A 72,089-nucleotide genomic window follows, 5' to 3' on the forward strand; every position below is an offset into this window, starting at 1 on the left:
CAGGCCCTTGCCCCTTAGGGACATGGTTTGAAGGATATAACGTCCAGGAAATGGACTTGTCACAGCAGTAGTAAGTATAATTAGGTTTTAGAGTCTTGAGACAGCAGGTAACGGCAGCAGAGTAGACAGGCCATTGCCCTTTAGAGACATGGTTTGAAGGATATAACGTCCAGGAAATGGACTTGTCACAGCAGTAGTAAGTATCATTAGGTCTTAGAGTCTTGAAACAGCAGGTAACGGCAGCAGAGTAGACAGGCCCTTGCCCCTTAGGGACATGGTTTGAAGGATATAACGTCCAGGAAATGGACTTGTCACAGCAGTAGTAAGTATAATTAGGTTTTAGAGTCTTGAGACAGCAGGTAACGGCAGCAGAGTAGACAGGCCCTTGCCCTTTAGAGACATGGTTTGAAGGATATAACGTCCAGGAAATGGACTTGTCACAGCAGTAGTAAGTATCATTAGGTCTTAGAGTCTTGAAACAGCAGGTAACGGCAGCAGAGTAGACAGGCCCTTGCCCTTTAGAGACATGGTTTGAAGGATATAACGTCCAGGAAATGGACTTGTCACAGCAGTAGTAAGTATCATTAGGTCTTAGAGTCTTGAAACAGCAGGTAACGGCAGCAGAGTAGACAGGCCCTTGCCCCTTAGGGACCTGTGTAGAAGGATATAAAGTCCAGGAAATGGACTTGTCACAGCAGTAGTAAGTATCATTAGGTTTTAGAGTCTTGAGACAGCAGGTAACGGCAGCAGAGTAGACAGGCCCTTGCCCCTTAGGGACCTGTGTTGAAGGATATAACGTCCGGCAGTTGAATTGACACAGCAGTAGTAGTAGTAGTAAGTATCATTAGGTTTATGAGTCTTGAGACAGCAGGTAACGGCAGCAGAGTACACAGGCCCTTGCCCCTTAGGGACCTGTGTTGAAGGATATAACGTCCGGCAGTAGACTTGTCACAGCAGTAGTAGTAAGTATCATATTAGGTTTGAGACTGCAGGTTTTTGATGTAAAATTCACGGGGGAAAAAATCAGATACAATATTCGCCAAGTTTGTAAGGGATAATTTTCATTTTCTTCAACAATTTTATTTAATTTGGTCTCCTTAAGGATCAATAAGAGGGGCATTAAAATCATCATTAATCCAGGATTCGTTCATTTTGATGAATGTGAGTCTGTCCACATTTTCTGCAGACAGACGTGTCCGGTAGTCAGTGACCACGCCACCTGCCGCACTAAACACTCTCTCAGATAGAACACTTGAGGCGGGGCATGCAAGTACCTCCAGCGCATACTGAGCAAGTTCTGGCCAGGTGTCAATTTTTTTGGTCCAGTACTCCATGGGGTCATTACTCTCTATGTTATCAGGAGCACTAGCCGACCCTAAATAGTCACTCACCATACGGTCCAGCCGCTGGCGGTGACTACTATTGCTGCTGGTGCTGCTGCATGGAGCATTGGAAGACTCTGGCTGATAAAAGTCATAAAACATACTCAGCAAATTTTGTGGTTTTTTGGTACTGCTGGGACCACCACAAGTTTGCTGAGTACTTTGCAGAGGAGTGAAAACTGTGGCCCGGGGCAGGGACGGATCTAGGGGGGGGCAAGCGGGTCTCTTGCCCCAGGCGCAGTTTGTTGAATTCTTAAAAAGGCGGAAAAATTTGGATGGGGAATGGCAGTTTAGGCGCCAAAACCTGACCTTGCCCCAGGCGCAACTTGGGGCAGCTTGGTCTAGATCCGTCTCTGGCCCGGGGTGAAGGTGCGGGAAAAGCATCTTCAACCCAGCGAGCAAGGGCTTCACGGATCTTTCGCATCATGTTGTCTGCCTGGGATGGGGGAAGGAACTGCCTTAATTTCCCTTTACAGCGGGGATCTAAAATGGTGGCCACCCACATGTCCAGCCTCACTTTCAATTTCTTTATCCGGGGGTCACTCTTGAAGCACTGGATCATGTGAGCAGCCATAGGAAAGAGGTGCCTGCCAGAAATCTCCTCTTCCGGCCTGTTATCACAGCTGTCACCATCCTGCTCCAGCAGCTCATCAATCTCTTCCCACCCCCGTACAATTGCCTCTTCCTCCTCCTCCTCCTCAACCTCTGCCTCTCCTACGTCCTCTTCCTGGGCATCAGCATGATCAGACACTCCCGAATTTGCCTGTGCACTCTGATCTCCACGTCCAAGCAAGTTAAACAACATTTTGTCAAGCATGAAGATAAGGGGGAGTACTTGTGAGATGCTACAGTTCTCCATGCTGACCAACTTTGTGGCTTGCTCGAAAGGCTGCAAAACTTGGCAAACCTGACCAATTTGCTCCCACTGGTCCCCAGTAATGTAGTCCAGTGACAAATTTGAGGAAGCTGTCTCAGAAAGATAGATTCTGACTGCCATTCGCTGCTCCCACAACCTCTGCAACATGTAGAGGGTGGAGTTCCACCGCGTTGGGCAATCACTTATGAGTCTGTGCTGCGGAAGATTATGACGGCGCTGCAACAACTTCAAAGAAGCGGAGGCGGTTGCTGAGCGCCGGATGTGAGCTGACACCTTTCGTGCTGTTGAAACAGCGTCCTTTAACCCTTCATATGTTCCTAAGAACTTACTAACTATAAGATTGAAGACGTGGGCCAAACAGGGAAGATGGGTGTAGCCACCTAGACGCATAGCAGACAGCATATTAGACCCATTGTCAGAGACGACAATTCCTGTAAGAAGTTTCCGTGGGGCCAACCACTGGCGGATCTGGTCTTCAAAGGCACTAAGGATTTCAGATCCTGTTTGCCTCTTCTCTTCCATCGATACCAGCTTCAGCATTGCTTGGCATCGATGGTGCTGCATGCCAGTATACGAGCGAAACTGCTTGATGGGAGGCTCATCAACTACCTGGCCTGCCACAGAACAGGTGGCAGAGGGGAGTGGAGCGGGCCTCCCCTTGACCCCACGAGGTGGCACCACAAGCTGTTGAGATACTGGACAAGATCTTCCACCATCCCCAGCACGATGTAGAGTGACCCAATGGGCTGTATAAGTTATATACTTCCCCTGCCCATGCCTGCTGCTCCAGGCATCTGTAGTAAAATGGACCTTTCCACCCACCGCATGGTCCATTGACCGGGCTACACACGCCACCATTTGCTGGTGTAGGGCAGGTATCGCTTTCCTGGCAAAATAATGTCGGCTTGGGATCCTCCATTGTGGCGCCACACTGCTCATAAGTTTGCGGAAGGGGGCACTGTCCACAAAATTGTAGGGTAGCAGCTGTTGGGCCAACATTTTTGCCAGGAGCCCATTATTTTTTACAACAAATTTGTCATTTGGAGGGAGCATACGCTTCCTCTGCAACATTTCAGGAACCGAAGGCTGGCGCTGAAAACCTAATGAGGTGGATTGGTGCACTATTCCAGCCTGGCATGCAGAGAGAATCGGACAGGATTGGGAAGGTGCAGGCTGAATAGGGACAGGCCGAAGGCTGGAAGGAGGAAGGGGTGGGCCTGCTGTTGCTGCTGTTCCAGCCACACTCTTCCCAGAATTCTGTACCCACTGAAATGCACTGTGGTGATGGACGCGCAGATGGCTTCTCATGCCAGAAGTGCCAAAGCCGCTGCCCTTTTGGCCTCTGCTTACCGCTTTGCGGCATATGGTACAGACCACCTTGCAAACGTCCTCTGCATGGTCTGTAAAGAAATGCCATGCTGGGGATGACCTTTCTGCACTCCTACTGGTTTTTTTGGTTGTTTTTTTACCAGCATTGGAATTGGCAGCAACAGGAATTACAGCTGGAAGTTGCTGGCCAACTGGATGATCACTTTGACCATGGTGATTGTGCCTACTGCTGCTGACACCTAGGCCACGAGATGCCGTCCATGTAGGAACATTAGCCTCACAATCATCTACTTCAACCACAGAATTATCATCTTGTTCCTCCACCTTCACACTGTGCAAATCAGTGGTTGTATTAAGAAGTTGAGTAGTACCACTGGTGTCACAAGCTTGTGGAGCTTTTCTGCATGACAAAAAAATGGGGGCCATTTCTGTCAAAACATCACCCACTATTTCTTGAGAGCTTGGACCCAAGGTCTCTGCCAATGCCTCATCCAAATCTTTTTGCAAATCCCTCTCCTCATCCTGAAATGTTAAATTTAGCTCTGGAGAAGAGCACTGGGAGGAGGCAATCACATCACAATCAGCAACTGCCGCCAGGGTTTTCGCAGCCTCACGAGGAACATGAGAACTGGTGCTGCTGTGACTGTCAAGACTACCTAACAATTCCTCAGACTGGGTACAGGGCTCCTTTTCAAAATAGTTCAGGACAGTATTGGCTCGTTCCTCATTAATAGTTATCCTGCGACCAAACACAGGGAACAAATTGCGTACCAAAGGGGATCTATTCCTGCTGCCACCTTCTGCCTGATCACGTGCTTTGCGTGATCCACCATCGCTCCACTGTCTTTTTGGAGTGAAAGGTGCATCCTGCTGCTTTCGATCCATTGCCTTTGGACTCAGTAGATAAAATAAAAATTTTATATATATATATAAAATTATAAATATATGTATATATATATATATATATATATATATATATACACACACACACTCTCTCTGTCACACCACAGTAAGCTAACTATCCCTGACCCTCGCACACTACAGCAAGTACACTCTCTATCACACTACACCTGACTCTCTCTCTCTATATATATATCACTCTAAGCTAAACCTGACTCTCTCTCTCTATATCACACTAACCTAAGCCTGAATCTCTATCACACTAACCTAAGCCTACCTCTCTGATTCTCCTCACAGCAAATATTACACACTACACTACAATCTAGCTCTCACACTCAATCTACAATCTGTCACAAATACCCAGCTAACTCACTAATCCTCACTCTAGTCTAAGCTCACTCACACACAGTCTTTAAAAAGACTATTGGTTTATTATTTATACAGTAAAGTATATATCTCAAACTCAGTCAGTAACAAAATATGGGTCTGTCTCTCTCCTCTGCTCCACAAGACTGAAACCCACAAAATGGAGGACAGCCTCTCCTCTATTTTATACAAGATGGGTGGGATAAGTTGTGATAGGTCGCTAGGAAATGGTTGCTAACGTATGATTGGTCTATCTTTTTAAAGCAGCCCTATTTGTTCAGCAATTTCGCGGATTTCCGCGGAATTCCGAATTCCGGCAGTTGCCTGATTGGTTCATTCATTCCGAATGCAATGATTGGCTTAAAAATACCGTTCTGCCGGAATCGCGGAAATTCCGCGGAATTCCGTTTCCGTTAACGGAAAATTCCGCGTTCCGCGTTCCGATGCGGAAACGTCATTTCCGGCCGGAATTGCGGAAATTACAATTCCGCGATATCCGAGCGAGCAACCCTACTGTTTATCTTCACAGTTTATTTTCAACTTGGATTTTCCATAATGTTCATGTATGAGTTAAAACGTTTGTATTTAGATTAAATTGCTGTTGGCACTTTGCGATAGATAAGTGACTTTTGGGTTGCAGTTTGGGCACTCGGCCTCCAAAAGGTTCGCAACCACTGTCCTAATCTAATGTCCCACATTGCTAAGTTCATGTAAACTTGTCTCCACCCACGACCACACCCACATTCTGGTCCATGACCACACCCACTTTTCGGCGCGCCACGCTATGCGCGCCGCATGACGTGACCCCAATTTTTTGGCGCGCACATGCTCCAGTTTTTGGCACAGCAAGCTGCATGCGCCATGCTGCTTTTTCCTCCTCCCCCCCCCTTTTTGCCCCCCCTGGAAAATTTTCTGTGGACGCCCATGGTGGTTGGGTTGGTATCTGGAAACTAGTGACGAGATGTACACAGGAGAGATATTGTGGAGAGCTTTGTAAATTGAGTAAGTTAAGAGATTGAACTGGAACTTCTGGTTAATTGGTGGCCAGTGAAGAGCTTGACAGAGAGGAGCAGCAGAGAAAGAGCGGGTAGAAAGATGAATGAGACAGGCAGCTGAGTTCAGTACTGACTGGAGCAGAACCAGTCTGTTGGTAGTCCACAAAGTAGTATGTTACAATAGTCCAAATGAGAGAATATAAGAGCATGTATTAACATTTTAGTAGTGTACTGAGTGAGAAAAAGATGGATATGTTTTTGAGTTGGAGGTGACAGGAGCTGTTTAGGGAGTAAATGGGTGACAGAAAATTTGGGCGCATGAGGCAAGTTACCAAAAACGGTGTCGCCATTCACTCCCAATATAAGTATCATTTGATAGGCGCCGAACAGGAAAAAAGGGCGCCGGAGATTATTAACGGTTTAAAACGGTGCCCGGAGATTATTAACGGTTTAAAATGGTGCCCGGAGATTATTAACGTTTTCAAACTACTCTCGTGATGATTTAAGTTTACAAAATGCGCCCATGACAAATAACATTTAGAAAAATACTAAACATATCTGTCGTATTTAACTAAAACTTTATTCAAAATGTTGTCCCTTACCGTCTGTAAAACATTATTATTCACATAATAAAGCGATCAGTAAATACATTGTAATATATTTTTTACAGTCACTATTTGTAAAACATTATTATCCACACAATAAAGCGATCACTAAGGGGGGTTTTAGGGTTAGGCACCACCAGGGGGGATTTAGGGTTAGGCACCACCAGGGGGGAGTTAGGGTTAGGCACCACCAGGGGGAGTTAGGGTTAGGCACCACCAGGGGGGTCTTAGGGTTAGGCACCACCAGGGGAGATTTATGGTCAGGCACCACCGGGGGAGATTGAGGGTTAGGCACCACCAGGGGGAATTTAGGGTTAGGCAACACCAGGGGGGTCTTAAGGTTAGGCACCACCAGGGGGGTCTTAGGGTTAGGCACCACCAAGGGGGTCTTAGGGTTAGGGATAGGTAGAGGGAGGGTTCTGTGTGAGAGTAGGGTTAGGTTTAGTTGTAGTAGTAATATGTTAGTAATATTTACTAATGTTTTACAACGGTTATTACGAACGTACTTATATATTTTTTTCATTTTTATAAACAATATCTTCAGATTTTATTACATGAAGAAATGATAAATTAAGGTTATACACATTATTATACAATTATAATGATTAAAGGGATACTTACCGTATTTTTTGGACCATAAGACGCACTTTTTTACTCCCCAAAAGAGGGGGAAAATGTTGGTGCGTCTAATGGTCCGAATGTGCCCTCACAGCCTCCCCAAAAATGAATCCCTGGCAGTCTAGTGGTCCCCTCCTCGCTCCCCGTGCACAGCGGCTGCAGCCTGATGTGTCACGCACCCTGCTCCATGTCGGGTGCAGTGACAGCGGCAATGTCCCTGGTTCCTCCGATCCCTCCCTCCCGTGCCCGTCAGCTGCATCGTTTTGTCACTTACCCTGCTCCATCGTGGGTAAAGTGACTGCAGCAATGTCCCCGATGATCCACCGATCCCTCCCTCCCAAGCACAGCGGCTGCAGCGTTGTCCCCGATGATCCTCCGATCCCTGTATGCGCGGCTGCTTTAGATTTTGTCACACACCCTGCTCCATCGCACGGGTGCAGTGACAGCGGTAATGTCCCGGGTTCCTTTGATCTCTCCCTCCTGTGCGCGGCGGCTGCAGCCCGTTATTACTCAGTCTGGCGTGTCCCGGGAGCCGGCTCTTTTATCCACACTTCGGCAGGCATTTTACTACATTGTAGCTTTAAGGGTCCCTTGCGTGATGACCTCATCAAACAAGGCCCCTTTGCTACAGTGTAGTAAAATGCCTGCCAAAGTGTGGATAAAAGAGCCGGCTCCCGGGACACGCCAGACTGAGTAATAACGGGCTGAAGCCGCCGCGCACAGGAGGGAGTGATCAAAGGAACCCGGGACATTACCGCTGTCACTGCACCCGTGCGATGGAGCAGGGTGCGTGACAAAATCTAAAGCAGCCGCGCATACAGGGATCGGAGGATCATCGGGGACAACGCTGCAGCCGATGTGCTTGGGAGGGAGGGATCGGTGGATCATCGGGGACATTGCTGCAGTCACTTTACCCACGATGGAGCAGGGTAAGTGACAAAACGATGCAGCTGACGCGCACGGGAGGGAGGGATCGGTGGATCACCGGGGACATTGCTGCAGTCACTGCACTCGCAAAGGAGCAGGGTGCCAATCAGCTGGAGCCACTGCAGAGAGAGAGAGGGATATAAGGCATTGCACACTGCAGCTGTCACCGCTCCTGCAATGCAGCATGCTGGGTGACATTTACATGCTGCCACCGCTGTGCATCTGAGGGAGGGAGGTATCGGGCATCACCTGGGATCATTGTAGCTGTTCCCACTCCCAGGATGGAGCATGCTGGGTGACTGTAGTGTCCTTTAGTTTAGCTTCCACTGTTAGTTCCCTGCTGTTGTAGTGTAACATAGCTGGAAGGAAGGAGGAGCAGCTGGGATTAGTGTTGTGTAGTGTAGGGAAGTGTAACCTAGCTGGGGTAAGGGGGGTGCAGCAGGGATTAGTGTAGTGTAGTAAGCAGTGAAGTGTAATGTAGTTGGGGGTGGACAGCAGGGGTTAGTGTAGTGCAGTTGGGGGAAAAGGTCTACAAGATGCCCCGACCTATATTCGCATCAGGTTTAGTATATATATTTTTTTCCCCAATTCTTGTCCTCTAAACCTGGGTGCGTCTTATAGTCCGGAGCGTCTTATAGTCCGAAAAATACGGTAAGTCAAATTAAAAAAAAATGAGTTTTACTCACCTGGGGCTTCCCTCAGCCCCCTGCAGCTGTCCGGTGTCCTCGCAGCATCGCTCCGATCCTCCTGTCCCCACTGGTGGCTCCTTCCGGTTTCAGCGACAGCCGCCGACAGGCTGGGAATGCGAGTGATTCCTCGCGTTCCCAGCCAAAATAGCGCCCTCTATGCTGTTATTGCGGCCTTCTTGCTTATCACGCACCCTTTTTTTCCCGACACCCTTTTTGCATGTATGCAGTAAATGTGAGGAATCAAGGAGAAAGAGGAGTCAAATATTACCCCTAAGCCCCATGCTTTGGGAACTGAAGTTATAAGGGTGTTATTAACTGCTTGCCGACTGCATCACGCTGATGGGCGTGGCCGCGGCGACAGCCCCAGGACCGCCTAACGCCGATTGGTGTAAAGTGCTGCGGCGGCAGTTTGCAGGAGATCGCGTGCAAGCTGCACGCGCATCTCCTGTTGGTAGGTGGAGCGGAGCTCCGCCTTCAGTCTCTGAGCGGCGATTGCCTCTCGGGAGACTTAGACGGCGAAACCGCTGTCTTTCTTCTAAGTACAGCGCTGCGATCTGCAGCAGCGCTGTACTGGGGACAGCCGTGTGACACGGCTGTCCCCTCCTGACTGTCGGCGGTGATCGACTGTCATAGGCCAATGACAGCTGATCACAGGGACTGGCTGACGGGAGGGGAGGGCGGGAGGGTATTGTAAAAAAAATAAATAAATAAGTAAATTTAATGAAAAAATATTAGTATAAATATTTACAAAAAAAACAAACAAACACTGGGGGGCGATCAAACCCCACCAACAGAGAGCTCTGTTGGTGGGGTTGGAAAGGGGGGGGGGATCACTAAGTGTAACCCACTTAGTTATGGAAAATTGTGGTTTTATGTTTATGTATATGGTTATGTGTTGAAGCGATGCCTATGTCTCTAGGTATATGCTCTGTATTCATGTGCCAAGCCCAATTCCGTGCTTGGCGAAATAAAAGCGATTCTGATTCTGATCACTAGTGTGCTCTGTTGTGCGGCCCTGCAGCTTGGCCTTAAAGCTGCAGTGGCCAATTACACAAAAAATAGCCTGGTCTTTAGGGGTGGGTTAGCACTGTGGTCCTCAAGAGGTTAATAGGTACTGACCCTAACCAGAATTTGAACCCTGGTCGGTCGTATCAAAAGCAGAGACCTTAGCCAGTCTGGTTAGGAATAAATGCATAGCCACAAGTGCAACTTGCACAAAAGGTCTAGCTATGTGGAACACAAAAGGTGGAAGGATGTGAAAGGTAATATGTAATATGCACAAGTAGACTAATACTGCCATCTAGTGGTACAAATACTGTATGGATAGCTGTTAGAGATACTCATTTGAATTCCGCAGATTTGAAATGTCCGATCGGAAACCACAGAACTTGGAAGCCTTGCCTCAGAACCTGAAAGCATTGCACCAATCAGAGAATGCCGAATTTTTCCGCAAAAATCAAATGACCACGGTAACTTTAGATCAATTACAAGACTCCGATACTAGCGAGTATTCCCGAGTCCTGTGACTGGCCTAACATTTCTGCAGTATTCCGATTACTGCGGGGAAATTCTGAATTCTCTGATTGGTTCAATACTCGGAAGTGTTAAGCCAATCAGAGAATGCAAAAAAAGACTCTTCGGAAATAGGAAAACAGAAATAAGAAATCCATGGAGTCGGTAATCGGCATTGGAGGAAAACTGTATTTCCATGGGATTGTGAATCGGCATTTCCGACCATCCCTAATTGGTGTGCTGACTAGTAAATCATGTAAAAGCAGGGGTGTTTCGCTAGCCCCAAAGATCAGTGACACGTGCCCCTTATCTATTCTGGGGTGCACCGGATGTCCCCCAGGAAGATTAGAGGCACCACAGCACCCAGCATGGCACCACACAGTGCCCAGCATGTCCCACAGAGGCACCACTGCATCCAGCATGGCACTGCGCAGATCCCAGCATGTCCCACAGAGGCACCACTGCATCCAGCATGGCACTGCGCAGATCCCAGCATGTCCCACAGAGGCACCACTGCATCCAGCATGGCACTGCGCAGATGCCAGCATGGCATTACAGCACCCAGCGTGTCCCATAAAAGCACCATAGCACCCAGCATGACACCGTAGCACCCAGCATGGCACAACAGCACACGTCAAATGGTGATATGCTAGGTGCTGTGTTGCCTTTATGGGGGCATGCAGGGAGCTGTGGTTGTTCTATGGGTGAATTCTGGGAAGTTGTGGTGCCTCAATGTGAGGTCTGCGGGAGCATGGGAGGAGGTCCACTAGAAGGTCAGGGAATGATATGGGGGGTATGGCAGCAGTCCAGCTCACCCATCAGAAAGCCAGGCCAGTCAGCACAGGAGCCAGGTAACTCTGCCTAGTTATGTTTAAGTGACACTGCCTATTTATGTGATTTGCTGCATTTTGCATTTTTTATCAATGAAGATGAGGCTTCATCCAGCACTTTACTGGGCTGGCCTACTTAGACCGCTGTTAAAGAGAAACTCCGACCAAGAATTGAACTTTATCCCAATCAGTAGCTGATACACCCTTTTACATGAGAAATCTATTCCTTTTCACAAACAGACCACCAGGGGGTGCTGTATGACTGATATTGTGGTGAAACCCCTCCCACAAGAAGCTCTGAGTACCGAGGTACTCCTGGCAGTTTCTTGTCTGTGAACCTTGTTGCATTGTGGGAAATAGCTGTTTACAGCTGTTTCCAACTGCCAAAACAGCTAGTAGCAGCTACATCACCTTCCAACAGTAAAAATGTCACCATGTGATAAATGTCAGAATGTAAATCAGGGATTTAAAAGATTTTACAATGGGCAAACACTGACTAAATAATTTAAACATAATTATTGTAAAAATGAAGCACTTTTTTATTACATTATTTTCACTGGAGTTCCTCTTTAAGTTCATGTAATTTTGGCCCTACCCATGACAAGACCCACATTCTGGTGTATGGCCCCACCCATTTTCCAGCTGGAGTGCCCAAAAGTGCCCTGGATCTCTTAGGATCCTAGCAACGCCCCTGGTGTGTCCTATTTCTTCTTACTGCACCTGTTTTGTGTTGTCTGTCACAACTATTATCATTGTCTGTAATCTTATTTATTGTTCAGCACTGCATAATATGTTGGCGCCATATAAATCCAATAAATAATATCAATAGCTTCACAAACATGTCCTGATGCAGCCTTATATTATAGCCTCAAGCAGAAAAGAAAAAAAAATGAAAGGAATATTGGATCTTATTTACTAATTACTAAGGCTTTACTGACATTGAGATAAATGATCAGAGTAGTTTGCCTTCTCAGAACAGAAGGTATTTGTTATAATTCAGCTTTAACCCCCTTGCCGTTACAATTATGGCGGCAAGGGGGCAGCACAACACTTTTTTTTTTTAAAATCATGTAGCGAGCCCAGGGCTCGCTACATGATAGCCGCTGACAAGCGGCATCCCCCTATCCATTTATTAGCGCTATTGCGGGCCGCAATGCGTACAAAAATAAGCTTTGCTGCATTACAAACGCATAGATATGCGGCAACGCGTATTTTTGTATGCGTTGTGGCCCACAATAGCGATAATTGCAGTCGGGAATGCGGAAAAAGCTACGTGTGGCCAGTCCTGATGGGGCTGTCGGCAAAAATTAAACTAGCTGGCAGCGGGGGACCAGAGGATTAGTGAGTGGCTGCGAGGGCACAGGACTGCTGCAGGGGGCTGGTAGAAGCCCCAGGTGAGTAAAACTCATTTTTTTTCCTGACTTAAGGTTCACTTTAAGGGGGCTGGAAGAAGCCCCAGGTAGGTTCACCACTTTAGGTTACGGGTTTATTACCTCTTAAAGAGAACCTGTAACAAAAAAAGGTTCCCCTGGGGGGTACCCACCTCGGGAAGGGGAAGCCACCAGGTCCCAATGAGGCTACCCCCACTCCTGTAGCTGCAGGCAGTCCAGCGCTGGCTCCCCCGACGTGTCCGGCAATCCTCCCTCGACAAGCCTGATAAACGCGGATTTATTTACCTCGCCTGGCTCCAGTGGGGGCGCTGTTGCGGCTCTCCGCACGGAGATAGATGAAAATAGACAATCTCCGTCGGCAGGGCCGGCCTTAGGTTTCACAGCGCCCTGAGCGAAACTGGATTTTGTTGCCCCCCCCCCCATAAGTAGCATAGTTGTCCCCATATAGGTAGCATAGTTGCCCCCAGTGTAGGTAGTATAGTTGCCCCATATAGGTAGCATAGCTGCCCTCAGTGTAGCTAGTACAGTTTCCCCCAGTGTAGTAGCATGGTTGCCCCCCAGTGTAGGCAGTATGCCCCCAGGTTAGGTAGTATGCCCCAGTATGCCCCCAGTGTAGGTAGTATGCCCCCAGTGTAGGTAGTTTGCCCCAGTATTCCCCCAGTGTAGGTAGTATGCCCCCAGTGTAGGTAGTATGCCCCCTGTATGCCCCCAGTGTAGGTAGTATGCCCCAGTATGCCCCCAGTGTAGGTAGCATGCCCCCAGTGTAGGTAGTTTGCCCCAGTATGCCCCCAGTGTAGGTAGTATGCCCCAGTATGCCCCCAGTGTAGGTAGTATTCCCCCAGTGTAGGTAGTATGCCCCCAGTGTAGGTAGTTTGCCCCCAGTGTAGGTAGTTTGCCCCCAGTGTAGGTAGTATGCCCCCAGTGTAGGTAGTTTGCCCCCAGTGTAGGTAGTTTGCCCCCAGTGTAGGTAGTATGCCCCCAGTGTAGGTAGTATGCCCTCAGTGTAGGTAGTTTGCCCCCAGTATGCCCCCAATGTAGGTAGTTTGCCCCCCAGTGTAGGTAGTATGCCACCAGTGTAGGTAGTTTGCCCCCAGTATGCCCCCAGTGTAGGTAGTTTGCCCCCAGTGTAGGTAGTATGCCCCCAGTGTAGGTAGTTTGCCACCAGTGTAGGTAGTTTGCCACCAGTGTAGGTAGTTTGCTCCCAGTGTAGGTAGTTTGCCACCAGTGTAGGTAGTTTGCCCCAGGCAACCCCCCCCCCCTTTATGTGGCAGCGGGCCGGGCAGAGACTGACTCACCTGACATCCAGCTCCAGCGCCAACCTCACTCTTCTCTACCCGCCTCCGCTCCATCTGTAGTTAGAGCAGGCTACAAGAAAATGGCCGCCGTTTGTCTGCATTTGTGGACATCGGCGGCCATTTTCTTGTAGTCCTGCTCTAAATATAGACGGAGAGGACACAGGGAGACAGCGGGCGGCGAGGGGCGGCAAGGGGCGACGGGGCGCATGCGCCCTTGAGAGCATGGCGCCCTGAGCGACCGCACAGGTCGCTCATAGCAAAGGCCGGCCCTGTCCATCGGGTCCGCTCTACTGCGCAGGTGCAGGAGACTTGCGCCTGTGCAGTAGAGCGGCCCGGCGAAGATTGGCTATTTTTGCCTATCTCCGTGCAGAGAGCGGATACTGTGCCTGTGTTGGAGCAGGGGAGGTAAATATTTACATCGCTGCTGCTCCAGGAGGATTTTCGCCACCGCCATGGGACACAGGTGGACAGGGGAAGCCTCAGCAGGATCCGGAGACTTCCCCCACCCGAGGTGAGTACCCCCCCAGGGGAGGTTTTTTTTGTTACAGGTTTTCTTTAAGTTTCCTGACAATTTTGGCATATCAGCTGTGTCACAACTCACAATTGATAAAGCAATACCTTTTTATTATCTATGCCTTCAAAGTTATACATACATTGTTTTTTTTTTTCAGGACATTCTAGGCTTAAGGCTTTCTTTTGGTGGTATTTTTCTTTTTTATTTCACAGGCTCTTAATCGAAGAAAATTAGGCATAATGCAAAATATATTTTTCATGTTTTCCCTTTCTAATTTTTACATGACAAGTGCCACAGTTGTAAAACACCTCAAAATACATTACTTGGCTCGTCCTGTTAAAATGATACCATACATGCCATATTTCATCACTAGTTGGGCATGTAGAGTACCATGGGCTCGATTAACTAAAGCATGATAACGGCGATCACAGCAGTTAATACGCGATCTGCCACATGCAAACCTTTGTGCATGTAAAAGGTTACTCTGCGTGATAAGCAGAGGTTTGTGCGCGATCATGTGCGTGCTTCACCTTTTACGCGCAGATCGTGTGATAACTGCTGTGTGATAGCAGTTATCATGATTTAGAGAATCAAGCCCCATTATCGCTAGCCTGGGCATCTGTAGTGATTGCATGCAATCGCGAGGACACACAGTTTGGGGACCGAAGTACTGTATCGATGCATTGCTAGGCAACAACATTCCACTGCATCTATATGGCGTTGGGTCTCCAAGCTGTAGCCTTAGCAATCGCAACCGATCGCTATAGGGCAGCAGCCATTACAGGCGTCTATGAATCTTAAAGTGGGATTATCACCATAAAAATTAAATTTCAACAGCAACTGGTCTTAGTGTATTAAGTAATAAAGATGTTAATCCTGCCTTCAAAACTTTTTCTGCTGTTATGGTTTGGAGTTATCATATACCTTAGGAGCACTGGCCCTTTAATTGCCATTGCCAACAGTTGCATGCGGGGTATCTTTTTATCTATAATATATTTGTCCTTTTCCCTTTAGTTCCCCTTCCTTCTAATGACATAAGCCAGTGCACTTCCTAGTATAGACCTTAGTGGGAGTGTCTGAAGACTCTGGGAGGAGGGCGGGTAACGAATACACAATTAGCAAGAGAAGAAAAAAGAGCGAGGAAGTAAATTATGTCAGGATTAGCTTCATTCAAAGGTAACCAAGATGGAAACTGCCTAGAATAGGATTCTCTGCTTTTCCTTTATAAAATTCACAGGAATCATAACATTGACAGTGCAATACATCTGTTATGTTAGTAGAACTAGTGTTTATCTATTTATATATGTGTTGTTTATATGTTGTCACTTGTTCTTTAAGGCCAAGTATAGGTGATGCAAGGGCTTTTTTTTTAGTAAGGTAGGGGTTAAACATTAAAAAAAACAAAAAACTTTATTTTTTGGGCTCGCTGTCACTTTAATTTAAAAGAAAAAATACCACCTAACATTATGTGAATGATTGCTGGTAGCCGCAATCATTCACAATTGGGATAGTGCAGGAGCGTGCATGTGCAAGTGCGACGGGAGCGCACACGTGCACGCGTGACGGGAGTGTGCACGTGCATGAGCTGGAGCGCAAGAACAGCAGCATTCTGCACTGGACGTTCCTCCAGGAACACAGAGAGGCATAGACCTGGACAATTGGGCATACGAGGTGCGTCCAAATACAGCAAGAGGATAAACTTTCTTCTTGTTTTGCTTTAGGTTCACTTTGCACCATATTTTTTAAAAATGTGTCTGCTGTTGGATACTGGATCATATTGGACCAGGGGGTATGTTGTTAAAGGAGGCTGGTACAGTCAGGCACTTATAGCAACAATTTATTTTTAATAAAGTTACAGCAGGCGTACACTGAACAGTGAGAAAGGAAAATGAGCATTATAGTAAGCCACTTAGCACAGTATAAGTTCAAATAACATTTTAAAACATTATCATTTTCTTTGTGGATACATAAGAAAGAAGTCACATCCCTCTCCAATTAGGTCTCCAAGATGATTGCAGTCCCATAATTGACGCTAAAAAATAATCAATGTTAAATAATCTCAAATATTCTTTCACTAACCTTTAGCAGCTCACCATGCTTTCTAATATGACCCAGACAAGGGTTATACTAGAATGAAGGTCCAGATCTCTGTATCCAGGGATCCAAGTTAGGAGGCCCTGTTTAGTTTTTGATACCCTTAGAAAAGCAAACAAATAGGTAAATGTATGTGCAGAAGTACAGTTGTGCTTTGGAAGAACCATGAATTGAGAAAAATACATATGGCACAGTTGCTGACTTCTTTTTAAAAATGCTAGTTGCCTGGCCATTATGCACATCTACTGACTGTTATTCTCTCTGAATCACTGACCCAGAACATGTATGCAGACCAGCATGTGCCTGCATGATCATACTAGTTGTGACTCAAAGTACTGCAGCAAAAAAGATCAGCCGCAGAGCTTGCAGCCCCTAACAGGGATGTAACTAGAAGTCCCCGGGCCCCCCTGCAAGATTTTGAGTGGGAACTCCCCCCACCCTGGGGCTGATTCATGGCCATTTTGGGGGGCAGGAGGGGTCGCAGCTTGAGGGGAGAGCTTTGAACACCAGCGGGGAGGGGGGACAGTCCCCCCCTCCCTCACCTCGGGCTCTCCCCTCTGCGCTCCCCTCCTGCATCTATTTAAGTGTCAGCAGCAGTGGCGGCAGCTATAAATGCCTCCATTCACCACCGGAGGTCTCCGATCTGCAAGGGCTTCACATTACTTCCTGTTTTAACAGGAAGTAAGGTGAAGCCCTTGCAGGTCGGCGACCTCTGTGGTTAATGGAGGTAATTATAGCTGCTGCTACCGCCGCTGCTGACACTTAGATAGATGCAGGAGGGGAGCGCAGAGGGGAGAGCCCGAGGTGAGTGAGGGGGGGGGGGGGGACTGTCCCCCCTACCTGCTGGTGTGCAAAGCTCTCCCCTCATGCTGCGACCCCTCCTGCCCCCCCAAAACGGCCATAAGCGGCTGCCTCCCCTATAGTTACACCAGTGGCCCCTAAGCTCCTCTGAATCTGGCTATCCTTTAAATTCAAGCAGTTGATTTGTTGAGCTAAAAATAAAAAATAAAACAAAATCCATTCCAAAATAAATGTTTTGTTGTTGCCTCTTTTTGTGTGTGGTCTTTTTAAGTGTATTAGAAAAAGAATTTAAGCAGCAGAAGACCAGTCAAGGCTGGGAGATAGAAGGCATATCGGAGGGCTGGGCTTCCACTGGTGCAGATGATCTTAACATCTGTAGATAGTCCGTTACTGCTGGCATGTTGATTGCCAATATCGCAGATACTTTTTGTAGCACAACCACGAAAGACTGTAGATACTGATGCAGATCCTATAAAAAATGAAAGAGAGAGAGAAAGAGAGATGGTGCAAAAAGAGAGAATTAACAATTTTAAAGGGAACCTGAAGTGAGGAAAATTATTTAAAATAAACACATGATGTAGCTGCAAATGAATATTACATACTAACCTCGCCATCAGTTCCACTCTGAAGCTCACTATTTTCTTCTTACAGTGATCCCTTCCAGTTCTGACAATATTTTGTCAGAACTGAAATATACCAGTTGCTGTCAGTTATACAGTGGCTTGCAAAAGTATTCGGCCCCCTTTGAAGTTTTCCACATTTTGTCACATTACTGCCACAAACATAAATCAATTTTATTGGAATTCCACGTAAAAGACCAACACAAAGTGGTGTATATGTGAGAAGTGGTACGAAAATTATACAGGATTCCAAACATTTTTTTACAAATAAATAACTGCAAAGTGGGGTGTGCGTAATTATTCAGCCCCCTGAGTCAATACTTTGTAGAACCACCTTTTGCTAAAATTACAGCTGCCAGTCTTTTAGGGTATGTCTCTACCAGCTTTGTACATCTAGAGACTGAAATCCTTGCCCATTCTTCTTTGCAAAACTGCTCCAGCTCAGTCAGATTAGATAGACAGCGTTTGTGAAAAGCAGTTTTCAGATCTTGCCACAGATTCTCCATTGGATTTAGATCTGGACTTTGACTGGGCTATTCTAACACATGGATATGTTTTGTTTCAAACCATTCCATTGTTGCCCTGGCTTTATATTTAGGGTCATTGTCCTGCTGGAAGGTGAACCTCCGCCCTGTCTCAAGTCTTTTGCAGACGCCAATAGGTTTTCTTCCAAGATTGCCCTGTATTTGGCTCCATCCATCTTCCCATCATCTCTGACCAGCTTCCCTGTCCCTGCTGAAGAGAAGCACCCCCAGAGCATAATGCTGCCACCACCATATTTGACAGTGGGGATGGTGTGTTAAGAGTGATGTGCAATGTTAGCTTTCCGCCACACGTAGCATTTTGCATTTTGGACAAAAAGTTCCATTTTGGTCTCATCTGACCAGAGCACCTTCTTCCACATGTTTGCTGTGTCCCCCACATGGCTTGTGGCAAACTGCAAATGGGACTTCTTATGCTTTTCCGTTAACAATGGCTTTCTTCTTGCCACTCTTCCATAAAGGCCAACTTTGTGCAGTGCATGTGTAACGATCGGTGAAGCACAGAGAGGATCTGATTACCAGTGATCTGCAGAATCACTGGGAATACAGATGTATACCAGATTATACGTGATCTGCAGTATCACTGATAATCCGATATACTAGCTAATCTCTGTTCACCTGAGTAGAGTGTAGTGTTTGGTGTAACAGTAACACTTAGAGGACTAGGCCTCAGTGCAGCAAGGGGTACTGCACAGATTCCTTCCGCAGACCTGAGCTCTCCAAGACGGGAGGAGTCAGACTGACAGTAGGAAGGACAGACTGGAAGTAACCTTCAGGAGGAAGGATTACTAACAGAGCGAGGAACCGCCTCTAACAGTAAGGTCGGTTCTCGAGGTCGGACAAGCCAGGTCGTACACACACGGACAGATAAAGTACAAGATCAGGAGGCAAAGGCGGAGTCAAAGTACAGGCAGGGTTCAGCAACGGGGTATCAGATATATCGGGGTACAAAATCAGGAGGCAGAAGCAGAGTCAAGGAGCGAGCCGGGGTTCGGCAACAGAGTATCAGAAATATCGAGGTACAAGATCAGAGTTCAGAAGGGTAGTCAAGGCAGGCAAAAGTCATAACAGATAATCACAATCAAACTAGTACTTTAGCTATCAACAGAATCTAGCTAAGTGTAGGATTACAGCTCCAGCTGGTCCCGGCACACTTGCGGATCTGACTACGGATCTGGGTGCTCCCACATATGTGATGGCACGCCAGACAAAGAGCAAGTGAACAACCAGCAGTATATATACTCTAGGACCTTTCCAGGACCTCCCTAATTGCTGGTCCAATGAGAGCAGTGGAATTTGTCAGCTGACCCAGCTGGTCAGCCGACACCCTTCTAACTGCTATTTAAACTCTGCCTCTGTGCTCGCGCGCGTGTAAGTCTGAATCTTGGTGGACTATCAGTCCCAGCCACACCAGTACTGTCATGCAATGTATCTAATGCGGGGGCCGCCTCTGATGCGGATTCCGCCGTTACCAAAGCGGATTCCGCCGCACTGCCTATGCGGCATGCGGCGGTCTTTCCGCGTTGTAACGCCATGCTGAACGCGGAAACAGCCGCCTCACCTCGAGAGACGGCGGCCTTTCCGCGTTTCCTTACAGTACCCCCCCCCCCCCCCCCCCCCGGGGAGTGGACTCCGGACAACTCCTACCAGGTTTCTCGGGATGTAAGGTATGAAACTCCCTTCTTAACTCGTCTGCATGCATGCGTGAACCCGGTACCCATTGTCTCTCCTCAATGCCGTACCCTTTCCAATGTACCAGGTACTGAACCGAGTTTTGTACCGTGCGGGAATCTAAAATCTTTTCCACTTCACATTCAGGTTGGGCATCTACTAACACAGGAGGAGGAGGAGTGGGACCCACCTGGACTGTGGGTTTAAGAAGTGATACGTGGAAGGACCTCACTCCCCGCATGCTGTTGGGAAGATCAACGGTATATGTGACCTCATTGATCTTCCTAGCAACCGGGAATGGACCCACGAACCTGGGACCAAGTTTGTCAGAAGGTTGTCTCAGGGTCAAGTAACGTGTGGATACCCAGACCAAGTCCCCTGGTCGGAACCTCCACTCCACTGAGCGTTTTTTGTCAGCTTGACCCTTCTGACTCAAAAACGCCTTTTGTAAACTATCTCTCACCGTGTGCCAAATGTCTTTAAAAGACCTCTGCCAGGCCTCCAGAGCTGGAAACGGGGTGGAGGCCACTGGAAATGGTGAGAACTTGGGCAATTTTCCAGACACAACCTGGAACGGAGAGAATCCGGTGGAAGAGCTTTTCAAATTATTTTGTGCGAACTCCGCGAAGGGCAGAAATTTAACCCAGTCGCTCTGCGTCTCCGCAACGTAGCACCTCAAAAATTGCTCCAATGACTGGTTGATTCTCTCCGTTTGCCCATTGGTCTGTGGGTGGTAGCCCGATGAAAATGACAGCTTCATGCCCATTTGTTGGCAGAATGCCCTCCAGAATCTAGAAACGAACTGGACTCCCCGATCCGACACTATGTTCTCCGGAATGCCGTGCAGCCGGAAGACATGTGTAATAAACAAGTCGGCCAATTCCTGGGCCGAGGGGAGTCCTTTCAAGGGCACGAAATGGGCCATTTTACTGAAGCGGTCGACTACCACCCAAATGACCGACATACCTTCTGACTTGGGAAGTTCGCCCACAAAATCCATGGACAAATGAGTCCATGGCTCACTCGGGGTGGGTAAAGGCTGCAAGGTACCCACAGGTGCCAGCCGGGAGGGTTTACTCTTAGCGCAAACTGCACACTCCCTAACGAACTCCTTGCAGTCTGCTGCTAAAGAAGGCCACCAAGCACACCTGGATACTAGATTCTGAGTTCTAGATGCCCCAGGGTGTCCCGCATTCTTGTGAGAATGAAACATCTGCAAAGTGCGGAGACGAAAGGGTAGGGGTACAAACATCACCCCTTCAGGTTTTCCTTCGGGGACATCCTGCTGAAAAGGCCTCAGGGTCTCTGTCCAGTCCTCCCAAGTCTCAGCTGCCGCTAACACTAGCCTCTGTGGGATAATGGACTCTGGGGCAGGAGGCTGGGCTGTCTCTGGCTCAAAGCATCTGGACAGAGCATCTGCCTTAACGTTCTTGCTGCCCGGGGTGTATGTAATCAGGAACCTGAACCTCGAAAAAAATAACGACCATCGAGCCTGACGGGGACTTAACCTCTTAGCCCCCTCGATGTATTCCAGGTTTTTGTGATCGGTGTATACCGTAATCATATGCTCTGCTCCTTCCAGCCAATGACGCCACTCCTCAAAGGCAAGTTTAATGGCAAGGAGCTCTCTGTTGCCTATATCGTAGTTTCTCTCTGCCGGAGAGAACCTACGAGAGAAATAGCCACAGGGATGTAATCTTCCCTGCAACCCTGATCGCTGAGACAGCACAGCCCCTACCCCGACCTCTGAGGCGTCCACCTCAACAATAAAGGGGTAAGAAGTGTCAACGTGCCTCAGAATGGGTGCTGAGCAAAACAAGTCTTTCAGAGTGGAGAATGCTCGTAGAGCTTCTGGAGTCCAGTGGTTAGTATCTGCCCCTTTTTTTGTAAGACTGGTGAGGGGTGAAATGACCGTGGAATACCCCTTTATGAACCTTCTGTAATAGTTCGCGAAGCCTAAGAACCGCTGTAAAGATTTTAACCCCACGGGTTGGGGCCACTCTAACACAGCAGAGACTTTGGCGGGATCCATACACAGGCCCATAGTGGAAATAATATAACCCAGAAAGGCGACAGATGTTACTTCGAAAATACATTTCTCAAGTTTAGCGTATAACGAGTTTTGTCTTAGTTTGCAGAGTACAAATTTCACATGCGTCCTGTGCTCAGAGAGGTTGTTGGAGAAAATAAGTATATCGTCTAGATAGACCAGCACGAATCTCCCCAACACCTCTCTGAAGACCTCGTTGATGAGTTCCTGGAAAACGGCCGGGGCATTACATAACCCAAAGGGCATCACTAGGTACTCGTAATGCCCGTCTGGCGTGTTAAAGGCCGTTTTCCACTCATCACCCTTTCTTATGCGTACCAGGTTGTACGCGCCCCGTAAATCCAGTTTTGAGAAGATCTTGGCGTCTGTGACCTGCGTAAATAAATCGTCTATCAGGGGTAACGGATATCGGTTCTTTACCGTGATTTTATTCAGTCCCTGGTAATCGATACAGGGCCGCAGGCCCCCGTCTTTCTTTTTAACGAAAAAGAAACCTGCTCCAGCAGGCGATCGGGACGGACGAATGAAACCCTTGGCCAAATTCTCACGGATATATTCTTGCATGGCCAACTTTTCTGGCCCAGATAAATTGTACAGATGACCCCGAGGAGGCATACAACCAGAACGGATATCAATGGGGCAATCAAAAGAGCGATGTGGGGGTAATTTGTCTGCTGCCTTGGGACAGAACACATCAGAATATTCTAAATATTGCTCAGGTACCCCTTGTACATGAACCCTGGTTTGGCCCAGTGTCACCTTCCCTAAACATTGCTGAAAGCAGCGTGCTGACCAAGAAACTAGTTGGCCGGTGGCCCAATCGATGTGTGGAGAATGAAGGTGCAACCACGGCATGCCGAGTATAATGGTGGAAGTAGACATATGCAACACAAAGAATTGTAATTTTTCCCAGTGCAGAACCCCTATGGTGACTCCCACCTCTGGTGTCTGAGACAGTGGGTGACTCCCTTGCAGGAGAGAGTCATCCACTGCCGTAACCTGGATGGGTGGTTGTACAGGTGTTAGTGGAATACCCAATTTCTTAGCAAACTCAAAATCCATAAAATTTGCCGTGGAGCCTGAATCGATAAAGGCTTCCGTGACCTCGGTTTTATCTTCCCACGTAATGGTGCAGGGAAGAAGCAACCGTTTTTCTTCTAAGGGTAAAAGTCGGACGCCCAGGGTGTTACCCCCTACCACTCCCAGGCGGTAGCGTTTTCCCGGCTTATTAGGGCAGTTTCGTACTATATGCCCCCCTTCAGCGCAATACAGACACAGCTGTTCGGTCATTCTCCGTCTTCACTCCACCTGGGTCAATTTTGACCGACCAATCTGTATCGGCTCGGATGGAAGCAAGACCGGAGAAGACAAAACAGTAGGAGGTGGAATCACTGGGGCTGTGGTGTAAGACACCCTTCTGACACGGGAACTACCCCTGGTCTGCCTTTGGTAGCCCAGCCTGCGGTCGATCCGGATGGCCGCTGAGATGGCCTCATCGACTGTTCTGGGTTCGGGCTGACTTAACATCATGTCAGAGACCTCATCGGACAGCCCTGACAAGAAACAATCTAACAGGGCATGAGTGTCCCACCTGGCCGTAACTGACCACCTCCTAAACTCGGCCGCGTAATCTTCGACCGGACCTTCGCCTTGACGCAATAGCTTGAGCTTCCGCTCAGAAGTCGAGGCAAGGTCTGGATCGTCATAAATTACTGCCATAGCCTTAAAGAATTCCTCTACAGAGGTAAGCGCTTTGTCTCCGGTGGGCAGGCTATATGCCCATGACTGGGAGTCGCCGGACAACAAAGTTTTAATAAACGTGACCCTCTGGGTCTCAGTACCCGAAGATTGGGGTCTCAACTCAAAATAGGACAATACTCTACTCCTAAAATTCCGGAAGTCAGATCTGTGGCGGAAAAGCTTTCAGGGACAGGCATACGTATGTCAGAGCTAGGAGAGGATCGCACATGATCCACTGATGTCTGGAGGGTTTGTACAGACCCTGATAGGGCATCAATAAGAGTTATGTGGGTGCCCAGTACTTGATTGATGTTGTCCACCGAAGAGGCAAGTACACCCAGACAATCAGTGTTTGCGTCCATTTTGTATTTGGTCTGGCGTTCTGTAACGATCGGTGAAGCACAGAGGGATCTGATTACCAGTGATCTGCAGAATCACTGGGAATACAGATGTATACCAGATTATACGTGATCTACAGTATCACTGATAATCCGATATACTAGCTAACCTCTGTTCACCTGAGTAGAGTGTAGTGTTTGGTGTAACAGTAACACTTAGAGGACTAGGCCTCAGTGCAGCAAGGGGTACTGCACAGATTCCTTCCGCAGACCTGAGCTCTCCAAGACGGGAGGAGTCAGACTGACAGTAGGAAGGACAGACTGGAAGTAACCTTCAGGAGGAAGGATTACTAACAGAGCGAGGAACCGCCTCTAACAGTAAGGTCGGTTCTCGAGGTCGGACAAGCCAGGTCGTACACACACGGACAGATAAAGTACAAGATCAGGAGGCAAAGGCGGAGTCAAAGTACAGGCAGGGTTCAGCAACGGGGTATCAGATATATCGGGGTACAAAATCAGGAGGCAGAAGCAGAGTCAAGGAGCGAGCCGGGGTTCGGCAACAGAGTATCAGAAATATCGAGGTACAAGATAAGAGTTCAGAAGGGTAGTCAAGGCAGGCAAAAGTCATAACAGATAATCACAATCAAACTAGTACTTTAGCTATCAACAGAATCTAGCTAAGTGTAGGATTACAGCTCCAGCTGGTCCCGGCACACTTGCAGATCTGACTACGGATCTGGGTGCTCCCACATATGTGATCGCACGCCAGACAAAGAGCAAGTGAACAACCAGCAGTATATATACTCTAGGACCTTTCCAGGACCTCCCTAATTGCTGGTCCAATGAGAGCAGTGGAATTTGTCAGCTGACCCAGCTGGTCAGCCGACACCCTTCTAACTGCTATTTAAACTCTGCCTCTGTGCTCGCGCGCGTGTAAGTCTGAATCTTGGTGGACTATCAGTCCCAGCCACACCAGTACTGTCATGCAATGTATCTAATGCGGGGGCCGCCTCTGATGCGGATTCCGCCGTTACCAAAGCGGATTCCGCCGCACTGCCTATGCGGCATGCGGCGGTTTTTCCGCGATGTAACGCCATGCTGGACGCGGAAACAGCCGCCTCACCTCGAGAGATGGCGGCCTTTCCGCGTTTCCTTACAGCATGACTAATAGTTGTCCTATGGATAGATTCCCCCACCTGAGCTGTAGATCTCTGCAGCTTGTCCAGACTCACCATGGGCCTATTGACTGCATTTCTAATCAGCGCTCTCCTTGTTCAGCCTGTGAGTTTAGGTGGACGGTCTTGTCTTGGTAGGTTTACAGCTGTGCCATACTCCTTCCATTTCTGAATGATCGCTTGAACAGTGCTCCGTGGGATGTTCAAGGCTTTGGAAATCTTTTTGTAGCCTAAGCCTGCTTTAAATTTCTCAATAACTTTATCCCTGACCTCTTTGGTGTGTTCTTTGGACTTCATGGTGTTGTTGCTTCCAATATTCTCTTAGACTACCTCTGAGGCCGTCACAGAGCAGCTGTATTTGTACTGACATTAGATTACACACAGGTGCACTCTATTTAGTCATTAGCACTCATCAGGCAATGTCTATGGGCAACTGACTGCACTCAGACCAAAGGGGGCTGAATAATTATGCACACCCCACTTTGCAGTTATTTTTTTTTTTTAAATGTTTGGAATCATGTATGATTTTTGTTCCACTTCTCACGTGTACACCACTTTGTATTGGTCTTTCACGTGGAATTCCAATAAAATTGATTCATGTTTGTGGCAGTAATGTGACAAAATGTGGAAAACTTCAAGAGGGCCGAATACTTTTGCAAGCCACTGTATATCAGCGGCAGCCAGTTACAACTGAATGTGCAAGGTAATGTCCATGTTTACCTATGGCTCTAGTGGGCGATATAACAGTTTAACAGTGTGCTGACCAGGAAGCGGTTATGGGGTAATGGCCACTTAAAATGGAGGAAGAAGAATTTCATTGGTCACAGTGGACAATGGGACGCAGGAGAGGAGAAAGAGATTGAGGAGTAGACTACACAGGAGGTAGTATGACCTGTGTATGGTTATTTTGACTTTTTATTTTCAGTTCAGGTTCTCTTTAAGAAATAGTTGAAAGTACTGAAACAAAAACTACCAACTGGAGCCATTCCCGAACAGATACATTTCAATATTTTTTTCTTAGAGTGATGTCATTGACCAGATTGCGGGATTGTTAGCCACAAAATCAAATTCTATGTACCCACTGCTCTGTGTTCTTTGTGCAGCCTGGAACCGCACCCTGCAGTGCAAGCTCTCCAATGTATTCAGAAATGTTTCTGCTGTAATAAATCGTATCTCACAGTCAATTGGTAAGGAAGGAAAGAAGAGGAGAGTCGGCACTGCTGCAGGCTGTCTTTAATCCAAAGTGTGGTTATACATTTTCCAACAAGTAAAAAAATACAGTAAACATACCATTGTTGTGGAGGCTGTGTGCTAATGGTGGGTGCTGGGCACAGATTTGCCTTTTGACTGTTTTGCGCTGTAAATGCGCTTCTACAGAGGCAGTGTCAGAGGATTTGGAGGCTGCGGGCACTGCCATTCTCCCCTACCACGCAGACGAATGCTGTAGTGCTGACTCTTCCCTTTCTTCTTTGCTTATCTCACAGTCAGCCTGGCTCAATTATCGCCATCACCAAAGAAGGGAGCATCTCCCCTCCCACATTCCGGCTGCTCAGTGATTGGGCTGAGCACAGTTCAGTGTGACAGACTGAAGCTGAAATCTGATGCTGTGCTCACACGTGTATACAAGCAAGATAGCCACGACACAGCAGATTGGAGGAGGAGAAAAAAGAGTAAGGGAGGAAATTGCATTAGGATTGGCTTCAGTTCAGAGGGAACAAAAAATGGCAAATGCCAGGAACAGAATTCTCTTTATCTACTTAATAAATAAAATTCACTAAAATCAAACCAGATAGTACAATACCTCTGTTGTGTAAGGGAAGCAAGTAGTCAAAGTAGTCATCAATATATATACCGGTATACACACTTTTTTTTTCCTGGCATAGTATGGCTGACCCTGCTGCTTTAATAAGTATTAGTTGGTCGGAGCCATGGCATGGCCTAATCCCATTTTTTTATGTGGGTGACCGATGGTTGCCGCAGTTTCACATTCAAAGTTTAATTCGCTATATAATGTGTCTTTTAAGATTGTGAACGTTTTCAGCTGCAACTAGGCATGGTCAAAATTGCCAATTTCTGATTCTGCCTGGATTCTAAATCTAGCCTCATAATTCCGATTTCTGAATGGTATTCTGCAAATGTGATGCCATCTAGTGGTGTCTTGAGACACAGCGAGTACTTGAGGCACAAAAGAATCCATGATTATTGCACCGGCACTAACAATGCCACCGGCTCTGTCCACTCATGCACCCTTTCTCCCACAGACACTCTCCTAATTCCTTTCAAGTTACACCAGACACTGAAAATGCTGCATGTGCAATGCTGCACAATGCTGCACAGGTCAGTCTTTTACTGCACTGCTGCAGTCACCATGTTGCAGCGATGGAGGCACATCTGACTCAAAAATAAGCTGAGGGGGGACTTTTTAGCACATTTTTTTGTGCTTAAACATTCAGCTTATAGACGAGTTTATACTATGACACACGTTATACATTTTAAGAAAATGAACAGCTTGGGTTCCCCCCTTCCAAGCCTCATTAACTCCTTGTCACCTATGCAGGCTTCCATAGCCAGAATGCAGAGCCAAGACCACGTGGGCCCCCCCCCCCCTCCCCCCTGAGCCCCTGTTCAATTCTTGGACAAGGGACTTATCCATACCTCTGGCGCCCAGTAGGAGAGTGAGAGTAACTATCCCCACACCTGTGAATGTAGGCCCTGGGGAGGTTCATGGTGGCATCTGGGAAATACCAGATGCCAGGCCCTCCCCAGGTGAAATGGGTAAAGTATCCATTGACAATTTAACTCTCTGTGGAAATTGGTAAGGGGTACTTTAGTACCCCTTACCAATTTCTATTGAGAGTTAAGATGAGATATATGTAGGCGCTGAGTAGGAACAAGCCTAGAACCTGCCCCCTATGCGGCAGTTTAGGAAATTTCTTTGGCCTAACTGTATTTTGGCCTTTTCAGATAGCAGCAGTCACAGCCAGACTACCCATGCTGATACCCAAGCTTGTTATAATCCTGAAATGCTTGAAAGAAAAAGTGTCTGTGGCTGTGCCATTGTCGGCCACCTTTCAGACAACTTTAAACTGAGTTTCAAGCCTCAGTTACCAGTCCTGTCAAGCCACAACCGAAATGTTGATGAAAACTGTTCATTACAATTGTCCTATTCTGTAATACCACATGCACCATTTCGATATTAGCTACACATGTTATTAAAATGATTTTTGTGTATTTGTTGTTGCCGGCATCACCTACATATATTACAATTTCATCATAAATGTGGGATTTCCATTTAAAGATCAGTCCAGAGACAATGAGATAGAGGTGGTACCCCAGCAGGGGCATAACAATAGGTCCTGCAAGAAATGCAACTGTGGGGGAGCAGAAGCTGCAGGGGGCTCCATGGGGGAGAAGTTTATTTTCCTTGTCCTGAGAGACTGACACCAAATGGCATGGAGAGAAAAAAAGCGTTCTGCTCTTTGCACAATCGTTCTAATGACTGCATCTGCTCAGCCACTGATAAGGAATCATGCAAAGTTTTGTAAAGAAAGATTTGTAGACAGTCCCTATTCAGTGTGCAGCAGGGTGTTGTGTGCAGCGTCCAGCCCCCAACCTCTCTACCCCTCCCCAAGAGCTCTGTACTGTAGTGATGCTGGAGAAGTCTGCAGTGCCAGTTCTGCTCCATTAGAGATGGACAGAGTGGGCTTGATTCACAAAGCAGTGGTAACTGTTATCACGCTGTGAAAATTGCTTCATGCGAAAATTAGCGTGAAAATGGTTATCGTGCGCAAAAATTTGCATTCGCACGTTAATGCAAATTTTTTGCACGTTAATGGTCTGCGTTTGCGTGACAAATTCCTGTTATAGCGCGAACGCAGACCGTTAATGTGTGAAAAATGTGTGAAAAATGTGCATTAATGCGCAAATGCAAGTTTTTTCGCACGATAACCATTTTTACACTTGAAAAACGTTTTTCACGTGAAAACGCGCTACAACACGCACAAAGCAATTTCTCACAGCCAACAGTTATCACTGCTTTGTGAACCAAGCCCAGTGAGTGTAATTAGCTGAGGCTGGAAGCACACTCGTCTGTCAGTTTCCTGTATGCGTTTTCTGCACACCATGGGCTCGATTCACTGAAGTGTGATAACTGCTATCACAGCAGTTATCATGCGAGCTGCCACGTACAAAGGTTTGCGCGTGAACGCTGTTACGTTGCGTGATAAGCGAAGGTTTGCGCGCGATCATATGCACTTTTCATGTGACACGCGCACATGATTGCGCGCAAACCTTTGCTTATCACGCGAAGTAACGCTGTTCATGCGCAAACCTTTGCATGCGGCAGTTCGCATGATAACTGCTGTGATAGTGTGTGTGTGGGGGGCCCGATTAAAAGTTTTGCAGGGGGGTCCAGTGATTTGCAGTTACACCCCATACCCCAGTCGGAGAAGGTACTTTAGCTGATATGATGAACCACTTCAATCTACTCTGTTATATTTACCTGTTATTTTTACAGTCTGAGAAATACACATATTTTCATCTCCAGTACATTGTATGGTATCTGTAGTATCGCACCAGACAGCAGAGCCAGTAGAGAAGCAGGACCGACACGCCAGACCATTTGGATTTGAGCTATCCAATGGCGCTAATAAAGATAAAAAAAAAAAACAACACAAGAATATTACATCATGGGATTAACATTTGTAGTTTTGCAAACATATCTCTGTGATGTAAGATAGTGAAGTAAGCACTGTGCTTTAAGCTTCCAGTTGTGATAGTATTTGATTTTGTTAGGGCTGGTTCAAAGCTTTTTGCCACCTGAGGCAAACTTGTGAGGACTGGGGATAGGTAGTATAATTGCTCCAAGTATAGGTAGCCTGGAGGGGGTAGCAGCCAGGAAGGGGGGACAGTGGGCACAGCGGTGGGGAGAGGGGTCAGACCCCACCCTCCCTCACCTGGGGCTCCCCCATCCGCACTCCCACTCCTGCTATTTGCCCAGCATTACCATCAGCAGCCAGTGGGAAAGCAATGACTCACCTCCTCCCGGTCCAGGCATTGCATTCCACTGCGGAAGTACAGTGGGCGGCATTGCAGGAAGTGGCACAATCGGTAGAACACAACGCCTGGACTGGAGGGAGGTGAGTCCTTGCTTCCCCGCTTGCTGCTGACGGTAATGCTGGGCAAATAGCTGGAGAGGGAGCATGGATGGGGGAGCCCCAGGTGAGGGGGGGTCTGACCCCCCTCCCGACCACTGTGCCAGCTCCTCCCCCTTCCTGGCTGCTACCCCCTCCAGTTCGGTGCACCGCCACCCACCGCCAAGCTGGCACCGCCCTCCACACTTTCACCTGAGGAAGCTGCCTCACCCCACCTCCAGGGTGGGACGGCGGTGGATTTTGTTACATTTGAGGCCCGCTCTAGTAAGACAAATCAACCCCCTACTACAATGAACTGATGCAGCTTTTCGGCTATACAACAGCCATAATGTATCACCCAGATAATCATGATAGTGCCTATAACTGGCGCTAGTCTACTTTAGGTGACCCAGCAAGAAACCTCATATTTTTTCACTATATGTACACTTAAAGAGAGTCTGAAGCCATTTTAAAAACTAGTTTTAACCTCTTATTTAGCTTAAAGATGATGACTATTGCTAAAATGCCGCATTCCCATGGCAGAACAAGGGTTTTATAACCCCCAAATCCCCGGGGCAAAAAAACGGGGAGCGCTTCCTGGTAGAGGCAGAGCTTAGAGCTGTAGCTCTGCTTCTACTTGTGTTAATCCCCATTGATCACCGCCTCTCCCCACCCCTCTCAGTCTTCTTTCACTGAGAGGGGTGGAGAGAGGCGGCAATCAGCAGTGGATTAACGCGAATGGAGGCAGAGCTACAGCGCTAAGCTCTGCCTCCCCGGGCAGCAAAATCCACAACTTTGAAAGGCGTGGATTTTTGCCCTAGGATTTGGGGGTCATAAATTCCCTTATTCTGCCATGGGAATGTGGCGCTTTTGCACTCACCATCATCCTTAAGCTGAATAAGAGGTAAAAACTAGTCTTTAAAATGGCTTCAGAGTCTCTTTAAGGCATGAATGAGCACAGTTGTGAGAATCAAAACTGTATCAACTCATATTCAAGGAGGGGATCACAGCATAGAGAGTTAAAGAGACTCTGAAGTCCCATTTTTTACCATGTTTTTTCTTAATTTAATCTTGTTCAGCATTATAGCCTAAGTTGAATTGCCGCAATCCCGCCGCAAAACAAGTGTTTTTTCATAGAGAATATGACCTGCAAAGTTCCACAACTTTGCAGGTCGCAGATTGTGCTGCCCTGGAATGGCAGAGCTTTGCGCTGTAGCTATGGCTCTCCGCAATCAATCTCCACTGATCTCTGCCTTCTCCCCACTCCTCTCAATTAAGAAGACTGAGAGGGGCAGGGGGAGGCGGCATTCAGCAGAGATTAAAGAAGGTAGTATTGTACTATGCAGCATTTTAGAAGAGTAGCTTTCTTCTTAGTTCTTTTTAGTCTTCTTGTTGTTTTGGATTTCTATAACTCAATAACTAACTGTGTGCGGTTGTTTAGAAGACAATGCAATACACAGAGAAGAACCATGAGGATTACTTACAGGATTGCAGTGTCGGGATGCAGTTGTCCGTTGTGCAGCATCCTGCTGCTACTTTTACCTTGATTTCTCCATACGCGGATATACTGCCACTCGCAGAGCATTGTCTTCGGGGTGTGCATGACATGCCATAGATTGAAGAAACAGTAGAGCCACCTGTAAGAACATTTATTGCATTAGTCTACGCATTGAAAAGGAACCCTCTCAGCAGGGCCGGATTTAGGCCAAGGCCGCCTAGGCCATGGCCTAGGGCACCACAGGAGCAAGGGCATCAAAGCAGCTGTATAAACTGGTGCAGCATTTGCAAGCTTGCAAATGCTGAAATGCAGGGAGATCAGGCGAGGGCCTGACTGTGGTACTCTGCTGCTAGCCGACTGTGCAGCAGCCACCTTGCTCTATGGACACGTTTGCATTGTGGCCGACGGCTATGGACTTGGGAGACTGAGAGGAAGATGAAGCTTCTGTACTGGAGACAAGTGGAGAAATGAGTGACACGGATGGCTGCGGTGTGAAGACAAGCTGGCTACCTATACTGAAAAGGAGGGGAGAGGGTATTAAGGGAGTCATCTGGCTACCAACATTGGAGGGAAAGGGGGGGGGAGGTATTCTGGCTACCTATACTGGTGGGGGGGGGGTCATCAGGCTACTTATACTAGAGGTAAGGGGGAATGAGGTAATCTGGCTATCTATACTGGAGGGAAGGGATCATCTGGCTACCTATACTGGGGGGGTTATCAGGCTACTTATACTCGAGGTAAGGGGGGTGGGTTCATCTACCTACCTATACTGGGGGGTTATCAGGCTACTTATACTAGAGGTAAGGGGGTGGGGTCATCTGGCTATCTATACTGGAGGGAAGGGGGGAGGGGTAAACTCACTACGTATACTTAAAGAGAAACTGTCGCGAAAATCTTAAAATTTAAAACACATATAAATAGGAAGTACGTTTCTTCCTGAGTAAAATGAGCCATAATTTACTTTTCTCCTATGTTGCTGTCACTTATAGTAAGTAGTAGAATTCTGACATGACCGACAGATTTTGGACTAGCCCATCTTCTCATAGGGGGGTTCTCAGGGTTTTCTTTATTTTTAAAAGCACTTAGTGAATGGCATTTGCCCCCGTCCAACTGCCAAAATAGTGTGCAGTGAGCAGGGAGGCTGGCCAGCATCTTTGCATTAATCATTTTCAGGGAAAGTCTCTATAAAGAATAAAGGCCATGCTGAGAATCCCCTATAGAGAAATGGACTAGCCCAAAATCTGTCGGTAATGTCAGATTTCTACTACCTAATGTAAGTGACAACAACATAGGAGAAAAGTAATTTATGGCTCATTTTACTCTGGGAGAAATGTACTTCTTATTTGTATGTGTTTTAAATTTTAAGATTTTCGCGATGATTCCTCTTTAAAGAGGGTGGCTGGTGACAGTGGCCTTGGGCGGTAAAGAGTACAAGTCCGGCCCTGCCTCTCAAACTACTACACCCTCCCCCACATTTAGTGTGGCTTGTATCAACATCCCTAAATCCCCTTTGTAAGTGAGGCCGTAAAAATTTCCCTTCCATTTAGTTACTATGATCAGTATAAATTTCCCACTCTGCCTTTCCCTGATGTAAGTGTGGCTGGTATAAAAATCCCATGTAATTTAGGCTGAGGTTCCTTTAAATTTTGTTGTGTGTTTTGATCGAATACCCCAATATGTCAGGGAGGCTGGTTTGATGGGACCCCGCCTACTTATGTGTCTAACACCAAATATCTATTCGGAGACAGCTTCAACTTAATTTTCTATAGTAAGTAACTTACCTGATCTGGTTTGTGTATATAAAGCCCCACACACAGATCCAGAAGGACAAGTACTACTGGGTCCTGTACACGAATTTGATGTCATAGAAATGCATGTCTTGCAAGTCAGTGATTGACCTAAGGACAGAGAAAAAGTCACTAAAAGGCCACCAGAGTAGTAAGCATGGGTTCTCTGCAATCACTGTCCTTCCTATAAGAATGTCCTATCTGTCAAAAACGTCACATTCAAATGTTCATTATCTGTTACTTTCTACTGTAATTATGATTTCATTAAGATCTGTGAGAAAGAACAGAAAGTTCTTATTTAACCACTTTTGAATTAGACAATTTTGGCCCCTTTAAAACCAGGACCATCCTTTCTTTCTTCTTTATTGTGATTGCTGTGATTGGCTCACAGCAATCATGGGGACAGGAGCCAATGAAATTGGTTCCTGACCAAGAGACTGTACTCATAGCGTCACGCTAACAGTACAGTCTCTTGGTCAGGAACCAATTCCATGATTTCATTTCACTTCTGGACGTTCATGATGAAACCTACGCCCTGTTTGTGGCTGCTTATTCCTGCCAGGGCATAGATTACAATCATTCCCGCCGTGTGGTCTCGTTGCTCACATCGTTCGAGTCACTGCACCCACTCACTCTGCAGCACAGATTGTAATCTATGCCCTGGCAGGAATAAGCAGCCACAAACAGGGCGTAGGTTTCATCATGAACGTCCAGAAGTGGTTGAAGTACATCTCTGGTAATGGAACTTCAACTGGGAGACTTTTGCTTTACATATTGCTAGGCTTAGGCTGACATGCAAAAGGGTTATAGACTCTAATGCAATTATCGTTAATACAGCGAAAAAAGCAGAAAAAAAGATTAAAACATTACAATTTTTTAATTATCATTTTAGAAGCTTGCAACGTTATAATCTTTGTCATATTGTTTATTTTTTTATGTCCAGATTTTACGTTATCAAAGATATTATCATTTCTATGTGTAAATGTAACGATTGTGGAACTTTCTCCGTGCGCTGATACGGCGAAAATCCTCCACAAGCGTATAATTGCAGGCACCCAGCAAAAGGTGCTACGCACCCGTAGAGGGAAATTCCTGTCGGCAGATGGCGCTGGGGAGTGCAGAGGAACCAATCCTCTGTACCTCCACAAATGCCAGACAGGAATTGTACGAAGTGCAGAACGCAATCGCAAGAGAGACGATTGAGAATGAGCACAGGGACAGATTGTATGTGTGTGCACCAAACTAGTCGCTAACCCGCGACAGTGCACACACAACAGCAGATATGAAATAGGAACGCGATCGCGAGAGGTGCGATTGCCAGACGTGACACAAGGCAGATCAGAACAGAATACGAGGATAGCAAAGGCACAGCAAATCATACAACGAGAAGATAAAAAAAATAATAAACGCTAGCTGAACGCGAACACCGCACTCATTCGCAACAGTGCACGCGTTCGTGCGCGGCCCCCACGTGATAAGCACAACAGGGACAAGCATGCCTTACTAACCAACACAAGACAGACACCACACAAGCGCGCTTGCTACACGGTTGCCTTACCGCAGGCACCAGCAAGTGCACGCAAACAGACAGACAACGAGAATCGATCAAACAGGAACCACTGCTCTTACCGTCAGAGCCAGTGTGAACCAGGTATCAGAAAGATCCACTGCTCTTGCTGTCAGAGCAGTGTGATCCAAGCACACGACAAACAGAAGGAGTAACCAGCAGCGACCGCAGCCGAGGTTAGCTCCAAGATCCAGACCAGAGGAATCCACTGCCACTAACGCTAGGGCAAGTGCGATTCAGACAGACAGAACAGAAGGATCCACAGCACTAGCGAAAGTGGCTAGCGCGATCCAGGAAGACAGAACAGAAGGATCCACAGCACTAGCGCAGGATGCCAGTGCGATCCAGGTACAGAGTAGCAGAACAGAAGGATCCACAGCACTAGCGCAGGATGCTAGTACGATCCAGGGAGGCAGAACAGCAGGATCCACAGCACTAGCGAAAAGAGGCCAGTACGATCCAGGGAGGCAGAACAGAAGAGATAGCTGGTAGCAACCGCTGCACCAGCTATACTCCAAGAACAGAGATCAGAACGATTTCCTTGTCGACCACCGCTGGGACAGGACAATCGCAACAGACAAACAAAACAGATAAACAATCCTAACTGCACTAGGGAAACCTGCCTAGCGCAGTTTCATGAATTACTCTAAGCTGATCTTCAGACAAAGAGCATGGCTGACACTCCTCCAGGAGTGTTTCACAGGAAGACTCCTTATGACCAGCCAAGCATTGTGGGAAACACATAGTACTTATAGTACACGCCTCCAATAAATGTGGCCAGGCAATTTGCATGTCAACGTATGCAAATTCCTCAGCAAGCACAACCTGCAAAACTGACAGAAGGTCTCTCTTAAAGAGACCTGCAGAATGCAGACCTGAACAATGGTCAAAAAGCTGCCTGTCTGCACAGGCAGCTGAGCAGATTCTCACAGTAAAAGGGTGTTTTTGCAGTGGGAGTAGTTAGGGTTTGGCACCACCCTGGCGGCAGTTAGTTTTAGGCAACACTGGGTGGGGTGGTTAGGGTTAGGCAACACCAGGGGGGTGGTTAGTGTTAGGCACCACCAGGGGGGGTGGTAAGGGTTAGGCACCACCGGGAGGTAAGGGTTAGGCACCATCGGGGGTGTGGTTAGGGTTAAGCGCCACCAGGTGAGTGGTTAGTTTAACGCACCACCAGGGGAGGGTTCTGTGTGAGAGTAGGGTTGGGTTAAGCTGTATTGTTGAATTACGTAATGATTTTTAATGTTAATATTTTTTCTTTATTACTACTAGAGTGCAATAAAACACAGTGTAAATTGTGGCCATGACGGTGCAGACTGGACAACTTGGGCGCCTGTGGCATCAGAGTTTGGCAATTACATAGCAGAACTCAACCTATGGTGAGAGAGTAGGAAGTTTTACAATACCGGTATTTTACTGTCAGTAATGTAGAAAAAAATACATATATCCAGGCACATCACATCTAGTTAGGACATTAAATAAGTTAAGGAAAGGGAGGTGCTGAAGGGGGTGTGGCTAGAAAACAGCAAAAATCTATTAACCCTTCGCACTCTCACATGCAAATGTTCAAACAAATGCATTCACAGATTCACTCATCCAGGCACAACTGTTATCCCTACAGCTAAGTTAAAAGTCGGGGTTTTAGTTCACAGAAGAATGCATTCTTATGCTTAGTCACCTATACTGCGCAGAAGTACCCAGGTAAACGTAGGAGTCCTAACACTGGCCCTGTAACATGCATAGTGCAGACATGCAAACACATTCATTGCATCAAACCTATCAATGGATTAGGAGCACACATCCTGACGTCCTCTCCTGGGACAGATAGTGCATCTTACCAATCGCACAAGAGAGCTAACGTAATGTATCCATGTGCACCATGCACATACACCAGCATAAGCTGTGTGCATGCTGACAAACACATACAGGGGAAGGAGGGAGTGCACTGAATTAGACCCTAGCCACAGGGGTCAGTAGTAAAATAAAAATACAAATATCCAGGCACATCACCTCTAGTTAGGACATTAAATAAGTTAAGGAAAGGAAGGTGCTGTAGGGGGTGTGGCTAGACAACAGCAAAAATCTATTAACTTTGTTCTTGTTACTGACCCCTGTGGCTAGGGTCTAATTCAGTGCACTCCCTCCTTCCCCTGTATGTGTTTGTCAGCATGCAGACAGCTTATGCTGGTGTATGTGCATGGTGCACATGGATACATTACGTTAGCTCCCTTGTGCGATTGGTAAGATGCACTGTCTGTCCCAGGAGAGGACGTCAGGATGTGTGCTCCTAATCCATTGATAGGTTTGATGCAATGAATGTGTTTGCATGTCTGCACTATGCATGTTACAGGGCCAGAGTTAGGACACCTATGTTTACCTGGGTACTTCTGCGCAGTATAGGTGACTAAGCATAAGAATGCATTCTTCTGTGAACTAAAACCCCGGCTTTTAACTTACCGTAGCTGTAGGGATAACAGTTGTGCCTGGATGAGTGAATCTGTGAATGCATTTGTTTGAACATTTGCATGTGAGAATGCGAAGGGTTAATAGATTTTTGCAGTAATGTAGAAAAGCGGAATATTATATCAGAAATATTATTGTGACTCTACTATCAGTAATGTAGAATAGTAGAGTATCAGTAATATTATTGTGACTCTAATATTGGTAATGAGCTGTAGAATAGTGGAATATTGGTAATATTATCATGACTCTACTATCAGTAATGTAAATTTAGTAGAATATTGGTAATATTATCATGACTCTGCTATTGATAATGTACTATTGTGGCTCTGCTATCAGTCATTTAAAATAGCGGGTAGCAGGAAAAAAGGGCGCCACTGTAGACTTTAATGCAATTATTGTTAATACAGCAAAAAAAAGCAGGAAAAAGGGCGCCGCAAAAATTTTTGTTAAACACATTGTAACATTATAGTTTTTGAGGTAGTTATCGCTTTAGAAGTTTACAACGGTATAGTTTTTGTCATATTATTTTGTTAATAAGTACAGATTTTACGTTTTCAAAAGGTATTATCATTAATATATGTAAAAGGGTGTTTCTGCAGAGGGAGTGGTTAGGGTTAGGCATCACCAAGGGGGGTGGTAAGGTTTAGGCACCACCTAGGCGGCGGTTAGTTTTAGGCAACACCGGGGGGGTTAGGCACCACCGGGGGGGTGGTTAGGGTTAGGCACCACCGGGGGGGTGGTTAGGGTTAGGCGCCACTAGGGAGTGGTTAGTTTTAGGCACCACCAGGGGAGGGTTCTGTGTGAGGGTAGGGTTGGGTTAAGCAGTATTGACGAAAAGCGTAACAACATTTGAAGTTAATAGTTATTTGTTATTATTTCTTGTTTGTTTTTGCAGAATCACAATCAGAATCAGAATCAGAATCAGAATTTATTATCGCCAAGTACAATGGTGGATTGTACCCGGAATTGGTTTTGGCACATACAGGGTCGTTGGTGAAGAGACAAGAAATAGCATACAGTTAAGCATGGCACATACATAGACATGGGACAAGCATACATAGGACAATTAAGCAGGGTGCAGCATCACATGCAGTCAAGCATGGGTCATACGTATAAACAATAAAAGCAAAAATAAAAAGCAGTGCAGAGCATTACAGCATACACGTACAGTTAACGCAATACAAACATAGCAAAGCATACATTGATAGCAGGAACAGAAAAGAGTGGGACTGGATGAGCGGCCTGAGAGCTGATATGAGCGCTGCCATTTTTGGCACTGGACGCTACACAGCGACACGCTCCCAACAAGACAGGTGCTCCGATTTGTCCACGAAAGTAGAGAGAAAGAAACTGAGAAAGCAACTGAGAAAGCTGAGGGGCATCATGATGGAGGCGGACAGCAGAGTTCACTCGGACCAGGTTGCCCGAGGAGCAGCGGTCCCGATTTTGAGTCCGCCCGGCTGGGCAATGAGGGCGCAGATACAGTGGGGGCCCTGTGGGGCCAGGGTGCACCCGGGGGCACCCCTGGGTGGTGGATGTGGGGCCCGGGGGCCCCCCGGCTGGGCAGCAGTGGTGGACAGGCCAGGGAGGTCTACCTTTGGTGGTGGCAGGACACAGATGCCCAGATGCTGGGCGGCAGCCAGCTCCACTGTGAGGGGAGCAGCACCATCTCCGTCACCCCAGGTGTGACCAGGGGGGTCTGGTGATTCCAGCCTGAGGTGTTTCAGGGGACCCTGGGGGCGATGCTGGCCTGGGGTGCTTCAGATGGAGGCATGCTGCGAGGCACACTGGCAGCCTGAAGGGCCTGGAGAAGAGAAGCTCCACATGGGTGGCCGAGCAGGCTGGAGGCCGGTGGTGGAGATCGGAGGTGGCCAGCCGATGGTGAAGCCCAGCTGCTGCGGTCAGGCTGATGGCAACCAGGGTGCAGCAGGCAGCTGAAGCACCATCCGGAAGAGCGGTGGTATTCCTCTTCTGTGGCAGCTGTGGGAGCGCTGCAGGCGGCGGCATCAGCGATGGTGCAGCTCCGTTTCTGCAGTGGCTGAGGTGGCGACGGAGATCAGGCCACGTGCTCCGCTCTGGCGTCCTGGGCTCCCAGGCAACGGGCGCAGCCTGGCGGACCACGTGGGAGGGCCGGTGAAGCGATGGACTGAGGCGGATGTCTGGTCCGGGGATGGGGCGATGGTGAGGCAGGCCGGATAAGTCCTCATCAGCGGCAGGACACTGCGCCGCCGGTGCATCTCTCCAGCGCAGCTTCGGAGGCAGCACAAACAGTGAGCAATGCTCGGCCGCATGTGCTCTTCCTGCCCCTCCGGCTGCGATAGCCCCTACCGGGGCCCAAAACCTCTGCCTCCTTGCTCTGCTCGGCAGTCTGCGATGCCCGCCCGCTCCCCAGATAGATAGGGGAGATCGGGTGGTGCAGCAACGGTGGATTAAAGAAGAAATAAGAAAAAAGTCCGGAGCCCTGTGGCCGTGGCGTCCGAGTCCGGCGCCATCTTGGTGGTAGAGTAACAGTAATTACCGTTAATAAAGCTTGTAAACGATGGTTCTCGTTAGCAAATTTCGTTAATACCTAGCGCGCAATTCCTTAATAAGTTGGGCCTCTTTTTTCACGGCACCCTTTTTTATGCACACGAATAGTGGAATATCGGTAATATTATTGTGACTCTACTATCGGTATTGTAGAATAATAGCGTATCAGTAATATTATCGAGCTCTACTATCGGTAATGTAGAAAAGTGGAATATTAGTAATATTATGGTGATTTTACTAACGGTAACGTGAATAGTGGAATATCGGTAATATTACCCATCAATGCAATGTCTCTCCCACAGCCTGTCCGTCATGCTTCAAGCCTGAAAACCTTCAAACGGTAGCAGGAAAAAAGGGCGCTGGCGGCTAATGGATGAAAAGGTTAGGAAGGTGGGTTTTAGGGTTAAGCGTCAGGAAGGGGAGTTTTACAGTTAGGCATCAGGAAGGGGGGTTATAGGGAAGCAGGAAAAAAGGGCACCAGTGGCTAGTGGACAAAAAGGACACACCATAGACTCTAATGCAATTACCGTTAATAAGATAAAAAAGCAGAAAAAAGTGCGCCCGATAAATATTAACAACATTAGAATAGTTTTTGAAGTATGTTATCCTTTTAGAAGCTTGCAACATTATAGTTTTTGTCATATTATTTTGTTTATATGTACAGATTTTACGTTATCAAAGATTTTATTGTTTCTTTGTGTAAAAGGTTGTTTCTGAAGGGGGAGTGGTTAGGGTTAGGCACCACCGGGGGGTGGTTAGGGTAAAGCTCCACCCTGGGGGCGGTTAGTTTTAGGCAACACCAGGGGGGGGGTAGGGTTGGCACCACCAGGGGAGTGGTTAGGGTTAGGCACCACCAGGGGTTTAGGGTTAGGCACCACTGGGGGGGGGATAGGGTTAGGCACAACCAGGGGAGTGATTCGTTTTAGGCACCACCAGGGGAGGATTCTGTGTGGGGAAAGAGTTGGGTTGAGCTGTATTTCTGAATTACGTAACGATTTTTAACGTTAATATTTTTTCGTTATCAACTCCCATCTGGTTTAAAACAGTTTTTATTGTTAACAAATTTTGTTAACAATGTTTATTGTTATTGAGATTTTGTTATCCATCAGCGAAATTTCGTTATCCAGCTGGACCCTTTTTTCCCAGTGTCCTTTTTTCATGCATGCCTTCAAACGTCCTCTCAATATTACACCTGTTCAGACAAATCTACGCTCTCATTCATGCATTGGCTTGTAGATTTCCAATTCAGGCCCAATCACATCAAATGTCAGAACTTCTCCTTTCTTCTGCACACTGCAGGCTTAACATGACACAAGTTACATAAAATCAGCTGATATGACAGAGGCCAGCTTGGACCATGCTTTCCCTCCACATCAGGTTATATTTTACCCTTTGTACTCAGTAAACTAGTGTTCATATTTTCCTAACATTATATAAACAAAGAGTAAAAGACAAAGACCTTTAGACAGTGTTCTAAGCAAAAAATCAATATCTCTCTGCCCTATCAGAGAAATGTTCATTCTGACTTCTGTATTATTTACCACAAGCAGACAGACCAGCACCGCTGTCTGTAAGAATAGCTCTTTTATTCCATTAAAGTGGCAGCAGTGACAGACTGCTGTTTCGAGTTAACACTCTTTCTCAAACTGTTCATAGGCATAAAAATCATGTGACCATACACCTTTAAATAAACCATCTGTATTTTTTTAGGCATATGTTCTACTGTATGTGTGGAGACTAGCAAGGCCTGCACATGTGACTAGAGATGACTCGAACCTCCGATTTTGGGTTTGTGAACCGCGAACTTCCGCAAAGGTTTGCGAACCAGTGAACTCGGCGAACCGCAATAGACTTCAATGGGCAGGCAAATTGAAAAACTACAAACACTGTTTCTGGTGACAACAGTGATGGAAAAGATGTTTCAAGGGGTCTAACACCTGGAGGTGGTATGGCGGAGTGGGATACACGACAAAAGTCCCAGGGAAAATTACGGATTTGACGCAGGGCAGGGTTATAATGTTCATCTAGGAATGGTCGGACCTGACACCCATAATGTGGTGGTGCACCATCTTGCTGGAAAAACTCAAGGAACGTGCCAGCTTCAGTGCATAAAGAGGGAAACACATCATCATGTAGCAATTTCGCATATCCAGTGGCCTTGAGGTTGCCAAGATGGCCCCACTATCTTTGTACCCCATATACCACACTGTCATCTGCAGGCAATTGTCTATGTTGTGAAGATACGAGATGTGCAGCACCTGAAACTATGGATTCTGGAAGCTTGTGCTAGCATTTCTTCTGTGGTTTGTGAAGAGTGGGAGAAGAGGGTTGCATGCACAATCCAACACAATAGGCAGCACATTGAACACATTTTATAAGTGGTCAGAAATTATATTCTATTGAAAAAACTAAAGTTGGATTCAAAATGGCCGACTTCAAAATCACCACCATGGTCACCACCCATCTTGAAAAGTGCCCTACCTCACATATACTAATGTGCCAAAAACAGGAAGTTAATATCACTAACCATTCCCATTTTATCAACCACCTTAGCGGTAATGACGAGCTCAGCTCGTCCATTACCGCCGCAGTGGATATCTCCGGCCCCTGTGGGACGATTTTGATGATTTTTTTTCATACATGCAGCTAGCACTTTGTTAGCTGCCTGTGGGGTACGATCGTAAGGGAGCCCCCCCCCGCCCAGACCCCTTGCACAGCCTGGCCAATCAGTGCCAGGTTGCGCTATGGGGCTGGATCGGACACCCCCCTGACGCCATGACGTGGATGACGTCATCCCCATCGTCGCCATGGCGACGAGGGAAGCCAAGCAGAAAATCCCATTTACAACAGGATTTTCTGCTTGCTGTAAAAGCCAGTGGCAATCAGACTAGATGGGCAGATGCGCCCTCTAGTGGTGAATCATGTAGCTAACTTTAAGTTAGCTACAATGATTCAGAAAAATAAAAAATAAAAACTGTCTGCACGCCACCCTGGCAATTTTAATGTAACGCCAGGGTGGTTAAGGTGTATCCATATAACTGGCCCACCCTGTATATTATAATATATATATATATATATATATATATATATATATATATATATATATATATATATATTTATTTATTTATTTTTTGCCTACTAATAATATAAATTGGTGAAATGAAATTTGGCACACACATAGTACATTACCTGGAATAACATATAGGATACTTTTTATTCCCATAACCAAAAAGCAGGCGGAGACAAATACAAATTTCAGTGGGAAAATGTAAACTGCAGCCATTCTTACACTATTAATGGTAGGGTTCTCAAACTTTGCATAGTTGGTCACTGGGTGACTGGAATTAACAGTCTGAAAAATGGGTGGAGCCTACAAAAGCCAATCAAAATTCACCTATTGATTTCAAGGGGAATATTTAATTGATGCCACTATTGCACCGTGGATAGCACAAGCCTCAAACCTGGTACAGTTGTTCATTGAGTTACATGGATTCAAATTCAGAAAAGGGGGTGGAGCCACAAACAGCTAATCAGATTTGTTTTATTTCAATGCAAATTATTGATGCTAAAGACTGCAAAGCTCACAAATTTGGTCATTAAGTAACCATGTGTTAGGGTTAGAAAAAGTGGCAGCAGCCAACACCAGCCAAACACATACCCGGGCAATGTCGGGTCATCAGTGGGTAGAGACAAATACAAATTTCACTGGGAAAATGTAAACTGCAGCCATTCTTACACTGTTAATGGCAGGGTTCTCAAACTTTGCACAGTTGGTCACTGGGTAACTGGGATTAATATTCAGAAAAGTGGGTGGAGCCTACAAAAGCAAATCAAAATTCACCTATTGTTTTTCAAGGGGAATATTTAATTGCTGCCAATTTTGCACTGTTAATGGTACAAGCCTTAAACCTGGTACAGTTGGTCATTAGTGGACTGGGGTTTGAATTCATATAAGGGAGTGGAGCCACAACAAATTAGATGTGTTTCATTTCAATGCAAATTATTGATGTCAAAGACTGCAAAGCTCACAAACTAGATCATTGGGTAACAGAGTAATTGTGTGTAAGGGCCTGTTTCCACTACACGCAGATTGGATTCAGAATGGATGCAGAAAAACTGACTCCAATGAATGCCTATGGGAAAATCTGCATCAGAAAAATCGCGCTTAGTGGAAACAGGCCTATAGGCATTCATTGGAGTCAGTTTTCTGCATCCATTCTGCATCCAATCTGCGTGTAGTGGAAACAGGCCCTTAGAGTAAAAAAAAAAAAGCAAAAACCAGCCAGGCAACGCTGGGCCATAATATATATACACATACATATATACATATACATATACTTGTGTGCTGCATTTCCTATATGGGCTAGTGTGCTTGGAGCCAGTGTTCTGGGCTGTTGCTGCTTGGACTCGGTGATAGTAGAATATTGGTCAGTTTACCAATATTCTACTATGGCAATACCCTGTGCCCCTATTATCAGGCATTTTTACTGTACTCTTTGCTAGATTATTTTGAATGACAGGGCCCCTCCTCCTGCTGCCTGTCTCATGGCATTTCCACCTGACCCCCCTCCCCCCATCCCCCAGAAAAGAAGCACATTAACAGCCTGGTTTCATAGAGCCTCACCAGTCCCCACCATGGCACCAGGAATACTTTCTCTCAGAGAATGGCAGAGAGGAGAGGCGTGCCGCTGGATGAGTCAGACAGTTGCATCTGTCACTCACTGGCGGCAGCACGCTCCCTCCTCCAACTTGAGACGCCATCGTCAGCCAGACTCTCCCTCTGTCAGCTGCGTCTCTGCTGGTAGGTCAGGAGACGCGGTTGCCATGGAAACGTGCCGCGTGGTGGAGCAGGAGGAAGCTGCCTCCAACTTCTTTGACTCGGGCCTCCGTGCCTGCTTTACAAGACTGAAGCGGAGGGAGGAGGAGGAGACAGCTGAGGGAAGTTGAAGGTAGCTGCGGCCTGCCTGACGTTGTGGTAAAACGTCGGCGGCCGCAGAAGTTTATACAGCGGACAGGGGCGGCTGCACAGGGCTCCATGTGTCACCCCCTTCCATGAAGGGGGCGGGCCGCTTCTGCCGCTTGACAGTAGGAACACCACTGCTTTAAAGGTACTATGGAAGATGCCAGTACTATACTGTATAAATACGGAATGGTATTGTATACAATCAATGCAGACGTAGAAGATGATCCAAAATATATTTTTTGCTGGGAATAACAAAATATACTCTTAGAGCTGGCTCACACACGTGTGGTGCAGTCAGTGTGCACGGTCCACATGATCACACAAAAGTCTATTGACGTATGCGACTTCCAATCAGGCTCTATAGAATTGTGAACAGCAACATCTGTATATAACGTACAATAGATTATCTGTCTGTCTATTTCTGACTACCTATTGATCTATCTATGGTTCTTATTTAATTCACTTTTTCCCCTAGGTTGTAATTCTACACCTTATCAACACAATGCCTTTTAAGCTACCAGCAAGCAAGAAAAATAAAAATAAGAATCATTTTGATAGTATTTTTTTCATCTACTTTGTGATAGTTTTTCAATTGCTGAAAAGGTGTTTTTTAACAAAAGATGAAAAATGATCTCCTAGGAGAAAATGTTGGAGAAAAACTGAATTGTGTAAAGGCACGTACACACGCCATACCGCCGCAAACGAAGGGTCCGTCAGACCCTCCTGCTGGGCGGACGTTCAGCCGACAGTAGCAGTAGCGCGTACGCGCTGTCGGCAGACTGATAAGACTGTTTCTGAATGTCCGTCCAGTGGGAGAGTCTGACGGACCCGTCGCATGTTGCAATTGAAAAAGTACATATAAGTTGGTGAAAAAAAGTACCATCACAATGATTTCGTGTATTTTCTTGCTTGCTGGTGGGTTAAAAGGTACTCTATGGCAAAGTGTTAAAATATCACCTAGAAAAAAAACTCAGGAGAAAAACGTAATTGCATACGGGCCAATGTGTCTACCATTTCTCTTTATCTTTTTCAAGCTTTTCATATTTGCTATCTATCTATCTATCTATCTATCTATCTATCTATCTATCTATCCATCCATCCATCCATGCATTGGTTAACTTATTTTTTAGACTAAACTTAATAATAAACATTCTATAAACAACACAAGATTCTGTTTTGAAAATAAGTTTATAAAATGCTTACAGGAGGCTGCACAGGCCAAGATGATTAGAATTCCAAAAATAGGTGACATCACTGCCGTGTGGAGTGAGCTGGATGCCGTCTCACGAACTGAAGGGACGTTTTGGTAGAAGACAGCTTTAACTGTTTTTCATAATGAGTGGGATCAGTTGGATGTCAACCCAGGACACACAGATTTATACTGTGTTTAATCTACGGGAGAATAACAGTACCTTTGAAGAATTAAGCAATGATTAATCTCAATGCAAACATATTATGGTGCCAGTGCCACCTCTCTCTAAGACATCACTCTCACAAAGCACAAATTCCAATGAGGGTTGAGACTGGACAAAATTGATGTTGATATAAAGTGTAACTTATAATCTATATATATAAAATCGTTTGTATGTATGTATGTATGTATGTATAGAAAAACAAAAGTTTGCTTTCTTAAAACAGACAGAATTTGCGATAATTCAGGTTTTGGAGTGTGTAAGGGACTAACGCACTCCAATGAGGGGTGTGTGTGTGTGTGTGTGTGTGTGTGTGTGTGTGTGTGTGTGTGTGTGTGTGTGTGTGTGTGTGTGTGTCGCGATCACTCGGAAACGCCTTGCGTCCCCCCTGCACACCTGGATGGAGCTACAAACAGCAAATCAGATTTCACCCATTCAGGTTAATGGCAAAAATGTAAAAGGCTGCCATTCTCACAGTAATCAAGCCAGAGTCCCCACACTTCGCACAGTTGGTCAATTGGTGACCGAGGTTACTAATCAAGGAAAAGTGGGCGGAGCATAAAACAGCCAATCAAATTTCAGCCATTCATTTTAAATGGGAAAATGTAAACTGCAGCCATTCTTACACTGTTAATCGCAGGGTTTTCAAACTTGCCACACTTGATCACTGGGTGAATGAGATTAAGATTCAGGAAAGTGGGTGGAGCCTACAACAGCCAATCAATATTCACCTATTGATTTGCAAGGGGAATTGTAAAGGATAGCGGAGATACCGCCGCATGGCCAAGCGGCATGGCGGCTATCTCCGCGTATCAGCCGGCGACCTCTGCCACGCAGCTACATGCTGCTGCTTTGCCTGGTCCTTCTAGTGCACATAGATTGAGAGCTACGCGCGCGCGCGCGCATCAGGCGACAGGACCTTTATGCAAGTAAAAGAGGAGTCAGCTGATCAGCCGGTCAGCTGACTCCAGTAGTGCTCCGGATTGGCTGAGTGACTGGGGCGGCGCTGTGGAGTGCTCTGAGTATATATAGGACCTGCCTGTCAGTTGCTGGCTGTCTGCTGTTGCAAATGCTAACGTGTTAGCGCTCAGACCCTAGTCAGATCCTACAGTGTGCTAGAACCAGCTGGAGCTGGGGATCCACACTTAGCCAGTTTCCGTTGATAGCTTAAAGTACTAATTGCATTGTGTTATCTGTGTACTATACCTTAGTCTAGATCCCAGGTGTTGAAACCAACGACTTCACACCTAGACTAGGATATTGCTACATTGCTATTGTTTATCTGTTATGACCTTCTGCTTCCTTGACTACCCTCCTGTTTGCTGATTCGGTACCTCTGCCTATCTGATTATTGTTGCCGACTCTGCCTTCCGTCTTTGTACTTTATCTGTCCGTACGTTGCCTAACCTGCTTGTCTGACCTTCCTGTCCTCACTAGTGGGCCTAGCCATTAGTGAGGAATCTCTAAGAGCTGTCACCTACTCCTTAGGTGATCAGCCCTTGCAGCACTGTCTGTAACACTTGAAATCGGGTGCTATCTTATTTTGAGTTGAGGCCTAACTTGTCAGGAACTGAGCGTCAGAGGGTAACATTTATAAAGACCCTTTTGTCAGGAGATTCACAAACCTGGGCATATAGTCTTCATTCAGAGCATGAGGCGTTATCCTCAGTTCAGGAATTTTTTAAGGCCATGGCCATTATATATGATGATCCGGATATTGCTTCCACTGCTGAAAGAAAACTAAAGACCCTCAGGCAGGGTCGTGATCCGGTGGAGGTTTATGGTGCGGAGTTCAGGAAGTGGGCTGTGTCAGCTAGATGGGGAACATATGCTCTATTAGACTGTTTTCTGTCAGGTTTATCTGATGCAGTTTCTGATTTGATGTTAGGACATCCTAAACCCAAGTCCATAGACGATGCAATTTCTTTAGCAGTACAGGTAGATCGTCGCTTACCCTATCAGAAACAGAATGCTGTGAGATATGTCTCCTACGCCTCCTCTCCACCCTCGTCACCTCCGCCTGAGCCAATGCAAATCGGACACTCTAGGTTGACGCAGGTGGAAAAGAATCGCAGAAAATCAGAAAGACTCTGTCTATACTGTGCTGAGGAGGGTCACATGGATTGGTTCAGAATTGTCCTAAGAAGTCGGGAAACGCTGCCGCTTAGGTGTAGTCAGAGGTAATACCCTAGGCGAGCAGTCTTTACCTCTAAACAATAATCGTCTGCTCCTTCCATGTTCCATTACATGGGAAGGTCAGGCCATATCAACAGAAGCCTTTGTGGACTCCAGCTCTGCAGCCAATTTTATAGATTATGATTTTGTAAAAAAATTGGGGATTCCCTTACTCCCTCTAGACTGGCAGATTCTGGTCACAGCGGTGGATGACTCTCCGTTACAGAGTAGACAACCTCTTTCCCAAACCCCCTTATTATTGTGTAATATAGGGGTGTTACATAAAGAGAAGTTACAGTTCCTTGTCCTGCACATGGCAACCTCTACCATTATCCTTGGTATGCCCTGGTTGCAACTCCACTCCCCTCAGATTGACTGGGCTTCAGGTCAGCTACAGAGCTGGTCAACCCATTGTCATCATCATTGTTTGGAGAGAGTTGCTGTTTGCGCTACCAAGATACAGGTCAAAGGGGTGCCAGTACAGTATGCAGAATTCGCCGACATGTTCTGTCCAAAGTCTGCAGATAAACTCCCGCCTCACCGGAGTTTCGATTGTCCCATAGAATTAAGATCTGGTTGTATGCCTCCTAGAGGTCATCTTTATAATCTGTCAGGACCGGACAAAGTGGCAATGCAGGAATACATTATAGAAAACTTGGCCAAAGGCTTCATCCGTCCTTCCCGGTCACCAGCCGGGGCTGGCTTCTTTTTCGTACAGAAAAAGGACGGTGGGCTTAGACCCTGCATTGACTATCGTGGTTTGAATAAGATCACAGTAAAAAATCATTACCCGTTGCCGCTGATTGACGATTTGTTTGCTCAGGTAACCAATGCCAGTATCTTCTCCAAGTTGGACCTGCGAGGTGCATACAACCTGGTACGCATTAGGGACGGTGACGAATGGAAGACGGCATTCAACATGCCCAACAGGCATTACGAGTATTTGGTTATGCCCTTCGGGTTGTGTAATGCCCCTGCCGTCTTCCAGGAGTTAATCAATGAGGTTTTCAGGGAGGTACTGGGGAAATTTGTGCTAGTGTATCTAGACGACATACTGATTTTCTCTCCTAATTTGACAGAACATTGTAAGCACGTCAAGTTTGTTTTAAGAAAATTAAGACAGAATTCACTGTACGCAAAGTTAGAAAAGTGCCTCTTCGAGGTCACTACAGTTCCTTTTTTGGGATATATTATATCCACTTCTGGTCTCTCAATGGATCCAGAAAAAGTCTCTGCTGTTTTGGAGTGGCCCCAACCTGTAGGATTGAAGGCACTCCAAAGATTTCTTGGTTTCGCCAATTGCTACAGAAAATTCATCAAGGGGTTCTCCTCGGTAGTGTCACCCCTCACCAACACTTACTAAAAAGGGGGCTGACACTTACCACTGGTCGTCAGAGGCACAGTCCGCCTTTGCCACACTGAAAAAAATTGTTCTGTTCTGCTCCCATTCTGAGACACGTGGATGTCACCTTCCCTTTCATTGTTGAGGTCGATGCATCAGAAATTGGGGTTGGGGCTGTACTGTCTCAGCGCTCCGGTCTGCAAGGCAAACTACACCCATGTGCCTTCTTTTCTCGTAGGTTCTCTCCTGCCGAGAGGAACTACGATATTGGCAATCGAGAGCTCTTGGCCATTAAGTTAGCCTTTGAAGAATGGCGCCATTGGCTGGAAGGGGCAGAACATACCATCACAGTCTATACAGACCATAAAAACTTGGAGTACATAGAAGGGGCCAAAAGACTTAGTCCCCGACAGGCCCGTTGGCCCTTATTCTTTTCAAGATTCAGATTTGTCATAACGTATACACCAGGTAGTAAGAACGTCAAAGCAGACGCTCTATCTAGGTGTTTCGAGCCAGAGACAGTTCAGCCTTCAACCCCTGAGACCATCCTACCTCAAAAGGTGGTGTTGGCAGCTACCGAAACCTGGGAGGACTGGACGGTTACTCTAGGGCCCTATCAACAAGACATTCCAGAAGGAAAGCCTGAGGGAGTTATGTTTGTACCAATTCCTTTTCGCCTACAACTTTTACAATTATTCCATTCTCATAAGAATGCTGGGCATCCCGGGGCTGCTCGAACTCAGGATCTATTGGCCAGATGTGTATGGTGGCCTTCGCTGGCACTTGATTGTAAAGAGTTTGTGAGAGAGTGCTCAGTTTTTGCTAGAAGTAAGCCCTCTCGCCAGGCACCAGTGGGTACATTACAACCCCTACCAGTGCCAAATGAACCCTGGAATCATTTGTCAATGGACTTTGTAGGAGAACTCCCTAAGTCTGAGGGCAAGACGGTCATTTGGGTGGTAGTTGATAGGTTCAGTAAGATGGCTCATTTCGTCCCTCTGAAAGGACTCCCCTCGGCCCAGGAGTTAGCTGATCTCTTCATTCAGCACGTTTTCCGGCTGCATGGCATCCCGGAGAACGTGGTGTCAGATAGGGGAGTCCAGTTTGTGTCAAAATTCTGGAAAGCCTTTTGCCATCAGTTAGGTATGGACCTTTCGTTTTCATCAGGCTACCACCCACAGACCAATGGTCATACTGAAAGAGTTAACCAGTCCCTTGAACAATTCCTCAGATGTTATGTGGCAGATGCACAGTCAGATTGGGTAAAGTTCCTGCCATTCGCGGAATTTGCACATAATAATCTGAAGAGTTCCTCTTCAGGATTTTCCCCTTTTCAGGTAGTTTCGGGAAAATCTCCCAAGTTTTCTCCATTACCTGTGGCATCTACCCCGTTTCCGGCCCTGGAGGATTGGCAAAGGGCATTAAAGGAGATCTGGGTGTTGGTTGAAAGGAATTTGGGAAAAGCTTTCCAGACTCAGAAGAAACAGGCAGATAAGAGACGGTCTGTAGAGTGGAAGTTTTCTCCAGGGGACATTGTGTCGGTATCTACTCGGCATTTAGCGTTAAAACAACCGTCACCTAAGTTAGGACCCAGATTTGTAGGCCCATACCCAGTGTCCAGAAAGATTAATGAGGTCACTTATGCGATTGATCTCCCAGCCAGCATAAGAGGTGTGAGATCATACCATGTTTCCCTGTTGAAGCCTGCGGTGCATGTGGATTCCTCTCCCCCCCCCCCACACCCTGTGATGGTTGACGACCAACCTGAGTATGAGATCGAGAAGATATTGGATTCTCGATTAGTGCAAAATTCTGTACAATATCTGGTCCACTGGAAGGGGTATGGTCTGGAGGAGAGAACTTGGGTGCCGGATTGTCGCATGCATGCGGAGGAATTAAAGAAAGAGTTTCATGACTTACACACTGAGAAGTTGGGTAGGAAGTGTCCGGGGTCCATTCCTCGGGTAGGGGGGGGGGGGTTACTGTAAAGGATAGCAGAGATACCGCCGCATGGCCAAGCGGCCTCTGCCGGCCTCAGCCGGCGGCCTCTGCCGCGCAGCTACATGCTGCTGCTTTGCCTGGTCCTTCTAGTGCACATAGATTGAGAGCTACGCACGCGCGCGCCAGGAGACAGGACCTTTATGCAAGTAAAAGAGGAGTCAGCTGATCAGTCGGTCAGCTGACTCCAGTAGTGCTCCGGATTGGCTGAGTGACTGGGGCGGCGCTGTGGAGCGCTCTGAGTATATATAGGACCTGCCTGTCATTTGCTGGTTGTCTGCTGTTGCAAATGCTAACGTGTTAGCGCTCAGACCCTAGTCAGATCCTACAGTGTGCTAGAACCAGCTGGAGCTGGGGATCCACACTTAGCCAGTTTCCGTTGATAGCTTAAAGTACTAATTGCATTGTGATATCTGTGTACTATACCTTAGTCTAAATCCCAGGTGTTGAAACCAAGGACTTCACACCTAGACTAGGATATTGCTACATTGCTATTGTTTATCTGTTATGACCTTCTGCTTCCTTGACTACTCTCCTGTTTGCTGATTCGGTACCTCTGCCTATCTGATTATTGTTGCCGATTCTGCCTGAACCTATACACCGAATCAGCCTTCCGTCTTTGTACTTTATCTGTCCGTACGTTGCCTACCCTGCTTGTCTGACCTTCCTGTCCTCACTAGTGGGCCTAGCCATTAGTGAGGAATCTCTAAGAGCTGTCACCTACTCTTTAGGTGATCAGCCCTTGCAGCACTGTCTGTAACACTTGCTCCTCAAGTGTCCGCTAGCTGCAGTAGAGTCTTAATCACCTGCTCCTCAGGTGATCATCCTTGCAGTACAGTCAGTGGTCCCTGCTCCTCAGGTGTCAACTGGCTGCAGTACAGTCTGAATCTCCTGCTCCTCAGGAGATTCTTGGCTGTAGTGTAGTCTTAATCACCTGCTCCTCAGGTGATCATCCTTGCAGCACAGCCAGTGATCCCTGCTCCTCAGGTGTCCACTGGCAGCAGTACAGTCTGAATCCCCTGCCCCTAAGGGGATCCGTGGTTGCAGTATTGTCTGAATCTCCCGCTCCTCGGGAGATCTCCTCTTCTCATTACTGTTGCACCAAAACACAATCCCACATTGGTTGTCCCGTGTCTAGCTATACTAGCATTATTGGTGATTCTGCAGATCACCACATAATCAGGTATAGTATCTGTATTATTGGTGATACTGCAGATCACCAATAATCAGAAAAATCTGTGTTGCTGACACCGATCGTTACAGGAATATTCACATTGCTGCCATTCTTACACTGTTTATGTCAGAGGCTTCAAACTAGCTACAGTTGGTCATTGGGTGACAGGGGTTCAATTTCACTAAAGGGGCAGGACCACAAACAGCCAATCACATTTCCTCGGTGGGTAAACTGCTTCCATTCACACATTTTTGATGCCAGGAACCTGAAAGCTCACAAACTTGGTCATTGAGTGATTGTGTGTCAAAGTTACAAAAAGTGGGTGGAGCCAAAAACAAATTTTACTGGTCAAATATGATAGTAGCAAAAAAGTTTCTGTACCGTGTTAGCCAAACAAATTATATAGGTAGAAAAAAACAACGTTTTGTAAAAAATAATACCTTTTAATGGCTAACTAATAGAGTTAAATGATGCAAGCTTTCTGGGATCTAGTCCCCTTCTTCAGGCATATTTCCAGATGTAAGCTGAAGTAAAACACTGATGCAGATAAATGGTAAACACGAAGATGACAGTTGTGCTGGTTACTGTTTATCCGTTAGGTGTCAGGTGATCAGCAGGCTGAAGCCAGTGAGTTAGTGCAACCATACATGAAATCGTCTGAAGGATGTTTTTCCTGATTTACCACTGCTTGCTTTCAGACAACCTCCCAATTTGAGACAAATGATTATCAGAAGTGCATTATCTATACCAGAAACTCCAGGCACATTACCCTGCAATAACACAAGGTGTGAGACCTGCCCTTATATCTTGAGCACAAGCCAAATACAAATACCAAACTCACAGAAATATCATCAAATACAAGATCAATTTTCCTGTGAGTCATCCAATGTTGTATACATGATACGCTGCATGAAATGCCCCTCAAGAGGAATCTATATAGGAGAAACAGGACAAAAACTGCGCACAAGAATGAACCATCACCGCTTTAAAATCAATGAAGGTAAAATGGACACACCAGTGGGCCAACACTTCTGTGAACCAGGACACAGCATGCAAGATCTAAAAGTACTTGTTCTTAAGGGTAACTTCAAAAATGATCAATCAAGAAAAATTTCTGAGTACAAATTTATGAAAATGTTCAAGACATTAACAGAAGGTTTAAATTGTGGAACAGGATTCGGAGCTAGTCTACTTTAGGGGACCCACCGCAAATCCCCATAGAGAATTTCACCTGGGCTGCAAAACGGAACAAATGTCTTCCGTTTGCTTGTTTAAACCTCCACAAGCCTTATATCCCTGGGTAGCTAAGCAGGTCCTCTAATGAATTTTGCGGTTTCGGTCAAAAAAAAGTTGGAACTGACTGTACAGGAGCCGCCGAACGGCCGCAATTTCGGGTCCGTCAGCCATCTTGGTTCTGCTCTGCAGGTCGTTTCTTCCTCCTCATTGGAGGGAATTGTTAGGTGGGGGCGTGCCAGCTTCTGTCGGCAGCTAACGAACCCTCCAATGAGGAGAAAGAAAGGACCTGCACAGCAGAATGAAGATGGCCGACGGAACCGAGATGAAGGCCGTTCGGCGGCTCCTACACAGCCCATTTCAACTTTTTTTGGACCGAAAACCTCACAGTTCGTTACAGGATATGCTTACCTATCCGTGGGTATAAGGCTTGTGGGGGTTTAAACAAGGTGAAAGCGGACATTTGTTCCGTTTCTGCAGACCAGCTGAAAGTGTCTATGGGGATTTGCGGTGGGTCCCCTAAAGTAGACTAGGTCCCAGGATTCATGACACCTTATGTAACATGATTGATTTGGCTTCATGATCTTCAGAAACCTGCTGGATTTCATGTATGGTTGCACTAACTTACTGGCTTCAGCCTGCTGATCACCTGACACCTAACGGATAAACAGTAACCAGCACAACTGTCATCTTCGTGTTTACCATTTATCTGCATCAGTGTTTTACTTCAGCTTACATCTGGAAATATGCCTGAAGAAGGGGACTAGATCCCAGAAAGCTTGCATCATTTAACTCTATTAGTTAGCCATTAAAAGGTATTATTTTTTACAAAACGTTGTTTTTTTCTACCTATATAACTGGTCAAATATAAACTGCAGCCCTTCTTACGCTGTTTATGGCAGGGTTCTCAAACTTTGCACAGGTGGTCACTGGGTGACTGAGATTAATATTCAGGGAAGTGGGTGGAGCCTACAACAGCCAATCAAAATTCATCTGTTGACTTTCAAGGGGAATATTTCCATTTTTACACTGTTAATAGCAGATGCCTCAAACCTGCTACAGTTGGTCATTGGGTGACTGGGTTTCAAATGCTGTTTAATTTGTATGGGAATATAGTAGCAAAAAAGCTTCTGTACCGTGTTAGCCAAAAAAATTATATAGGTAGAAAAAACAAAGTTTTGTAAAAAATAATACCTTTTAATGGCTAAATGATAGAGTTAAATGATGCAATCTTTCTGGGATCTAGTCCCCTTCTTCAGGCATATTTCCAGATGTTAGCTGAAGTAAAACACTGATGCAGGCAAATGGTGAACACGAAGATGACAGTTGTGCTGGTTACTGCCTATCCGTTAGGTGTCAGGTGGTCAGCAGGCTCACTGGCCCCAGCCTGCTGATCACCTGACACCTAACGGATAAACAGTATTATTATTATTATTATTACTTAGTATTTATATGGCGCGGACATTTTCTGCAGTGCTGTACAGAGTGTATATATAGTCTAGTCACTAACTGTCCCTCAGAGGAGCTCACAATCTAGTCCCTACTATAGTCATATGTCTATGTATGTATAATGTAGTGTATATATTGTAGTCTAGGGCCAATTTTTTTTTCTTTAGGGGAAAGCCAATTAACTTATCTGTATGTTTTTGGGATGTGGGAGGAATCCGGAGTTCCCGGAGGAAACCCACACAGACACGGGGAGAACATACAAACTCCTTGCAGATGTTGACCTGGCTGGGATTCGAACAAGGCGAGGCAAGGCGAGAGCGCTAACCACTACGCCACCGTGCTGCCCAGTAACCACAGTTGTGCAGTAACCAGCACAACTGTCATTTTCGTGTTTACCATTTGCCTGCATCAGTGTTTTACTGGCGCTTTGAGTCCGCCAAAAGAAAAGCGCGATATAAATATTTTTTTTTTTTTTTTTTTTACTTCAGCTAACATCTGGAAATATGCCTGAAGAAGGGGACTAGATCCCAGAAAGCTTGCATCATTTAACTCTATCAGTTAGCCATTAAAAGGTATTATTTTTTACAAAACTTTGTTTTTTCTACCTATGGGAATATACAAATTATTGATGCCAAAGACCCCAATGCTCACAAACTTGGTCATTGAGTGTTTGTGTGTTAGGGTTAGAAAAAGTGGGCAGAGTCAGCACCAGCCAAATACATACCCGGGCAGCTAGTGTGCAATAAAAAAAAATAGATTCTAGAACAGATACATAAAAAGCTCAGTGCTGGGCATCATGTGCCAAAACCATCTGCTCTGAGTAGAATCCCTTTATGGTGAACTCAAAGGGATCAGGAAAAGTAGTTTACTATATCAGACCTTTACTATATCAGAATTGGTCATGCATGTTATATTTATGCAGATGTTACTATAACAAGACTCCACTGTATAATAGAAATGCTAGAATATAAAAACAAAAGGTTTTAGGTATAAGACACAGGGGAGAGACCAAATTGCAACTTGTGATTAGACACAAATGAGGGGGAAGTTAGGCTTAACTCTCTAAATACATACTGGATGCATTTCACTCTATTTTCCTTCTGTCCTGTACAACAGTTCAGGTCCACTTTAAAATTACACATGGTGTGTACAGCAAGCAAAGTGGACGTGACCATGAAATATGGTAGGGGTACAGTTGTGTAACTGGCCAAGTGTGTCTCCAGACCTAAACCCTATTGAACCTCCCATGGGACATCTTCAAACGGATGTTGGAGGAGCACAAGGTCTCTAACATACACCAGCTTCATCATGGAGGAGTGAAAGAGGATTCCAGTAGTAACTTGTGAAGCTCTAGTGCGCTTCATGCCCAAGAGAGCAGTGCTGGAAAATGGTGGACACAAAAAATAGTGTCTCTTTGGGCAAAATTTTGCCATTCACCACTTTTGTTGCCAGCAGTCTTAACATTAATGGTGGTGTGTTGAGTTATTGTAATGGGATAGCAAATGTACCCGGTTATACAAGCTGTACACTGACTACTTTACATTGTGATAAAATGTCATATCTTCAGTGTTGTCCCATGGGAAAAAAAAAAAAAAAATTATATCTATATATATAAAATCGGATGTATGTGTGTGTGTGTGTGTGTGTGTGTGTGTATGTGTGTGTGTGTGTATGTGCCGCGATCACTCGAAAACCCCTTGACCGATTTGAACGAAACTTGGTATACAGGTTCCTTACTACCTGGGATGATAGGTTCTGGGGGTCTCGCGGCCCCCCTGCCCACCTGGGCGGAGCTACAAACAGCAAATCAGATTCCACCCATTCAAGTCAATGGAAAAAATGTAAAAGGCTGCCATTCTCACAGTAATCAAGCCAGAGTCCCCACACTTGGCACAGTTGGTCACTTGGTGACCGAGGTTACAAATCCAGGAAAAGCGGGTGGAGCATAAAACAGCCAATCAAAATTCAGCCATTCCTTTTAAATGGGAAAAAATGCAGCCATTCTTACACTGTTAATCGCAGGGTTCTCAAACTTGCCACACTTCGCCACTGGGTGAATAAGATTAAGATTTTGGAAAGTGGGTGGAGCCTACAACAGCCAATCAAAATTCACCTATTGCGTTTAAAGGGGAATATTTAAACTGCTGCCATTCTTACACTGTTTATGGCAGAGGCTTCAGACTTGCTGCAGTCAGTCATTAGGTGACTGGGGTCCAAATTCACTAAAGGGGCGGGGCCACAAACAGCCAATCAGATTTCTTTGCTGGATAAACTGCTTCCATTCACACAATTTTGATGCCAGGAACCTGAAAGCTCACAAAATTGGTCATTGAGTGACTGTGTGACAAGGTTACACAAAGTGGGTGGAGCCAAAAACACATTTTACTGGGAAAATATAAACTGCAGCCATTCTTACACTGTTAATGGCAGGGTTGTCAAACTTTGCACAGTTGGTCATTGAGTGAATGTGATTAAGATTTTGGGAAGTGGGTAGAGCCTACAACAGCCAATCAAAATTCAACTTTTGATTGTCAAAGGGAATATTTAAACTGCAACCATTCTTATACTGTTAATAGCAGATGCCTCAAACCTGGTACAGCTGGGCACTGGGTGACTGGGGTTCAAATTCAGAAAGGGGCGGAGCCACAAACAGCCAATCAGATATACAAAGTATTGATACCAAGGATCCCAAAGCTGATAAACTTGGTAATTGAGTGACTATATGTCAAGGTTACAAAAAGTGGGCGGTGCCAGAAACTTAATTTTTTACATGGCAGGGTTCCCAAACTTGATACAATTGGCCACTGGGTGCCTGGGATTATTATTCAGAAATGTGGGTGGAGCCTACAACAGCCAATCAAAATTCAGCTATTGATTTTCATGGGGAATATTTACATTGCTACCATTCTTACACTGTTAATGGCAGAGGCCTCAAACCTGATACAGTCAGTAATGGGGACCAAATTCACTAAAGGCGGTGGAGCCACAAACAGCCAATCAGATTTGTTAGATTGATTTCAGCCATTCTGTTATTGGCAGGGTTCTCAAACTTGACACAGTTGGCCACTGGGTGACTAGGATTAATATTTAGGAAAGTGGGTGGAGTGTACAGCAGCCAATCAAAATTCATCTTTTGATTTTCAAGGGGAATATTTACATTGCTGCCATTCTTGCACTGTTAATGGCACAGATTATTATACAGAAAAGTGGGTGGAGCCTAAAAAAAACAATCAAAATTCACCTGTTGATTTTCAAAGGGAATATTAAAATTGCTGCCATTCTTGCACTGTTAATGGCACAAGCCTCAAACCTGGTACAGTTGATCATTGGGTCACTGGGGTTCAAATTCAGAAAAGGGGATAGAGGAGGCATGGGCAAACTTGGCCCTCCAGCTGTTGAGGAACTACAAGTCCCACAATGCATTGCAGGAGTCTGACAGCCACAGTCATGACTCATAAAGGCAAATGCATTGTGGGATTTGTAGTTCCTTAACAGCTGGAGGGCCAAGTTTGCCCATGCCTGTGATAGAGCCACAAACAGCCAATCAGATGTTTCATTTCACTGGGAAAATACAAATTATTGATGCCAAGGACCCAAAGCTCACAAACATGGTCATTGAGTGACTGTGTGTCCAGTTTACAAAAAGTGGGCGGAGCCAAAAACAAATTTCAATGGGAAAATGTAAACTGCAGCCCTTCTTCACTGTTAATGGCAGGGATCTCAAACTTTGCCAAGATGGTCACTGGGTGACTGAGATTAATATTCAGGGAAGTGGGTGGAGCCTATAATAGCCAAAATAGCCAAAATAGTCAAAATTCACCTGTTGATTTTCAAAAGGAATATTTAAATTGCTGCCATTTTTACACTGGTATTAGCAGATCAGAGCAGTTTCTAGGCTAAATTTCACCCAGGGCGAGGGTGTAAAAATCGCCCCCCACCCCACCCCCATGGAGCCAGGCATAGGTGCCCGCAGTACAGGTTGAACAGGTTAGCTACGTAGGTGCCTCCAGTATAGGGTAGCCTGCATAGTTGCCCCCAGTGTAGGTTAGATAGGTAGGTGCCTGCTTTATAGGTTATCTACGTTGGTGCCTCCAGTATAGGGTAGCCCGTATAGTTGCCACCAGTGTGGGTTAGATAGGTAGGTGCCCCCAGTATAGTTTAGATAGGTAGGTGCCCGCAGTATAGGTTAGATAGGTAGGTTCCCGCAGTATAGGTTCGATAGGTAGGTTCCCCCAGTATGGGTTAGATCGGTAGGTTCCCCCAGTATAGGTTCAATAGGTAGGTTCCCCCAGTATAGGTTAGATAGGTAGGTCCCCCCAGTATGGGTTAGATAGGTAGGTTCCTGCAGTTTAGGATAGTTAGGTAGGTTCCCGCAGTATAGCTTGGCTAGGTAGGTTCCCGCAGTATAGGTTAGTTAGGTAGGTTCCCGCAGTATAGGTTAGTTAGGTAAGTTCCCGCAGTATAGGATAGTTAGGTAGGTTCCCACAGTATAGCTTGGCTAGGTAGGTTCTCGCAGTATAGGTTAGTTAGGTAGGTTCCCGCAGTATAGGTTAGTTAGGTAGGTTCCCGCAGTATAGGTTAGTTAGGTAGGTTCCCGCAGTATAGGATAGTTAGGTAGGTTCCTACAGTATAGCTTGGCTAGGTAGGTTCCCGCAGTATAGGTTAGTTAGGTAGGTTCCCGCAGTATAGGTTAGTTAGGTAGGTTCCCGCAGTATAGGTTAGTTAGGTAGGTTCCCGCAGTATAGGTTAGTTAGGTAGGTTCCCGCAGTATAGGTTAGTTAGGTAGGTAGGTTCCTGCAGTGTAGGATAAATAGGTAGGTTCCTGCAGTTTAGGTTAGTTAGGTAGGTTCCCACAGTTTAGGTTAGTTGGTATGGGCGGTATGAGTTGGGCGCAGGAGCGGGGGGAGCGAACATAATAGTAATAACTCACCTGCTTCCGCCGAACCCGCGCTGCTTCAATGTCCTTCCTTTCCCGGCATCTATCTCATTAGTCACAGTGCTTCCTGTGATGACATGCGGTATGTCATCACAGGGGGCGCTGTTACCAGGCGACGGACGCCGGGAGAGGAAAGATATTGAAACTGCGGGGAACGGATGAAGAAGGTGAGTTATAACTATTATGTCCGTTCCCCCGCTCCGGCGCCCCCCCTCCTGCCGCACAATAAAGCACCCCGGGCGATTGCACGTATCACACACCCATAGAAACGGGGCTGTAGCAGATGCCTCAAACCTGCTATAGTTGGTCATTGGGTGACTGGGGTTCAAATGTTGGAGAGGAGTGCAGCCACAGACAGCCAATCTGATTTGTTTAATTTCTATGGGAATATACAAATTATTGATGCCAAAGACCCCGAAGTTCACAAACTTGGTCATTGAGTGTTCGTGCATTAGGGTTAGAAAAAGTGGGCGGAGCCAAAACCAGTCAAATACATACACAGGCAGTTCCACGTCATTAGTGGGTGGAGACAAATGCAAATTTCACTGGGAAAATGTAAACTGCAGCCATACTTACACTGTTAATGGTAGGGTTCTCAAACTTTGCACAGTTGGTCACTGGGTGACTGGGTTAAATATTCAGAAAAGTGGGTGGAGCCTACAAAAGTGAATCAAACTTCACCTATTGCTTCTCAAGGGGAATATTTAATTGCTGCCATTCTTGCACTGTTAATGGCACAGGCCTCAAACCTGCTACAGTTGGTCATTGGGTGACTGGGGTTCAAATTCAGAAAAGGGGTGGAGCCACAAACAGCCAATCAGATTTTTTTCATTTCAATGCAAATTATTGTTTCCAAAGACCGCAAAGCTCACAAACTTGGTCATTGAGTAATTGTGTGTTAGGGTTAGAAAAAGTGGGCGGAGCCAACACTAGCCAAATACATACCCGGGCAACGCCGGGCAATCAGCTAGTATATATATAAAAAACAGGCAATAGACCTTGGTCACGAGTCCCACCCCACGCAGCGTGTGCTCGGCCATGCTCTCTCACGCATGCATGGCCGCACTCCTGTGCGCATGTATGCCTGCCCCCCCCTGTGCATGCCAGGCACAATGCAAGGACACAGGGACCGAAGAGAATGCAGCGACAGGGTCTTTATTATATACTAGCTGATGGCCCGGCATTGCCCGGGTATGTATTTGGCTGGTGTTGGCTGCACCCACTTTTTCTAACTTCACGCAGACACTCAATGACCAAGTTTGTGAGCTTTATGGTCTTTGGCATCTATTTGCGTTGGCATCAATTTGCATTGAAATGAAACGAATCTGATTGGCTGTGGCTCCACCCCCTTTTCTGAATTCAAACCCCAGTCCCCCAATGACCAACTGTATTCCACTTGAAAATCAATAGGTGAATTTTGATTGGCTTTTGTAGGCTCCACCCACTTTTCTGAATATTAATCCCAATCACCCAGTGATCAACTATGCAAAGTGAAATTTTTATTTGTCTCCTCCTACTTTTTGGTTATGGGGATAAAAAGTATCCTATAGGTTATTCCAGGTAATGTACTATATGTGTGCCAAATTTCACTCAAATCCGTTCAGCCATTGTTGTGTGATTGAGTAACAAACATCCAAACTTTCACATTTAAAGCGGAATATAACCCTGCATTTCAACTTTGCTCTAAAACATTTACAGTATATTATATGCAACCAGCATTTTTTTTTTACTAGACCAGCATTGGAAGGCTTACACAGAGCTTTAAAGTTCCGGGAGATTTCTGCAGACGCATCGGAAGCTGACAGATACATTTTGTTTACATAAATGTATCTAAGTGTTGCATGTGACTCACTCTCTCTGACTGAGAAGGAGCTTGGAGGACAGCCAAAGAGTGTGTAACATTTCTCAATAGATACATTTAACTAAATAGAATGTAACAATCTGAACTTCTGCATATTTCTCCGCGGAACTTTAAACCTCTGTGTAACCCTTCCAATGCTGGTCTAGTAAAAAAAAAAAAAATGCTTTTTGCATATAATATGCTGTAAATAATGTTTTAGAGCAAAGTTGAAATGCAGGGTTATATTCCGCTTTAATAGGAATATACATACACAGAATGTTTTATTCATTACTTTTTCTTTTAACAGCAACATTTCTAGATAATACTGATAATTCTAAATAAAACGGAAGAAACCAGACTTTTGTTTTATGTATTTTGTTAAGTTTATTAGGCAAAAATATATACAGCAACACAACTGGAGTACAAAAACAATGGACACCAGCTAGATATATACTTGGTCCTGAAATGTATATCCTGTGCTAAATTTCCTGTCATCTGTCTGCTTTTTCTTGTAGAGACATCTCCTTGCTGACCCTAGCCAGACAGATGAGTCAGGAATGGGTGATCAGACAAGTGAGTGGTTTGTTCAGTGATCATCGTAATCAGCCAATTACGATTGCGCAAAATTTTGCAATTTCGCCTATACGTAATTGCATATTGTTAATTCAATAGATTTTGTATAATCATCCGTAATTTCGCATGAATTTTGGTGTAACTAATTTTGTGCCGAATTTGGCAATGAATACCAAAGCCCCCGTACATGCTATTGTCACCAAAATTGCTACATACTGTATGTTGAGAAGAATAGAGGGCACAAGTCAAATTATTTTTCAAAAAGACTGTAGTTTGAGAAAATGGATTTTAAATATGCTGAGAAACATGGTTTTTAAAGTAAAAAAAAAACAACAAAAAAAAAATGATGGTTTAAACAACTTTTAAAATAGATTTTTCTCAAAAACAAGGATTTTTGGAAAAAAAATTTTTTTACTTGTACCCACTATTCTCCTTAACATATTTAGCAACAGCATGTATGGGGGCTTTGCTATAAATCGCTAAACTCCACACAAAAAAAAAAAAAAGTAAAATTAGGAATTACAATTACGTACACAATATTGATTTTTCCCAAAAATGTTGCTTTACAGTTATGATGTGTAATAAGGCAAAGGCGTAATTTCTGCTCATCACTAGTACTCATGGAGAAAGGTCTTACTTTCAAGCTTTAAAGGCAATGCGAGTCCGAACAGAATAGAAGCAGCTCATCCTTTACTTTGCCTCAGTTATACTAGCAACACTAAGGCTAATTTCACACCAGGACGTTGCGTTAGAGGGGGCGTTAAGGTCGCATAACGTCCCCCTAACTCAACGCCTGGTGGTGCTGGATCTGGACGTCAGAGTGAGCCGCGTTGTGCAGCTCACTCTGGCGTCAGTGATGCCGTGATGCGCACTCTTGTGCGCATGCGGCATCACGTGGTCCCGCCGGCCAATCGCCGCACAGAGCGGCTGCTCCAGGATGTAAACACTGCACGTCACAACGTGCAGTGCATAATAATTAGCCATGTGCCTGGCCGCTCTCCGCTCCTCCCCAACATTACTGAGCATGTGCAAGCAGTCTAACGCGGCTCAACCGCGTCCAAAGTACTGCATGCAGTACGTTGTCTTGTGACGCAGCGTTACAATGTAACGCAACGTCCGCACTGTGAACAGCCTCATTGATTTTTCATTGCTGTGCGGTGGGCTGCGTTACAGGCTGCACTAACGTGCGCCTGTAACGTCCCACTGTGAAACCAGCCTTACAATATACCATAGCTTCATTCATGTGTTTTGATGCAGCCTTATAGCCTAAAGCAGAAAATATCTCCTAGGAGATTTTTTTTATTTTTTTATCTGCTACTTTTCAGCACAAAGCAAACAAAAAAAAATATCCGATGTATGGAATCATTTTCTTGCTCACTGGAGGCTTACAAGCCATTTTATTGATAAGATGTAAAAACTCAGGAGAAAAAAAAAAAAGTTACATACATATGGGCCTAAATGCAGTATTTGTAAAAAAAAAAATTCCCTTTTTTTTATTTTTTTTTTATTTTTTTTTTATGGATATATCCAAAAATATCCCACAAGTCTCTAATTAGGTCCCCAAGATGATTGTAGTCCAATAATTGATAATCAAACAAATAATCAATGCTAAATACAGTCTATATATAATACTACAATAGATGCCCCATGCTGCAGGCTCACACATCTCAGGCACTGACTTCGTGAAGTAGCTGTAAAACCATGAAATGCTCCGTCTTTTTTTTTTTAAACGTGTTGACCATCTCTTTTACATGGACCAGTATTAGAAACCAGAGCCAGCATCTGTCCTCAGATGACAGCACTTGCTCTGAGCCTCTCACCACCAATGCTTATGCAAGTCAAAATCTTTTTTCTAAAAAATGGTAGATAGAGCTAGACTGTTCTCTGGAGAGGGGTCAGTCACCTTCAGATAAGCCGAGCATTCTGTCATCAGTGCCCAGTGTAAATGCCTGGGAGGCTTAGGCTTTTATTTTTGTCCATACTCTACTAATGCAGTGGAAGTAAGGGAGAATCCGATTGGTTGATGTGAGTTGCATTGGATTAAAAAATGAATACAAAAAAGTTCTCACTGAGAGTGCTGCATGGTGAGTAATATTCACAAATGCTCATTCACTACCATTTAAGTAGACCTTCCTGCTTTCTAAGGACCAGTTCAGATGGGCATCTGAACTGGCTGCCTGGTGTCTTACTCAAATGCTTTTCTGTAAGTGTGCAGAAAAGCATTTGAAAGCTTGCAGCGGCTGCCTCGCCATACATTTCCAACCTGGCACAGGGACACAGCTGCATGGCACTTAGTGATGCTGGAAGCAGCATGTTGCTTCCAGGATAGCCTAAAATAACGGGGAAAATCAGAACGTGGCTAAAACAACGGTAAATGATTGTACCGGCGCTGTCGTGAATGGACAGCTCTTAAATGAGGATCGTCATAGCACGTTGTTTGGCGCCCATGTTAACCAACTCTAATATGACCCAGGCAGAGGTTATACTTTGATGCTGTGGCCAGATCTCAGTATCCAAACATCCAAGTTAGGAGATCCAGTTTAGATCTTGATACCCTTTGAGGATCACATTTTTTTTTAGGTAAATGTATGTGCAGAAATACAGTTGAACTTTAGAGGTATCCAAAACTAAAAAAAAGAAGTCAGTGGTGATTTTTCTCAAAGAGACTCTGTAAAAAAAAAAAAAAAAAAAGGTTTAGCCTTATTTCTTCTATCCTACAAGTTCCTATACCGGTTCTAATATGGTCTGTCTTACTGCAGCCTTTCCTAGTTACACAGTGGCTGTATTATCTCTGTTATATAATCTAATCTTCTTTCCTCTGACGGCTTTGTCAGGCAGGAATGTGCTGCTCTGCTTGTGATAGGATAGAAGCTATACACAGCCTCTCCACGCCCCCTGCAGGCTCTGTGTGAGTCACAGACTGAGCTACTCTCAGCCTATCACATGCTTGTTAGAGGCCATGTCTTTTGTGTGTAAACAATGCCTAAAACTGGCAATTACAAGCCAGGATTGCAGCAGGGAGTGGCAGAAACAGCACAGAGGGGCCCAGGAGAACATAATGAATAGAATGGTATGCTTTTTATTGTAAGAATTTTAGAGTACAGATTCTCTTTAAGTGCCATTATGCACATCTTCTGACTGAATCACTGACCCAGAACATGTATGCAAACCAGAATTTGTGACCCCACCATAACTGCACTGCTTGCATGCCTATTCTAGTTGTGTGACTCAAAGTACTGCAGCCAGATGTTCAGCAACAGAGCTTGCAGCCCCCAAGTTTTCCTGAGTTTGGGTATACTTCAAATTTAAGTATTTAAGTTTACAAAATAAAAAAAAAAAACATTAACAAAATCCATTCCAAAATATTTTTTCCGGTTATTTGTCTCAAATTTTGTAGATCCATTTTCTTTTAATTGTGTTAGAACACAAATTTAACCAGCAGAAGACCAATCAAGGCTGGAAGATAGAAGGGGTGTCGGAGGGCTGGGCTTCCACTGGTGCAGATGAATTTAACATCTGTAGTTAATCCATTAAGAGAAAGAGAGTTTAAAGTTTTAATGAATACTTGAAAAGTACAATTACTACTAAAACAAAAAACTGCCAACCAGAGCCATCCTGACACATTTTAATGCAAATATTCTTAGTGTGAGGTCAGTGACCGGATTGCTTAATACATGTTTAGTTGTAGTTAGCTAATTGAACAGCCAATGTCCCTGTAACGATTGTGGAACTTTCTCCGTGTGCAGCGCACAACGCGTGCGCTGACACGGTGGAAATCCTCCACAAGCGTATAATTGCAGGCACCCAGCAAAAGGTGCTACGCACCCGTAGAGGGAAAATTCCTGTCGGCCGATGGCGCTGGGGAGTGCAGAGGAACCAGTCCTCTGTACCTCCACAAATGCCAGACAGGAATTGTACGAAGCGCAGAACGCAATCGCAAGAGAGGCGATTGCGAATGAGACTTAGCAAAGAGACAGGTTGTATGTGTGTGCGCCAATCTAGTCGCCACCCCGCGACCGCGCACACACAACAGCAGATACGAAACAGAAACGCGATCGCGAGAGGTGCGATCGCCAGACGTGACACAAGGCTACAGCAAGGCGGAACACGAGAGTAGCAAAGGCACAGCAAATAATACAATGAGGAGATACGAAAAACAACAAACGCTAGCTAACCGCGAACACCGCACTCATTCGCAACAGTGCACGTGGTTATGCGCGGTCTCCACGTGATAAGCATAATAGAGACAAGCACGCCTAACTAACCATCGACAGACAAACATGAAACAGAGGACGCTTGCTTAACGGTTACCTCACCGAGCCTCCAGCAAGCGGTCGTAGCAGACAAGACAGACACACGAAAACAGGGACAAGCGAGAGATAGGATCCACAGCACTAGCGAAAGTGGCTAGCGCGATCCAGGTACAGAGTAGCAGAACAGAAGGATCCACAGCGCTAGCGGAAAGTGGCTAGCGCGATCCCAGGAGACAGAACAGAAGGATCCACAGCGCTAGCAAAAAGTGGCTAGCGCGATCCCAGGAGACAGAACAGATGAGGTAGCTGGTAGCAACCGCTGCACCAGCTATGCTCCAAGAACAGAGATCAGAACGACTTCCTATCGACCACCGCTGGGACAGGACAATCGCAAACAGACAAACAAAACAGATAAACAATCCTAACTGCACTAGGGAAATCTGCCTAGTACAGTTTCCAGGAATTACTCTAAACTGATCTTCAAACAGAGAGTAAGGCTGACACCCCACCAGGAGTGTTACAAAGGACGAAATCCTTATGACCAGCGAAGCATTGTGGGAAAGACATAGTACTTATAGTACACGGCTCCAATGAATGTGGCCAGGCAATTTGCATGACAACGTATGCAAATTCCTCTGCAAGCACAAGCTGCAAAACTGACAGAAGCTCTTCTTTCCAGAGTCCTGCAGCATGCAAACCTACACAATGGTCAAAAGGCTGCCTGCCTGCACAGGCAGCTGAGCAAATCATCACAGTCCCGGCCCAATGGTATTTATTTATTTATCTGGTTGGACTTGAACAAATGTCTTTTTTGTCTAGAGGAGACATGAATCAGGGGACCTCTTATAGTAGAATCAGGTGGTTGTAGTAAACTATTATCTAGTAAACTTCTGGCTAGAGAAAACTCAGTCCCCAGGTCCCACGACATCCATGCATCTGTATGAATACACAAAGTATGACCAATCGTAATATAGAAACATTTTGATATAGCAAACTACTTGGCCAGATCCGTTGAAGTCACTATAGGCATTCTACTGTATTATGTGCTTGTGTGCTGCCCCTCAGGAGATTGAGAAGATCTCAAGGATCTAACATTCAAAATAACCCTATAATATTATAATATATATATATATATATATATATATATATATATATATATATATATATATATACACATACATATATACACATACATATATACACATACATATATATATACACTAGCTGATTGCCCGGCGTTGCCCGGGTATGTATTTGGCTAGTGTTGGCTCCGCCCACTTTTTCTAACCCTAACACACAATTACTCAATGACCAAGTTTGTGAGCTTTGCGGTCTTTGGAAACAATAATTTGCATTGAAATGAAAAAAATCTGATTGGCTGTTTGTGGCTCCACCCCTTTTCTGAATTTGAACCCCAGTCACCCAATGACCAACTGTAGCAGGTTTGAGGCCTGTGCCATTAACAGTGCAAGAATGGCAGCAATTAAATATTCCCCTTGAGAAGCAATAGGTGAAGTTTGATTCACTTTTGTAGGCTCCACCCACTTTTCTGAATATTTAACCCAGTCACCCAGTGACCAACTGTGCAAAGTTTGAGAACCCTACCATTAACAGTGTAAGTATGGCTGCAGTTTACATTTTCCCAGTGAAATTTGCATTTGTCTCCACCCACTAATGACGTGGAACTGCCTGTGTATGTATTTGACCGGTTTTGGCTCCGCCCACTTTTTCTAACCCTAATGCACGAACACTCAATGACCAAGTTTGTGAACTTCGGGGTCTTTGGCATCAATAATTTGTATATTCCCATAGAAATTAAACAAATCAGATTGGCTGTCTGTGGCTGCACTCCTCTCCAACATTTGAACCCCAGTCACCCAATGACCAACTATAGCAGGTTTGAGGCATCTGCTACAGCCCCGTTTCTATGGGTGTGTGATACGTGCAATCGCCCGGGGTGCTTTATTGTGCGGCAGGAGGGGGGGCGCCGGAGCGGGGGAACGGACATAATAGTTATAACTCACCTTCTTCATCCGTTCCCCGCAGTTTCAATATCTTTCCTCTCCCGGCGTCCGTCGCCTGGTAACAGCGCCCCCTGTGATGACATACCGCATGTCATCACAGGAAGCACTGTGACTAATGAGATAGATGCCGGGAAAGGAAGGACATTGAAGCAGCGCGGGTTCGGCGGAAGCAGGTGAGTTATTACTATTATGTTCGCTCCCCCCGCTCCTGCGCCCAACTCATACCGCCCATACCAACTAACCTAAACTGTGGGAACCTACCTAACTAACCTAAACTGCAGGAACCTACCTATTTATCCTACACTGCAGGAACCTACCTACCTAACTAACCTATACTGCGGGAACCTACCTAACTAACCTATACTGCGGGAACCTACCTAACTAACCTATACTGCGGGAACCTACCTAACTAACCTATACTGCGGGAACCTACCTAACTAACCTATACTGCGGGAACCTACCTAGCCAAGCTATACTGTAGGAACCTACCTAACTATCCTATACTGCGGGAACCTACCTAACTAACCTATACTGCGGGAACCTACCTAACTAACCTATACTGCGGGAACCTACCTAACTAACCTATACTGCGAGAACCTACCTAGCCAAGCTATACTGTGGGAACCTACCTAACTATCCTATACTGCGGGAACTTACCTAACTAACCTATACTGCGGGAACCTACCTAACTAACCTATACTGCGGGAACCTACCTAGCCAAGCTATACTGCGGGAACCTACCTAACTATCCTAAACTGCAGGAACCTACCTATCTAACCCATACTGGGGGGACCTACCTATCTAACCTATACTGGGGGAACCTACCTATTGAACCTATACTGGGGGAACCTACCGATCTAACCCATACTGGGGGAACCTACCTATCGAACCTATACTGCGGGAACCTACCTATCTAACCTATACTGCGGGCACCTACCTATCTAAACTATACTGGGGGCACCTACCTATCTAACCCACACTGGTGGCAACTATACGGGCTACCCTATACTGGAGGCACCAACGTAGATAACCTATAAAGCAGGCACCTACCTATCTAACCTACACTGGGGGCAACTATGCAGGCTACCCTATACTGGAGGCACCTACGTAGCTAACCTGTTCAACCTGTACTGCGGGCACCTATGCCTGGCTCCATGGGGGTGGGGTGGGGGGCGATTTTTACACCCTCGCCCTGGGTGAAATTTAGCCTAGAAACTGCTCTGATCTGCTAATACCAGTGTAAAAATGGCAGCAATTTAAATATTCCTTTTGAAAATCAACAGGTGAATTTTGACTATTTTGGCTATTTTGGCTATTATAGGCTCCACCCACTTCCCTGAATATTAATCTCAGTCACCCAGTGACCATCTTGGCAAAGTTTGAGATCCCTGCCATTAACAGTGAAGAAGGGCTGCAGTTTACATTTTCCCATTGAAATTTGTTTTTGGCTCCGCCCACTTTTTGTAAACTGGACACACAGTCACTCAATGACCATGTTTGTGAGCTTTGGGTCCTTGGCATCAATAATTTGTATTTTCCCAGTGAAATGAAACATCTGATTGGCTGTTTGTGGCTCTATCACAGGCATGGGCAAACTTGGCCCTCCAGCTGTTAAGGAACTACAAATCCCACAATGCATTTGCCTTTATGAGTCATGACTGTGGCTGTCAGACTCCTGCAATGCATTGTGGGACTTGTAGTTCCTCAACAGCTGGAGGGCCAAGTTTGCCCATGCCTCCTCTATCCCCTTTTCTGAATTTGAACCCCAGTGACCCAATGATCAACTGTACCAGGTTTGAGGCTTGTGCCATTAACAGTGCAAGAATGGCAGCAATTTTAATATTCCCTTTGAAAATCAACAGGTGAATTTTGATTGTTTTTTTTAGGCTCCACCCACTTTTCTGTATAATAATCTGTGCCATTAACAGTGCAAGAATGGCAGCAATGTAAATATTCCCCTTGAAAATCAAAAGATGAATTTTGATTGGCTGCTGTACACTCCACCCACTTTCCTAAATATTAATCCTAGTCACCCAGTGGCCAACTGTGTCAAGTTTGAGAACCCTGCCAATAACAGAATGGCTGAAATCAATCTAACAAATCTGATTGGCTGTTTGTGGCTCCACCGCCTTTAGTGAATTTGGTCCCCAGTCACCCAATTACTGACTGTATCAGGTTTGAGGCCTCTGCCATTAACAGTGTAAGAATGGTAGCAATGTAAATATTCCCCATGAAAATCAATAGCTGAATTTTGATTGGCTGTTGTAGGCTCCACCCACATTTCTGAATAATAATCCCAGGCACCCAGTGGCCAATTGTATCAAGTTTGGGAACCCTGCCATGTAAAAAATTAAGTTTCTGGCACCGCCCACTTTTTGTAACCTTGACATATAGTCACTCAATTACCAAGTTTATCAGCTTTGGGATCCTTGGTATCAATACTTTGTATATCTGATTGGCTGTTTGTGGCTCCGCCCCTTTCT

The 72,089-nt window shown here is 45.8% G+C and overlaps 1 protein-coding gene across 1 annotated transcript; it reads right to left on the bottom strand.

Annotated features, from left to right (window-relative positions):
• Positions 1–17,340: 17,340 nt before the first annotated feature.
• Positions 17,341–46,585, bottom strand: LOC137522943 (phospholipase A2 inhibitor 25 kDa subunit-like). The gene is made up of 5 exons (XM_068243102.1): positions 46,401–46,585; positions 33,673–33,789; positions 31,878–32,030; positions 29,763–29,906; positions 17,341–17,594 (listed from the first exon to the last, which is right to left on the bottom strand). Exons 1-5 carry the CDS (start codon positions 46,447–46,449, stop codon positions 17,401–17,403), a joined length of 657 nt encoding a protein of 218 aa, XP_068099203.1. The 5' UTR covers positions 46,450–46,585; the 3' UTR covers positions 17,341–17,400.
• Positions 46,586–72,089: the final 25,504 nt, after the last annotated feature.

Source organism: Hyperolius riggenbachi, chromosome 6 (assembly GCF_040937935.1).
Source record: "Hyperolius riggenbachi isolate aHypRig1 chromosome 6, aHypRig1.pri, whole genome shotgun sequence".
NCBI lineage: Eukaryota > Metazoa > Chordata > Amphibia > Anura > Hyperoliidae > Hyperolius > Hyperolius riggenbachi.

Excerpts from the sequence above, each read along its gene's own strand:
- LOC137522943 (XM_068243102.1), bottom strand. The coding sequence starts at position 46,449 with ATGTCACCTATTTTTGGAATTCTAATCATCTTGGCCTGTGCAGCCTCC. Across the intron at positions 33,790-46,400 it reads CTTGGCCTGTGCAGCCTCCT|GTCAATCACTGACTTGCAAG; the intron begins GTAAGCATTTTA and ends CTCTGTCCTTAG. Across the intron at positions 17,595-29,762 it reads TCAGACTGTAAAAATAACAG|GATCTGCATCAGTATCTACA; the intron begins GTAAATATAACA and ends CATTTTTTATAG.